General features: G+C 42.7%; 2 protein-coding genes across 3 annotated transcripts; one reads left to right on the forward strand and one right to left on the reverse strand.

The window, feature by feature from the left end:
* Positions 1-822: 822 nt before the first annotated feature.
* On the forward strand, positions 823-20,033 carry LOC110538565 (monocyte to macrophage differentiation factor). Of its 2 annotated transcripts, none has more exons than XM_021625457.2 (7): positions 823-952; positions 9,269-9,350; positions 9,583-9,743; positions 10,327-10,401; positions 16,680-16,781; positions 17,043-17,112; positions 18,195-20,033. In XM_021625457.2, exons 1-7 carry the CDS (start codon positions 915-917, stop codon positions 18,396-18,398), a joined length of 732 nt encoding a protein of 243 aa, XP_021481132.1. In that variant the 5' UTR covers positions 823-914; the 3' UTR covers positions 18,399-20,033. The 2 variants fall into 2 exon arrangements, with proteins under 2 accessions (XP_021481132.1, XP_021481133.1); XM_021625458.2 differs by lacking the exon at positions 823-952 and adding an exon at positions 6,859-7,302.
* A 1,060-nt stretch (positions 20,034-21,093) lies between these two features.
* LOC110538567 (hepatic leukemia factor) lies at positions 21,094-35,049 on the reverse strand. Its single transcript, XM_021625459.2, has 4 exons — positions 34,687-35,049; positions 31,358-31,702; positions 24,872-25,089; positions 21,094-24,324 (listed from the first exon to the last, which is right to left on the reverse strand). Exons 1-4 carry the CDS (start codon positions 34,799-34,801, stop codon positions 24,109-24,111), a joined length of 894 nt encoding a protein of 297 aa, XP_021481134.2. The 5' UTR covers positions 34,802-35,049; the 3' UTR covers positions 21,094-24,108.
* Between the last annotated feature and the right edge of the window lie 37,040 nt (positions 35,050-72,089).

Consider the following 72,089-nt stretch of genomic DNA (forward strand, 5'->3'; position numbering starts at 1 on the left):
CGACATTAATATGCCCTTGATAAACAGATTCTGGTGATATAACACAGGCTTTCAAAAATGGCCTTTTTAAATGGGCAGAATCCTATACGAGATTCAGTTGTTGAAATTACAACCGAGGCTTAAGTTATTAAACAGAGCAGCTTTAATCATTGATCACAGAAATTCAAGGTTGGAGGAATGGCATGGATTAAAGTATTTTTACCACAAAGCCACATATCCACTGTGATCTGAGAGAGAGAGAGAGAGAGCGAGAGAGAGAGAGAGAGAGAGAGAGAGAGAGAGAGAGAGAGAGAGGAGATTGACGAGGATAGATTGACGAGGATAGAGAGAGAGCCCTGCTGTCACTCGCTAGTTTAGTGATTCCAGCTCCACTGAAGGCGACCATCTTCCATTTTCCGTCCCATTCACCAGCTGTTTCTTTTGGGCCTGTGGGCCGCACAGTATGAGGCAGCTACCATGGGCTTTAAGGAAAACTTCTCTGAGATTGATCCTGTCACTTTGAACCTCTGCATCCTTATCGCCAGCTATGTTATCTTGCTTCTGGTGTTCCTGATATCTTGTATAATGTATGACTGCCGGGGCAAGGATCCAACCAAGGAGTACGCGCCGGACCCTGTGCCGACCCAATCCCCCATCAGACTGGTGGTGATGCAGCAGACCACCCCTTCTCCGCAACATCAACGCTGGGACCAGACCAATATGGTCACCTCATATGAGCCTCAGCCCAGTCCAGACTTCAGGGAGAAGAAGAGCACCATGGTCTAGATTCTAGAAGGGCTACTGTGGTGCTGAATAACTCAGTCCACCACCCGTTGGAATTATCGCAGCGGGATAAACTTTTGTACATATATGTTTTTTAAAATCTGTTTCTACATTTATTTTTTAGATTGTATTTTTCCCTGGTGGCCAGGACAATGCTAGGATTGGACCTGCAGAAGACCAGTCTGAGACGGTAAGAGAGAAGCATGTGTGTGCAGTGTTGATGCACATGAAATCCGTCTTTTAGAAAGCTCTGGTGGATCACAGAAGCCTACAGCCTGTTCTAAAAGAAGAAATGTCACAACTGATAATCAACATGGAATTCAGGAGCTGTACTATTAACAGTGGTTTGTGTTACACGACATGAGAGGGAAATGCAATTGACTGAAAAATGATTGCAGTTTTCAAACCTTATCTTTGCACATAGCCCAACTATTTATTACATCACAAAATGCCTCAGTGTTTAAATGTGATACAAAGTATTACCAGTTATAATTGTTCATTTTTAAAGAGAGACAGGTCTGTCCCCTCTCAGTGAACGTTCATTGTCATCTTGCTTCACTACTTTGTCAAATGTTACTTGATAGACATTTGTATGATGCTCTGCTAGTGTAATGTTTTCATCGATGACAGACTTGTTGTCCTATCTCAACCAGGACTCAGGAGGAGTGTATTACAAAGTGTCCCCTGGCATTTTCAGATTAGGAGACTGCCCAACATTTCCTCGTATTGTTTATAGGCAAACTAAGGTAGCCATTAGCCAATTACATAACTTGACAGTGTTGAGTCTCTATGAAGTAACCGACCACAGTTCAGCCAAGTGCTGTCCAACCATGGTCCTGACCTGTGAGGCCCAGATTATTCTGCTATTTTGAGACTTGCTTCTTTAATCTCTCTCCCACCCGCCATGAGAAACAGGTTATTTATGGAGCCCATTTCAGATATGTACCTGCTAACCCTTTGATGTCAAGACATGTGACATGATTCAGCCAACACAAGTTGATACATGTAAATAAATACATTAACAAATGCTATGTAACGGTTTATATACAGTTAACTCAATAATTACAAGCTGTATTGTAGATACAAATGGTCAGAGTAACACATCAATCAATCAATATGGCATACTGTGTACTTTTTCTGAAGTGCTTATTGTTTTGTATAATTTCCCTGTATGAGTAGTAGCTTCCTGTACGAATGTTCCCTTATGAATAGTGAAACTACAGACGCTTGATACAGACTACTCCTATCATCAAGCAAAAATAAACATACTTTCTAAATAGTGTTTTACTTTGATAATTGCTGAATCCTATCAGTGCATGTAAATATTACATGGACTGTTCCAATAAAGAGCTGCTGTATCTAATACTGATAAAGGTGTCCGCAGCACACGCATGGCTATTTCCTGACTGTAGGGTCCAGACTGCCCAGGGCACTTCACTTGTTGGTGATACAGAGAGCACGCCATGCTGTGCCCGGAAAAACCTGTATCTCTCGTGACACAGGTACGATGGGAACATTGTATTCCCAAGCCCCACACCAGTCATAATGTAGTGCAGCTCTGCAGTATACACGTGAAACGAGCAAAGTCCCATAGATATTTATTGATGTGACGCAGTGCTGTTACTGTAGGTCCTGAGTCCTGACTTTGCCTAATGTACAGTATATGACTCACTAAATAGCCAAATCTATGCACACATTCCTTGACTTGATGTTGTCTGATTCCAATGTGTTTCCTCTTTTATTCTGACAGGCAGTGTTTCCATTTGGCATCTGTGTTATAGGAATATGAGACGCTTAGAGAGGGTCTGTCTTTTGTTCTGTTGTCCTATTGCTGAAATGGTAGAATGCATCCACAATGCAGGCCTCATGAGGACTCGCAGGTATGGATTGTCGTGGCCATACATTCCCCTCCTGAAATTCACTAGGCCATCACAGACTCCATTGAACAACTACAGTATATTGAGAGAAAGAGGTTGTGGCTAACACTTATCCAATTATTCAGTCAATCTGCTTGAATTAGGATCTCTAAAAGAGAGTGCAAGCTGAGGCTATAAACTGAATTAAGTCCTTGCATGTAATATAATTAAACGCCAGTAATCATACATTCACTCGAAAGTGTGACGGAGTACTCACTGCCAAAACTAGCACCTGTACACACCGAAATAGCTTTGCCCATGCCGTCTTATCTGGAGTATAAACAAATTAAGCTGTTTTAGTCCTTATACTTAGAAATGCTACATGTATGCACCTTGCCCTGAGCTGACACACCTGGCAAAGCAGCTCCAATAGCTTGATTACAGTACAACAACATCAACACCTACAGTACCAACAGAAGATTACAGTACAACAACATCAACACCTACACTACCAATAGAATATTACAGTACAGCAACATCAACACCTACACTACCAATAGAATATTACAGTACAACAGCATCAACACCTACAGTACCAATAGAATATTACAGTACAGCAACATCAACACCTACAGTACCAATAGAATATTACAGTACAGCAACATCAACACCTACACTACCAATAGAATATTACAGTATAACAACATCAACACCTAGAGTACCAATAGAATATTACAGTACAACAACATCAACACCTACAGTACCAATAGAATATTACAGTACAACAACATCAACACCTACAGTACCAATAGAATATTACAGTACAACAACATCAACACCTACAGTACCAATAGAATATTACAGTACAGCAACATCAACACCTACAGTACCAATAGAATATTACAGTACAGCAACATCAACACCTACACTACCAATAGAATATTACAGTACAGCAACATCAACACCTACAGTACCAATAGAATATTACAGTACAGCAACATCAACACCTACACTACCAATAGAATATTACAGTACAGCAACATCAACACCTACACTACCAATAGAATATTACAGTACAGCAACATCAACACCTACACTACCAATAGAATATTACAGTATAACAACATCAACACCTAGGGAATCTCACCATCTCTTTATCAGTTATTGACAGAGAGAGACACTTATATTCTTGAAGTAATTTACTTGGGAAAATGTATTTCTCAAAATCTGGAATCAAGAGATTCCAACTGATGAGAAACTAGCCATCTGAAAGGATCATGTTCTGCTGAGTATTAAGATGTAAAAAATAATTACCACTAAGATAGAATACCACAGATTCCCATCTAAGTATATACTGTATGTGAATAATTGTACCATTTAGAAAAGGCGACATGTTGCAGGACAATGGGGCTCCTAAGGTCTAATGTGTACATAAATCCGAATGTTCCAAATATCTGAAAATGCTTGCAGTATTTTTGTCAACAGTGAAGAGCAATGTTACACCAATGTATTAGCTGGGTGCAGGTCGACTGTCATGCCTCTATGCAGACACTACACCAGTAATCCTTTGCTATAGGGGGAAATGTGCTTTACAGTCTAAGAACATGCCATACTCAGCTTGTTAGCTACTAGATCAATTCTGATCTCTGTTGAGGCTGGGACACAACACAGGCTCTATCTTACTTTACAGCAGTTTGATTTATTGATTAAAATGGGCATTGACAGCATGGCTATAACATACACTAATATATCCACCATGCCATGAATTGCAAAATGCAGCCATTTTATTTCCATTTCTTTACTGAAACCTCGAAGGGCATAGCTATGTATTTAGATGTTTAGCCTTTTCACATTGACAACATTGATTCATCAAGCATCTGAATATCACACCTTTACATTTCTTGTCGTCTTTGTCAGACAGAATTAGCGTTGTTGTTATCCTAAGTGTGAGGATGGAAATATTCTGTGGCTTTTCCTAGAGGTGTTTCCAGCCTATTGTAATCCACAGTATTGGGATTCCCATGTCTTCCCTTTTTAGAGGTACTGCATTCCAGCATGAAACAGTAAACCAATTACAGAGCTGTTTAACCCTGGCATCACGTGTCTTCACAAAGCCTCTGTTATCCTGTGCGTAGTCCCGCCAGTTTCTGTCTTACAGTAGCCACTAAAGATGTCATATCAACAGCATGGCCTGCTGTGTGCATGTACAGTACAGTACATTGCTGTTGGGCAGTATGGAGCATTGTTTAATACTGTTGATCTACATGGTGTAGAGAGCTTTTACATCCTGGCAGAGGGCTTTGTTGGGCAAGCTTTGGGTGTTTAAAAGCAATCAATGAAAATAAATCACACACAGCCTTTACAGTATGTGTTGCCATAGTTGTGACACAGAGGGTGATTCTTGTGAGATGCTTAACATAATACCTGACCTGAGGGACCTTTAACCACACTTCCTCTGTAACATGAGCTCTTCCACTTGCACTGCCGTTGTGGCTCGTGGAGGAAGTGAAATGGGTCTTCAGGTTGTTGACTGTGAGCAGAGTGGGGTAACGGATGAACTCTGCATGTGCCTCCAACATGTAACAGTGTCAGAAATAGAATGAGCTAAACACTGTTTTATAGCATATTTAGAAACACAGGGACACTCTGCTGAGCTGCTAAACCCTGTGTTTGCATGACAGAATGCCAACCTCCATGTCTCAGTCCTGTATCGCATTAGGGGTGTTAGCATGGCACCATGGGGGAACTGCAGCCTTGCAGCAAGAACAAGGAAATGCTAAACCCTAACATATGGCTGCTCGCATCCTCCCGTTGTCTCTGCTAATGTCATTCTTAAAAACCCTGCCTGCCTGCCACCCACCATCTCAGCTGTACTTCCACAGCTGGTGAACAATGAGCTCCTCCTGGGCTGGATAAACCACATTTGAACTGTCCAATGCATGGTGTACCCTAGGGATAGGATCTTGTGCAAAAAGTGGATTTTACTTTCATGAACTACAATACACATTAGGCTAGGGCTACTTTTGTAATCCTTTGGCATCACAACATATAAAACCAGAGAGATGAATTCCTACTTAGAGGCTTACCTGTCTGTCCAAAGATAACATGTGAAATATTTCTCTACGGGGTTGATTATACATCTTATTCTGAATTTACCAACGCAAACATTTAAAATGGATACATTTGGGAATGTTATCTTCTCATGCATAAATGTGCTGGTTATTAATGGTTCTGAACGGTATTGTGCAATGCCACCGCGTTGAAGTTGAGTCAGTATGGGCTTATGTTTCACTCTGGTTGTAATAGCCCAAAGAGGAAAAAAACTACAGGCATTTGTCAGTTTGAAACTCATTAAGCTTGCATATTGCACTTAAAGTCTTATGTAAACAGCTATGTGTTGTGTTATCTAATGCTGTTCCTGAATGATCCAGTTACATTACTGTCACTGTTATGTAACTCTATGGGTTAGAGAGTGCTCATCAGATACATTGCTGAGTTACAATGCCATCACTGTTATGCAACTTTATGGTTAGAGTGCTCATCAGATACCTTGCTGATGTGAAATTCAACATAGGCTAGCAGCACATTGTTTTGTGTCCTGTCCACATACAGCACAACACAATTACCCATAGGGACATATTTGCATCTGATAACATTGTGAACTAATCTCTTCGCATCTGTTGAAACAGGCCTATGATGTAATATCAGTTTATTTGCTCAGGTTTATTGACACTGAGATAAAAAGTCAATACTAAAAGGCTGAATTCAGAAAAATAAATGATTCACTCATGACACAGGACATGATATTGGACTCTGAACAGAATACAAAAATAATGTTGATGCATATTCAGGTTTCGTCACTAGTTGCCACACCCACAAGGTCATAAACCCCGGCAATTTATACAACTTCTCTTCTTGAAATTAAAATCTGATTTCAAAACTAACGCTAACATTAACATTAACCACACTGCTAACCTTATGCCTAAACCGAACCTTAATTTAAGACCAAAAAGCTACTTCTGGTTCTCATGAATTTTTTTCGATAAAGCGTTTTTAACTTTAGGGTTGTAGTAACTAGTAGAAACCCATATTCAGGGTTGCTGGTTGAAAAACAAAATAACTACTACTGTTACATCTGTCTATCATGGTGTGACAGATTTTGAGACCTCCTCCAGCCACCCACACTGTCATAAGATGATTGATTGGTCTGATAGGACGATGCCCCGCACTTTTAGTGCTATTACTGGTTCAAGCATCCGTCATTCAAAATCTCTTTGCTTGAACTAAACACATTTCAAGCGTGAAAAAGGGAACAACGCCGGTGTCTACAAGGGGGCACAAGTGTCAGGAGGATATGTCTTTGCTAAATTATACTATTAATGTAATCGATTGAAGCTAGTTTATATTTGCAGCACAATGGTATTAAGGAAAATACTAAAATAGTGTCTTGATGTATTGATTTGGACTGGGGGTATCTCATTATGTGTACAGATGACTGATTAGTTGATGACGATAGCTGGGCCTTCACTTTCTCTTGTTTTGGCTAGCTTTCTAATTTCCCATTTGGCTAGCTTGCTGATTTCCTATTTTTGACTGTAGCTCGCAAGCTAAATCTTGCTTCGTGATTTCCTCCCTTCGTTTTGCGTGAAGGCATTGAAATGAAGAGAGTGAACAGCCTTCAAAGGTGGGTTAGCTAAAAATGTGGCAGTCAACCAATGTTTGCATTATGATGAATTTAGCTATAGATAGATAGCTGGCATTCATTTGTTCAGGCAAGTGGTCTTGTTAACGTAAGTGAACCTAGCTATTGGCATTTACTGAGCCTTATTCTTAGATGGATTGTTTGTTTGTAGCCATGAATTGAGCAGAAACATGGTAATTGTAGCATGCAGTACTATAGCCTACTAGCTACAATGTGTCCCACCAGGAAATACGATATAGCACAGGGAAATGGAATCCGGTAAAAAATTTTTTTTAAAAGTCGCCATAATTGTCCAATCATTGCTTTGTAAATAATGGTTATATGTCCTTGATGAAGGGTAATTACATGTTATCAGAGTGACGCTGAGACTCACTTTAAAATGTGTGGCAAGATTCAAAGATGATTGCATTAAGAATTAGGTGTCAGCTATGATATGACACCTTGAGTATGAACAAATCTGTTTTGGTTATTGAACTACACTAAGTGAAGTGGATCAATACCCGGTAATAGAATGACTGTAACAGATTGACATCATGGGTCTGTACTAGACAGAAATGTATAATTATGAATATCATTCTCTTCATGGTGAAGTGTCCTATACAAAGGTAGAAAAATGTAATATCCTCCTTTGCATGTTTATTCTACACACAAGATAATATTCAAAATGTTAATCTTTTTATTTATTTAACCCTAATGAGCTCTGCCTCTATACATGACCAAATGTGGTCGGTCTGGACCAAATCTCTACCAATCATAGATGTCTATGTTTCACAAGTTTGGACATTACAGTAAATTAAAGGTATAGTACAGTATAGTGCTGCAGAGTAGAGTATATAGTTCAATACAGCACAGTATAGTCCAGCAGAGTATATTACATTATATGGTAATCTACTCATGTGCTCTACTGTACTGAACTCTACTTCCATCTCCGTGAGCAGAAATCAAAGCTTTTGCATATTCCACATTTTTAGGATTTAAAATGGTTGAAACATGTATCTATGCCTTAATTTTTTTTTTAAATACAGACTCTTAGCTTTCATTTGGAACAAAATGTTAAATGCTCCTATAAACTTCAGGTTATTGCTGATTGGTCCTTTTTTACATGGAAATGACCTGAAACTAAACTACTTTTCCTTTTTTTTTTTTTTGCCAATCACTAAAATGTGAATGTACCAGTAGGCCTTCATGTGTTAGTTATATGCTATTTTTCTTTGGTCAATCACTAAACTGTGAATGTACCAGTAGGCCTTCATGTGTTAGTTATATGCTATTTTTCTTTGGTCAATCACTAAAATGTGAATGTACCAGTAGGCCTTCATGTGTTAGTTATATGCTATTTTTCTTTGGTCAATCACTAAAATGTGAATGTACCAGTAGGCCTTCATGTGTTAGTTATATGCTATTTTTCTTTGGTCAATCACTAAAATGTGAATGTACCAGTAGGCCTTCATTTGTTAGTTATATGCTATTTTTCTTTGGTCAATCACTAAAATGTGAATGTACCAGTAGGCCTTCATTTGTTAGTTATATGCTATTTTTCTTTGGTCAATCACTAAAATGTGAATGTACCAGTAGGCCTTCATTTGTTAGTTATATGCTATTTTTCTTTGGTCAATCACTAAACTGTGAATGTATCAGTAGGCCTTCATGTGTTAGTTATATGCTATTTTTCTTTGGTCAATCACTAAACTGTGAATGTACCAGTAGGCCTTCATTTGTTAGTTATATGCGATTTTTCTTTGAGATGTACTGTATGTCAGGTTCTTGTCTTCTCGTGTTATTTTCCTGCTTCCTTCAATTGGCATGGCATACTGTTGCATGAACAACCCAGAACAGTGTGGAAACAGCCCTGAATCAGGATAACCTCTAACACCGGTATTGTACCAGCCCCTAGTCCTCCCTGCTACCTGCCCCACTAACACTTGCTGCATGTTGCTGTATGTTTCAGGTTCATGAACAGGCGGGCCAGTGCTAACTGCCGCTACCAGCCCACCTGCTATGAGCATGCTGCAAACTGCTATACTCACGCGGTGAGTTCACCTTCCCTAAGTGTAGGCCTACTGTACAAAGACGGGTTTTCAAATGTCAGACCTCAATTGCTCTTTTTCCCATGCTTAATTCTATTGACGGAATTCTACCTGGTGTTGATAGGGTTATGGAGAAAACACATTTGATGAAAAACACTATCATTATAAACTAGACTGAGTGTATGTTACAACAGTTGGTAATGTTAATCTGTCTCCCTTTGTCTGTACCCTGCAGCTACTCATTGTACCAGCTGTTGTGGGCATGGCCCTGCTGCACCGGCTCTCAGACGACCGATGGGAGAAGATCACAGCCTGGGTGTACGGCATGGGCCTGTGTGCCCTCTTCCTGGTCTCCACTGTGTTCCACATCATCACCTGGAAGAAGAGCCACATGAGGTGAGGAGACAGAGTAATGTTCGATCACACTAGACCAGGGGTCTTCAACCTTTTCTTGCCAAGGGACCCCCTCCCAGGCAAAATGCCGACCCAGGGACCCCACCATACTTAAGCAAATATTATGTTTTACATGTCTTATCATCAGGTGAATGGAAAGGAGAAGTAATCAACATTTTAAAGGGAATAGATTTGTTTGATTATTTTGACCTCCCCACATTATAATTGAAAGAGGAAGTGTAAACTCATAGCCTATTAGTTAGAAAGGTAACTCCAAACTCATTTTCGCTAAGAGCAGTTGCTTAGCGCTGGTTAAACAAAGGTTAGCCATGTGTTGGTAAAAATGAAAGTCCAAGCCAAGAGCTTACCAGCAGCACTTGTTGCAGTGGTAGCCTATTCACGGGTGCTTATTCAAAGCCTATGTCAGATACTTCAGTGAGTTTAATTTGCAGTAACAGGTCTGACTACCTGAGTTATATTATACAGCACCCAGCAGATAATAATTTTAATTGCATACTAGGTATGAGTGGGCAGACGCAATCAAAGGCCAATGAGAGAAAAACTGAATGCTTGGTCTTGATTCTAGGTCTGTGGAGCACTGCTTTCATATGTGTGATAGAGTGGTCATCTATTTCTTCATCGCTGCCTCCTACACACCATGGTAAGTTCTATTTCTAATACCAATTTTGATATGTCACTTATGGGATGCACCTAAGGGGCGGATCGCAAACTCGAAGGATCCAATCACACAGCATCTGTTGGAGACAGCGTGACGAATGAGGTGAGCCCCTCTCCTTCATTAAAGTAGCCACTCACCCGCCAACTGGTCATTCTCGCCTTTACCTTGCGGAAGTGACCGCGTTCACTAAAAGCTCTCCTCAGCACAACTAGATTCCTGTCTTTCTAGTGAACTGTTCTCAGGCGAACCAAGAGGTTAACGCTGACGAACTTAGAACCTCAGCTCTTGTCGATTAGTGTTGAGTACTGACCGAAAGGAACATTTTTGCTTTTTTTTTTGTTTTCAGGTAGTGCCACATGGCAAGCTACCGAGACTCGGTTAGCCCTCGCTTCGGCTAACTAGGCTAGCACACACCGTAAGGCTTTAACTAACCACTAACAAATGTCTAGCTCCTGCCGCAATGCTTAAGCTAACCTGGCTAGCTAGCTACAAAGCAAGCTAACCGCACCAGCCTTACTACCAGCAACACTGTACTATTGTTAGCTCTCTTCTCTTGTCTGGTTCAAATCTACTTTTACATGTTTGTATTAACTTCCTAAGGTTGATGTCTGCACCCCCGCGGATATCGAATTAGCATAATAAAAAAATCCCCGTAAAAATCTGTCAGTTTAAGCTAGAGATATGTTTTTTTGTTGCATTGGATGCATCTCAATCCACCGTATCCACCTATGTAACACTTCCGCATCAGCGTTGAAAGGTGACAGAGCTAGAGCAGTGTTTGTCAGACCATGACACATCCCGAACATCGGTCTTCTCACAAAATCGTCTGTAGTGTCCGAACGGTTTGGGTTACAAACTATTATTGACTGTTGGCTACGACCTACACAAGCATCTTGAGACTCGTCTGAAGTCTGTATAGCCAATCTGCCAACTTCTGTCTGTAGCGTCCGTACAGTTTGGGCTACACACTAATCTAACGTACATGTTGGTTGTTTTGGTCTAGGATGCCCACAGGCCACACAAGAATCGTCTGAAGGTCCCCGGTTGCAGTCGAAAAAATGTATGGAAGTAAATTATATATACAAAAGTATATATAATTTAAATTAGTGGATTCGGCCATTTCAGCCACACCCGTTGCTGACAGGTGTATAAAATCGACTACACAGCCATGCATTCTCCATAGACATATATCGGCAATAGAATGGCCTTACTGAATAGCAACTGTAAGTGCTGTTATTGTGAAGTTGAAACGTCTAGGAAAAACAACTGCTCAATCGTAAAGTGGCAGGCGTAGTGCGTAAAAATCGTCTGTCCTCTGTTGCAACACTCACTACCGAAGTCCAAACTGCTACTGGAAGCAATGTCAGCACAATAACTGTTCGTCGGGAGCTTCATGAAATGGGTTTCCATGGCCGAGCAGCTGCATACAAGCCTAAGATCACAATGCTCAATGCCAAGCATCAGCTGGAATGGTGGAAGGCTTGCTGCCATTGGACTCTGGAGCAGTGGAAACACGTTCTTTGGAGTAATGAATCACGCTTCACCATCTGGTAGTACGATGAAATAATCTGGGTTTGGCGGATGCCAGGAGAACGCTACCTGCCCGAAAGCATAGTAACAACTTTAAAGTTTGGTGGAGGAAGAATAATGGTCTGGGGCTGTTTTTCATGGTTCGGGCTAGGCCCCTTAGTTCCAGTGAAGGGAAATATTAACGCTACAGCATACTGTACAATGCCATTCTAGAAGATTCTGTGCTCCCAACTTTGTGGCAACAGTTTGGGCCCTTTCCTGTTTCAGCATGACAATACCCCTGTGCACAAAGCGACTTCCATACAGAAATGGTTTGTCGAGATCGGTGTGGAAGAACTTGAGCCCTGACCTCAGCCCCATTGAACATCTTTGGGATGAATTGGAACGTCGGCAGAGAGAGCCAGGCCTAATCGCCCAACATCAGTGCCCGACCTCACTAATGCTCTTGTGGCTGAATGGAAGCAAGTCCTCGCTGCAATGTTCCAACATCTAGTGGAAATCATTCCCAGAAGAGTGGAGGCTGTTATAGCAATAAAAGGTGGACAAACTCCATATTACTGCCCATGATTTTGGAATGTGATGTTTTACAAGCAGATGACCAAAAGTATGTGGACATGTAGTGTATATACAGTGCATTTGGAAAGTATTCAGACTCTTTTTCCACATTTTGTTACGTTACAGCCTTATTCTAAAATGGATTAAATAAATAAAAATCCTCATCAAGCTACACACAATACCCCATAATGGGCTCCCGAGTGGCGCAGCAGTCTAAGACACTGCATCTCAGTGCTAGAGGCGTCACTACAGATACAGCCTGTATTTGAATCAGGGTATCACAACCGGCCGTGATTGGGTGTCCCATAAGGCGGCACACAATTGGCCCAGCGTTGTCCGGGTTCTTAACTGACTTGCCTAGTTAAATAAAAATAATGACAAAGCAAAAACAGTTTTTTCGAAATGCTTGCAAATGTATTAAAAATAAAAAACCTATACCTTATTTACATAAGTATTTAGACCCTTTGCAATGAGACTCGAAATTGAGCTCCGGTGCATCCTGTTTCCATTGATCATCCTTGATGTTTCTACAACTTGATTGGAGTCCACTGAGACTCTACCTAGAGCTGGCCTCCCAGCTTAACTGAGCAATTGGGGGAGAAGGGCCTTGGTCAGGGAGGTGACCAAGAACCCAATGGTCAGCTCCAGAGTTCCTATGTGGGGATGTGACAACCTTCCAAAAGGATAACCATCTCTGCAGCACCACCAATCATACCTTTATGGTAGAGTGGCCAGATGGAAGCAACTCCTCAGTAAAAGGCACATGACAGCTCGCTTGGAGTTTGCCAAAACGCCCGTAAAGTACTCAGACCATGAGAAACAAGATTCTCTCGTCTATTATTGCCTCAATTTTCCATAAGACATACAGAGCTTTGTACCTTTACATCTGAAAACTGAATGTGACCTCTTTATTGTTGGCCTACCAGGCAGAGTTACAGGAGGATGTGGGGGAAACAACTGGATTCAGGTACTCTGAATCTGGTTTCTTGGGATGAGATCTGTATGGCTACAGATCTAAACCTCTGTGCCTCCCATAATGCCATCCAAGGCTGTGGTCATACTATGAGTCTGGCGGTGGTGGGAGAATGGGCTCTTTGGCTAAGCTTGTCCAGCTTGACAGATAAAGAAAAAGTGGACTTCCTGGATGCCCCTGTGATACCCAAGGAGTTGTTCGGCCCGCTGTCGCCGCCATGCAGCAGAAGTGCAACATGTGTATGGAAGAAGGTGAAACCTTCAAATTCTGCCTACCCCGCAAACCAGGGACAGGGCAGCAAGCTGGCCTTAGGGGCCCTGAACCCCAGTGACACAGCAGACTGCCAATACCCAGGCTAAGCTCTTGAATCAAGGCAAACCTGAAGCCAAACAATCCTTTTCGGCGGCCTCAGCAAGGTTCCGCCCTCCTAACCCCCCTAAGGGGGGCAAGAAGTGCCAGTTAAACTAGGTCACAGCCCTAAGTGGCAGAGGAGGATAGTGTGCAAAGCCTCTCTTGGGTTTAACGTAAGCTGTCCCTCCCCCTCGCGTGACAGTGGTGAGGCACATCTGTAAAAAGAATAATATGTATACACTATTCCCTTTTGCAAAAGCACACTTTTGTGACATTGCTCACATGGGAAGATGGAGGATGTGCACTCTTACCATGAGTGCCATCCCCCTTGGACTCTCTGCTTGGCACCTTATCAGGTTTTAGCCAGGGATGAAAAAGTGAACATGTCCGTTCTCCCTCTGGTCTCTTCTGACATACGGAGCAGGATGACAGATTGCCTTTTGCTATTATACCATGGCTTCCTTATTTTTCCTTGCCTTACGGCATTGTTGCCTCAGTCTTTTTTTCCCTTGTCCCGTTCTTACCTGTGCTTGGTTTGCACAGTCTAAGATTAGGCCAGCTCCACCTTTGCTTTCTGAACGAGCGGCTGAGGAGATCTTCGCTCATTCTAACCCTCCCTTCCGGGGTAGGGCCAAACAGACCAGACACATACAGGCAACTGCCAGAATAAAGGAAGCACCAACATAAAGTGTCTTAATAGGGTGTTGGGCCACCACGAGCCACCAATGCACCTTGACATAGTTTCTGCAAGTGTCTGGAACTCTATTGAAGGGATACGACACAATTCTTCCACGAGAGGCTTTGATGGTGGTGGAAACCACTGTCTCAGGCACCACTCCAGAATCTCCCATATTGGGTGGAGATCTGGTGACTCGCTCACACACACGCTTTAAACCCCCTATGTTTCTTTGAGACCCATGGGCAACTGGGCATTTTCATACATGAGCATGATGGGATGTTAATTGCTTAACTAACTCAGGAAGCACCTGCTTTCAATATGCTTTGTATCCCTCATTTTCTCAAGTGTTTCCTTTATTTTGGCAGTTACCTGTAGCTGATCTATTGCTTAGGATTAGGATCTGGTTAACCAGCATGTTTCCTTCTTTCTTTTGGCTACACGGGTTGCCCCCGCTAGTCATTCCATTGGCCGGTCTCTTTCGCGCAAAGAACCCCACTCGGTAACACAAAATAGCCATACCTATTGCCACCTGCAGTCCAAGAGGATCAAGCATGTTTTGCAAGAAACATTCATGCTCATATGCCTTCGACCCATTACAAGGTATCCTAGTTAACTGGGACACTCTTTGCCCCCCCCCCCCCCCCCGTGGAAATATTACGCCCCGGGGTGAACATGCTGGCACTTCAAACCAGTCCCTGAGAACCCGGCCTCCCCATCTATCCAGACTGACTCGAGAAGACACTGTTAGAAGCGTCAACCCTATAACGGTCTTTTGGAGACCCTGCCCCTAAATTATGATTAAGCACCACTAGGGGTGGAAGCCACGGCACACCCTCTCAAGGGTAATGCCCTATGCTTTTTCTCTCTATCCTAGGCCTGACACCCCCACTCTAAGCAGAGCGAGGTAACAGGCTTATCCCTGATCTTCGACTCCTGCAATGACCAGGTGCACCCTGGTTAGCGGAGACCACTCTCCTGCTCTATAACCAGTCCTGGTAGCCACTGTTATGCAGGGATCCACGGACACTAACATACGGAGAGATTTGTACCCTCACCCAGTAGCTGTTACCCTCTGTGCATAGCCCGTGGGAGGATAAATCTGAATGCGACAAGCCGGCCACTCAAGATCTTTCACAATCCAGAGTGCCAGTGCCCCACATACATGCCCATTGTTTGGAGAAACAGACAACGCCTTTTTTTGGAGAAGTGGTGTAACCTACACAGATCATTCCTTAAATGCTCCGTATGCTTCATTGCAGGACTTTTTTTGGACAGAGGGAAGATCTCCAAACGTCCAGTTGACTGCTATCTCGCCTGTCACACAGGCCTCGACAGGTGTTATACTTCTCTTTCTAACCCGCTTTACCGTCTGCCCTATGCCTGCAAAACGAATACGCGGGCTGTACTCACTGGCAGCCAACCCCTGCAGAGGGAGGCCCCCTACATCGTTAACGGCTATATTGAGATAGTGTAGGCTATTGTATTGGAAAATATAATAGCAAGGTTACAGCCCAGAAGGTCTCATTCCACCAGAGATATGACTACCACTTGGGCACTGGTCTAAGGCATCTCCTTAGGGGAGATTTGCGCTATAGCGTGTTGGGCCACCCCTCATATGTTTTTGGTCTTCACCGACTGGATGTCACTGCACCTTCGTGGGGCATACTCCCTCAGTGTCGTAGCCTCTGAGGGGTGATGCTGTTGGAGATACCCTGGCTTCAGGGAGCATGTCTGTGTTATGGGAGTTTACTATATCCCATAAGTGACACATTGAAACAAGTATAAGAAATACAACTTTGGGTTACTTGTGTAACCCCGGTTCTATGAGAATATGAGTGAGATGTCACCTCTTTTCGCAAGAGCGCAAGAACTAGAGGCATGATTGAAAATGACCAGTTGGCTGGTGAGTGGCTCTCTTTATGGAGGAGAGGGGCTCACTTCATTCACCAATCGACCAACCTGTCTTCAACAGACGCTGTGTGATTGGATAATTCGAGCCTGTGACCCCACCCATAGGCATATCCCGTAATTGACACATGTCACTGGTATTCGCATAGAACCGGGGTTACACAAGTAATTCAAAATGATCTCATGTATGTGATGAGGATCCTGTATTTAGTATGTTTCCCTAGGCTAAAGTGTGGAATGAACATCATCTTTCTCTCTTGCCAGGTTGAATCTTCGTGAGCTTGGCCCACTCGCAGTTCACATGCGTTGGTTTGTATGGCTAATGGCTGCGGCAGGAACGATATACGTCTTCAACTACCACGAAAAGTCAGTATAATAATCTTTCTGCATTTTAATGATGCCTTTTTTGCAATGTAAATGTATATTTTTTGAACTAAATCTTCAGTTGAGTACTTGGATATGTACAGACTACGGTCTCAATGAATCCTATAACAATGAAGCTGATGAACAGGGCCATTGTTATATCTGCTAACCATCATCACTTGTTTTTGTTCTCAATTTTGTAGTTTTTCTGGTGATAAAGTAGGTCTTTTTTATATGGAATATTCTGTGTGTTTTTTGTTCTAGGTATAAAGTTGTTGAGCTCGCCTTCTATTTGACTATGGGTTTTTTCCCTGCGTTGGTTGTGACATCAATGGTAACGTACTCAGTTTTACATATTGACTTTCTGCTGTAATCTCCTTACTCAGTCACCACCCACACTCACAGCGGTAGTGGCAGTGCTGCTTACATCTGCATCTGCTGCTTGCTGTTTGCTTTGACACTCTGTTTCGAGCTCTCTGGCAGACAAATTAAACATGACCGGTTCTCCATAACTTAATTAAAATGTCCCTATAAAATCTGGAATCTGTCAATTCCACCAAACCGGCGTTTACATATGTGAAAACAGCGCATTTCTATGATCTGTGGTTAAAAAAATAAGGTCCTAAAAAAAATGCTTCTCTGTGACATCACAGGGTAGGATTAAAAGGGAAAAACTGATTTTCAAAACCTGCAATGAGTTTCTTGCCCAAGGGAGGGTATTTTCTTACTCCCCACGTCTCCGTCAATCTCATAGTGTTTGAAAATCACTGTTTGTAAAATGTTTAAACTTTTGATGATGTCATCGGGTAGAACTGTTCACTTCCTTTTTTTTCTATAAAACTTTGAAATGGGCCGTTGACACTGGAGTTGTGCTGGAGATAGTGAAAATGAGGTTGGAAAGTGGTGGAGTTGTTCTAAGGTGCTCTATCGCTTTGCACCTTTGTAATGCCTAACGTCATCTGGTGTTCTTGCAAAAACATCATGTTAATGTGTGTATTAGTGACTTACTATACATTATCAGTAGCATCCATCGCCAAGTCGTAGTGATCACAGCCTCCATCACCACCCTTCACTTGTGTACCACTATATCCCTCAAACTCAACTCTGGACCTTGAAGCCAGTCCCACTGCGTTTTTTATTATTCCCCTCTAATCAGGGTCTGATTTAGACCTGGGACACCAGCTGTGTGCAATTAATTATTAGGTAGGACAGAAAACCAGCAGACTCCGGACCTCGTAGGGTAAGAGTTGAATAGCCCTGCGCTATATGATCAGCAGAATATCTGTTGTTCAGCTTCCTATGCCCCCCTGTGGACTTCTTGTGGTAGTTCACTCAGACTCCAAAGGTTTTTAGGGTTTGTATTACTGTACTATATTCTAGTCCTTTACATGAGATTTTCCCCCAAATTTTCCACAGAACAACACGGATGGACTGTACGAGTTGGCCTGTGGGGGACTCATCTATTGCCTGGGTGTGATCTTCTTCAAGTCGGACGGGGTCATCCCGTTTGCCCATGCCATCTGGCACGTGTTTGTGGCGCTGGCTGCAGCCGTGCACTACTACGCTATCTGGAAGTACCTCTACAGGAGTCCCCCTGCTAATACTATTCGGGACGCCTGACCCCCATCGCATCAAGTAGGCTAACTGAAAACACATTGCCCTCCAGTGCCTCTCGACATAGGCACCAGCAAATAAAAACTCCCACAACTGCCCACCGAGGATGCATCCACAGCCGGAAAGTTTACGAAAACGACCATGCATTGTTTACTGTTTCCAGGTAGGGAACAGTTTTTCGGTTTATCTTTGACTGTACAAACGTTGAACAAAGGTTATTTGTAATTCTGTTTTTGTACGACTATTATTTATTTGGAACCCCAAACAACTAAAATGATCAACCTTTGACTTCCATTTGGAAATTGTTCTCATCTTCTACACATAATGATACGTTGGGCTGAGTTGATATCAGTGCTTTGTATCACTTCACATTCCATACTTAGTATCTTCTGTCATTTGTAGTGATTTTGTCAGTCATCTTATTGATTGGAAAGCAGTTGGGAAGGACATTCAATTGAGTTGGGCTTTTCACTCTGAGGTAAATGTGCACGGTACACATTGGACACAAAATGTCTGAATCAGTATTTATCAGTATCTAAGTGCAGTCTTATTTTTCAGAAGCACTTTTGTATGATAAGAACCACAAAGAACCATTGGATATGATGTTTAATAAGTACTCTGATTTGTGTAATTGTATTCTTTCTCACAAATATGGAGCCTTCAGAAGGTGAGTATTTGAGTTGGTATAGTTTTTAAAAGGGTCTCTGTGATTGGACTGAACTTCCAGAAAGATACAATATCTACAGTACATCTGAGATGTCCTGTACTTCTGCACATATCACTGCTGCCACTTTAATGGCATAGTAGATAGTTCCATTATATCACACACTTCCTGATTTAAAAACTCTTCACATCCTAAATTACCCTTCTGTTCTTTGTATTCATTTGAACCTGTTATGTGTTTTTGGATCTTCAATGGTACTCCATTCCCTACCTTTTCTTTTGAGGAGTATTTGCCATTTCAGTTGAGAAACTATGAAGACCAGTACCATTATACTATGATGTTGAATTGATTGAGAAACGTGTCATGTACAACCAACCCTATAATGATTTTTAATGGTTGGTAGATTTATCAATTTTTAGCTTTCTCTTTTGTTTCTCACAAATGTTCCTTGTGTAAAACACTGTACAGCCCTTGGTGAGCATGCCTTTTTGTTTTCCCCTCCCTGACATGTTGTTAGCTATGATAAGTGGAGAAGTCAGATGATTTTTGTTATGGATTGTAGCCATTCTGAAATGTCTTGCTCCCTTTACCACAATGTTTTGTAATATTTGTACATTCTGTTTTGGCACATGATCCTGTACTGGCCTTTTTAGGGAAGACATCCGCTTCTTGTTAACTCCCTACTTTATCCATTGGGTGTATTGGTGCTGTACATATAGAAAACAATGTTCACTCTGTAAGAAATAGGTTACTAATGTGTTGATGAAAAATGAATGCCCTCAACATTGTTCCTTTCTTCTCAGTTTGTCCATGTCTTGTAAATGTGTACTAGATCTATAGGTTGAAACTATAGCTGACCTCTGGGGGCTTGTCACAGCACTGTGACCTCTGGGGGCTTCATACAGACAGAAAACACATTTCTCCATTGTTCTGTGTAGGAAACCAAACCTTCATTAAAGGAGTTGCATTTCCCCTTAGCTCATTTCCTCCATGGACAGAATGTTAGCCAGACAGTGTCCCAGCAAGAGACCTTCCAATCACTGACCTTGATGCTTGAGACAGCTGCTGGGCCTGGGAGCTTTTTGATCAATCAGACTGGCAGGTGGATGAGGAAAACACACAAGCCACTGAAATGTTGATACCAGCGGTTTCATTCATTTAGTACCATGTCTTGAACATACCACAACTGACCTTAACCCAGCCACCTGTAAATCTTTTTTACTCCTTAGAAATACTAGTTATGTGACATTACTTTCCTAAATGTATGCTAAACATTAGGAACAACTTCCTAATATTGAGTTGCACCCTTTTGACCTCAGAATAGCCTCAATTTGCTGGGGCATGGCCTCTACAAGGTGTTGAATGCTTTCCACAGGGATGTTGGCCCATGTTGACACCAAAGCTTCCCAGTTGTCAAGTTGGTTGGATGTCCTTTGGGTGGTGGACCATTCTTGAAACACACAGCAAACTGTTGAGCATGAAAAATACAAAACCGTTGCGCCCGCCACCGACTACCATACCCCCTTCAAAGGACCTTAAATCTTTTGTCTTGCCCATTCACCCTCTGAACAGCACAGATACACAATCCATGTCTCAGTTGTCTCGAGGCTTAAAAATCATTCTTTAAACTGTCTCCTCCCCTTTATCTACACTGATTGAAGTGGATTTAAAAAAGTGACATAAGGGATCATAGACTGACCAGGTGAAAGCTATGTCATGGAAAGAGCAGGTGTTCATGTTTTTTTATAAACCGGGTGGTTCGATCCCTGAATGCTGATTGGCTGAATGCCATGGTATACCATGGGTATGGCTAAAAATGACTATTTACTTGTCTAATTACATTAGTAACCAGTTTATAATAGCAATAAGGCACCTCTGGGGTTTGTGCTATATGGCCAATGTACCATGTCTAAGGGCTGTTCTTAGGCACGACACAACACCTCCGACGACCTTATTGCTTAAGTACTATATAGACTCAGTGTATACAGTAAACAGTTTGAAAATGTTTGACACTAGCAGAAATAAGTGTGACACTCATCAAAAGAAACAGAAAATACTTTATTAGACACTATGAATTACAGATCGGGAGGCCAAGGCCTGAATATATGTTATGCATTCATTCCATGACAAACAAGACAGAATACTCCTTTCATTGTGTATCTATGTACCCTCTGTGAAACAGTCCATTGGTGTTGCCATTAATACAATGGTAATTAGTTAATTGTAGTGTTTTAAATAAGTAAAAAGACAATTGTAAATATATAGAATATTTGCTGCATTAGATCTGAACCTATTCAAGTGGTGATAATGACAATACGTCGCTGAGAGACTGAGGAACAGTCAGTGTATTCAAGGCACTGGAATAGACTCAGAATTATGGTTACTTTTTTCCATTCATGGGTGAGGTAGTGAAGTCACTCTACGGGAAGGTATGTGGGCAATGTGTGGACTGGTAATGGCTTTATCCTATTCTTTCATATGGTACGTCCATGGTACAGAATAGCATGTTAAAGTACATGGACACAGCTAACAAAACCCATATCTGTACGGATGGGCTATAGAAATGTGAATAAGGAAAACCATCTTCAGCCATTTCTCTACAGCCAAAACATAGCTCTACCTGCAACAGGTAGGGAACACTACACTGTATTTGGTCAATTGTGAATTTAATGAAGTATTGTAGCAGAAATAGAGAACTCAGTAGTGTCATTGAGAGTAATATCACTCAGGCAGTGGGGCTTACTAGAACTGCGAAGGTCGAACAAGCAGACAAACAGCAGCTACAGTAACCTGAAATTGCCCTCCCCTTCATTGTAACATCGTTCTAACTAGTGAGCATAGATGGCTCCAAATATTAGTTTATATCAGAATATGACTAAAGGTAAACCTTTTCAGTTTTACCATCAAAGGACTCCGGTGACATATTTTGGCTGAGTGAAGGGACCCATTACAGGAATCTTCTTGAGACACCTAGTGGTGACATCGATGACAATCAATAGCAATAGAGACCCAATAGTGGGTCTCTTCAGAAATCGATTAAAGATCATTCCATACATTCCGTCCTCCATACTCACAACTTTATTTCATGTTAACGTTGGGGAGACTCGAGCTTAAAGCACTACGATTCCATGACACAAGGAACTAAAGGTTACTGACGGCTAAATCTATAGTATATCACCAGGATACAGGAGTGTCTTTCCAATAATGCCCAACAGTATCCGTTACTGCTGCTGGATTTGGAGGAATCTCTGTAATACTACCACATTGTTATGGTTAAGATAACCAATATAGTAGTGTTTTGCTTTCTTTGAGTAATGTATTTGTATTCTTTAATAATAATAATAATAATAATAATATTCTGGATTCTGTGCCTTTAAAATACATAGCCAGTAATGTATAGGAAAAATACTGTACAAAAACCCCCATATAGAATATCTTTATATAAACATCTCTTATAACCAATGTATCATCTCTGTACTGAATCTTTTGGTTTGTAGTAAACTAATTGTTTGGGATAACCACAGTACTGGACAACACCATCCTACTTTTTTCCCCCGACATCTTTTACATTCATACAGCCATCTTACAGAAGAAGGCAAACACATATCTACAAAAATACAGATATCTCTATTGATTATTAAAAGAACCACTCTTGTTAATCATGCTAAATAAAAAGGAAATAATTCAACCACTTTGCGATTAGCTTGAGGTTTGTGTTCTGAGAAATCATGCCGAAATATTCAAATAAAAACCATGAGATGATAATAATAAGAACAACATCAACGACACAAATAGAAGCCATAATAATAATAACAATTAACAATTGAATATTTCAAAAACTTCATCTGTCCTTAACAGAAAATATACATAAATATCAGGCAGATTAGACTGAGGAACATTGCACCAGGGCAGATTGTGACACGTGTTAGAAGATTGGTGCAGAGAGGGTTAGCGGAGTTGTGGTTGTGGAACAGGCTGCAGCAGAGAGACCACTGAGCACAGGGTGGGAAATCTGTCCACCATCACCATGCTAGCTAGCGCAACTCCCAACAGAAAATGACCGTGCCGTGCAACGCGAGACTAGAGGGTTGTGGGTTCTACTGGAGACCAAGAGGTGCTCTGATTGGGGAATCGGTGTGGGAGGAAAAACTTGGTAGCATGAATTAATATAGCTTTGGAAAAGATTATTGCTCAATGTGTGATAGAAAAGAATCGCTGGTTTTTCTTTCCAACTGTACAGTTATACTGAGGTTTGAGAGAGAGGTTAAGTGCTAACAAGAAAATATTAAAATCACAAGAGTAGCTTATAGTCCTGATGTGATGAACTGATGTTACAGCTCTGCAATAGAACAACAATGGACACGAAAATGTATAATATTAACAGAAGTACAATAACATAAACAAATTGCAATACGAATGTATGGTACAAACCGTTTGAGAAAGGATGCTACAGGAAGGTACAGGACATAACAACAGACAGGAACAGGGTCTTAGGTAGGAGGAGAATCCCTCTGAAAACAGCACTGGAAGAACATAAGGATGGGGAGGGAGATACATTACAACAGCTCTCAGTCCTGATCACATGTATAAAACAGGTGAAAAAGGGGGAAAACAAACAGCATGGCATCATTTACAAAATGAACAGTGGAAAGAGGGGACAGGGTAGGGATCCGGAGAGTAGGTTGTTGGCTCATTAACACTCAAAGTGCCTTCTAGTACTTGAAAGAGGAAAGTGTGTGTGCATACTGTACATACATACTCATACCCCATGTACATGTGTGTACATGAAGGGTGAGTGAGAAAACAGAAGGAACAAACTAACGGATGCCAGTGACAGAATTCAAATTCCAAATGATAGAATCATGTAGGATTATAATGTACAGGGGTGAGGGGCTGGTGTGTGTGGGTGTGTGTGTGTGTGTGTGTGTGTGTGTGTGGGGGGGGGGGGGGGGGGGGGGGGTGTGCCACCAAAAGGGAGGCACATTGTCCTTTAAACTCTTGGGTGAGGGGGTAAGAGGGAAGGGTGTGGCGTGGATGTTGGTTTGGGGAGGTTCACAGGGGCCCATGCTGAGCCTCGTATTTGGCCACAATGTTCTTGGTGCGACCCAGTTCCTTCCTCAAGTCAGCCACCTCTGAGCGAAGTGCACCGTTCTCCTTCTCTAGGAAGCCAGCCCGGATGGCAATTTGGTTCTCCTTCAGTCGCCTGGCATCTCGTGATCTTTTGGCTGCTACGTTGTTCTTTCTGCGTCTGGCCCAGTACTTGTCATCCTGGAAAGTGAGGTGAAACACACTGTTGTGATTCATATATTTTTTTTCACACTACCTGTGGTATTGTAAAATTATAAGTGATTCACCTGAGTAATAAACCGTATTCCAAACCTATTATTTATGTCAGCACGCATCTCATTTTCACTTATCACATTTCCATAACGTTGTTTAAAACTGCCTGACACGTTCAACCTCCTTTGCACCCTGCAGGAAGCCATCTTACCTCAACAAACAAAATAGTACATGTGATACACCTCTTCCATCAACATCGTATGACCTGGGTTAAGAGTGAATGACCACGGCTAAACCTGTCAATCTAAATCCTGGCCAAGTTCGCCTCCTCCCTATCAATACTGAAAAAGCTGCCGGTTTGGGTTTGCGCCAACGCTCCTCCTCATATTGTGGTTTAAAATACTTCTGGTTATTTAGGTGGAATAAGTCCACTTGCTGCTTACATAACATAAGAAAACATGGTACTTAAAGTTTTTGGCTAAACAAGTGGCGAACCCTTTCAACCTTCCACATAAGTAGGCTCCAGGTAGGTTACCTTGAGATCTTCGGGGATGAAGATTTTGCGTGCCTTTTTGATCATGGGCTGTGGTTTGAGCTCCTCTGGGGCGAACTTGCGTTTTCGGGGGTCAAACATCTCCTGTCCAGGTACGCTGGACAGAGCCAGGTCTGCAGGGTCGGGCTCGTAGCCAACTGGTACTTGAATAGACTCTGGATCGATGGGGCTGGGGGTGTTCCTGGCAGCTGAGGGCAGCACTGCAGGAGAAAGGCAAAGGAAAACAGGTTAGAGGGTCTGCTGAATTACATCTGGGCACTGTTAAGAAGAGACTGTGCTCTCAAAGAGCAGGCTTTGAGGTGCAATGGTCCTTCAGAAAGTAATGGTTAGAAATTAGGCCTTATTAGACCTCAATTGGTTTCCTTAAAATGAAGGTTCTAGAATCTGCCATTAAATGTAATATAAAAAGCTATGACAAAAGTCATTAGTACCCCCCTCACCTCCTACCCCATACCAGGTGTAGTAGGGGTACTTTTGAATTCTCAAAAAAGCCCCCTTTAAAAAGACCCAAGGAGGGCACTTAGGGGGAAACTAACACACGTGTGCCTGTTTACATCATAGTATTCTGCCATTCTGTTCTGTATCATGGTTGTGCTTTACAAAGCTGATCCTCTAGAACTGGGGTGTCAAACATACATCCCAGTCCAATGCGGCCTACGGGTGATTTGAATTTTTTTTTTTAAATCTCTCATATTTGTTTTTCAACAGGACAATGACCCAACACACTTCCTATTTGAACAAGAAAGAGTGATGGAATGCTGCATCAGATGACCTGGCCTCCACAATCACCTGAACTCAACCCAAATTGAGATGGTTTGGGATGAGTTGGACCGCAGAGTGAAGGAAAAGCAGCCAACAAGTGCTCAGCATATGTGGGAACTCCTTCAAGAGTGTTGGAAAAGTATTCCAGGTGAAGCTGGTTAAGAGAATGCCAAGAGTGTGCAAAGATTTCATCAAAGCAAAGGGTGGCTACTTCGAAGAATCTCAAATATAAAATATTTTGATTTGTTTAACTCGTTTTTGGTTACTACATGATTCCATATGTGTTATTTAATAGTTGATGTCTTCACTATTATTCTACAATGTAGAAAATAGTAAAAATAAAGACACACCCTGGTAGGAGTAGGTGTGTCCAAACATTTGACACTCACTGACTGACTGACTGACTGACTGACTGACTGACTGACTATATATATATAATTATCACCGAAATGAAAGCTAGACAATCAGGGAGCATCAGAAATTCAGAAAACAGAGGACTACAAGACTATTTGTTGCAAATTTTGACAGCAAGGAAATATAACACATTTTTTGTGTGGCCCTCCGGACCTCGTTGATGACCATATGCGGCCCCCGGGGAAAGATTAGTTTGACACCCCTGCTCTAGAATCAATACCAGCCTTGCATGTGAAGACGGACTATATTCTTATGTCCGTCTTATTCTATACATGCTCATCAAGTCAATGATTATTTAATCTAAATAATTCTACAACTGCCCTTGCCCACAGGGAAGCAAAATAAATGTGGTTGCACCTTTTAACCAACAGGTGGAGCACAGAGAACACACACACACACACACACATTTACTGACACACAGACAGACAGACAGACAGACAGACAGACAGACAGACACTCACAAACAAAGAAGATATGTTATTTAAGCCTTTTTGTGGCCCTGTTATCAGTGCCTCTAGTCAGCTGAGCTCAGGCAGACAACAACATTTTGTCTGTAAATTGACTTAAGGCAACCTCCTTGTCAGCCAGCCTCAACATGTGCCTCTGCAATCTCTCTGTGGATGTTACGTAACACCTAATAGATTTCTATTGCACAGAGCAGCAGGTCAGCAGTTGACACGGTTTCACATTCTACCCTTCATCATTCAGTGGATTAGCAAGCAGAACTGAAGAACTTAATTGGATGGCTTCATCAAATCAGCTGTAATTTGATTGGTGGCTGGCGGTGAGCATCTTATGACAGTAAGCTAATAGAGCCCAATGTCAGTGTATTTACCTGAGATTCATCCACTTAAACAGCTTGACAATTACAACGACTCACAAAGGACTACAGCCTTTTGTAGTTGGTTTGAAAACGTAATGAGGAATGAAAGAAATACAAATTCTTCCTGCTGACGGTGAAAACACTTCACTCAAACAGAATTCAAAGGCCGACATTTTAGGTCACTTCCTACGTCACGACCCAGCTTCTCTGTGCTTTAAGCTGGCTACGGCCTTAAGCCTTCTGACCTTTGATCACAGCAGCATTTCTAGCTCCAGCCAGTCCTGGTTGAGATTTAAGCCAAGGCCAACATACAGGTCTGACTTGCTTGTATGTTAAGCAGAAGGAAGTAAGACAGCTACTCCAACCCTTTCAGAAGAGAAAACAAATATGTAGGAATTTAGTGAAAAAAATATGGATGAATATGTATGCACGCATACATAAGTTGCTCTGGATATGAGCATCTGCTAAATTGCTAAAATGTAGACACGCAAGCATGACAACTACACTCTAGCGTCACCAGTGAATCATTGTATCAGTAGTCACTGACACATTAAGCTAAAATGGCTGGCCATCCAAAGTGGTACTTCAGCAGGGGTCCAATTCAATGCCTAATTTTAGTGAATTGTCAAGAACACGTTGGCTGCATATTAGTCCCCAACAATGACAGGCCACTGACTAACACTGTCAGCTTAGTGCCAAGCTACTTACAAGGGCTAAATCAGACGCTGTCCAAAACAATCTGTCAAAAGTATTTCACCTATATAAATAACAAGCACTATGGCCCAAACATCTTATCACTTTAACCATTAATTCTGACCAGATTACTGGAGTAAAAATACAGTGACTGGCTAAGAGTGGCCTGGTGAAAAGCCTGGCTGATAGTGCCCTATAGAATTTGGCTGTGACCTCCCCTCTACGAACCTCCAATAGGAAGAGACAACACACACCCGTCTGACAACATGTATTCAACGTCCACCAAAAATAGATAGAAGGTAAGAGCTCTGCGTCTTGTTCCTTCTCCTGTAGGTAAATGCTCAGATTTGCATTGTGTGGGTGGGTAGTAGAACCAGTGCAGATGGGATGGAGGGCTAAGATGGCTCTGACCTGACTCTCACCTGCATGTTCTTCCTCTGACTGCTGGACAGTCAGGAGAGAAACTCAAACCCTCTTTAAAATGGTTTGATTTTCATTAACATTTTAAGCTTGACCCCTAAGGAATGACAACATCGAGTCTGTGCCTTTTTCAACCAATCTTCAAAATGAAGTGTGAGCTAGTCGGGGATTCCTATTATTGTGTTAAGTGTTTACTGTATATTAATGTGATGCTAAACAACATGGAGTCAACAGGACTAACCACAACTCCCCCTTATCTGTTTACTATAGGGAGAGGATTTCCATAGGTACCACACACCTTTTCAGACAGTCACTTCCATGGCACACAAGTTTAGACCTGACCTTTGACCTTGTCTACATTCCACTTCCCTTCTGGCCCCTGCCAACAATAGACCGTAGGCCCCTTATTGAACCAGCAGTGGGACCCGCCCATTGCTAACTCCACTGGATATCTGTTTTGATAACAAAGCTATCTCAGGCTGCATTGTGCTTGCATGCAATATGGAATTGGGAGGTTGGTGGGGCGGGCTAGGCTGGAGGTGTATGTGATAGCAGTATAGCCTTGACCATGTGATCTCATCAGGGTTCAGCCTGTGGCTCTACTATGGCTCCGACTGGGATCTGTCTGGTGAGGGACAATTAAAGGAAGGAGGTGAGGGAGAATTAAAGGAAGGAGGAGAAACTCATGCCATGACAAGCTCCCGTTAGCAGTGGGGCTACACATGGCGGATGCATGTGTCTGTCAGGAAGACCTAGCCGTACATGTGAGAGGGAATGTGCATAACGGCGAGAAGACAGGCCCTGTGAAATTGTACCAGACCAAAAAAAAAAAAAAACACAAACACGCTCACTCGCACTGAGAAAAATGTACATGCACGTACACCCTCACATGATGGGATTCTTTGTACTGTAACTGTACAGATGTAATTCTTTGACATGAGTGACAGACTTGTGTCCGGATGTACTACTACTTCCTGTGGTGAGGCCAAAAACTATTTACAGTACCACGTCAAGGTGTGTTCCCAGCTTTTTTCTTTATTTTTTTACTTTGTGAAAGCAGCGGGGAAATAAATACTGAGAGGAACATTGTGGTCACTGTACGCACACTGAGGAAGGACATACTGTGTATGGCATGAGTAATAATGTCATCATTAGAAACAAACTATTACACTTGTCTGCGACTACTTTTAAGGGACAAGCTAAATCATCTTAAAATGTGTCAAACAGAATGTCATACATCAGAAGAAAGTTGTGAATGTTTTTGTTTTTTCCCCATGGCAATTGTGAGGCTATTTTTGGAATGGATGGGAATTTAGGGCATTTGCAATTCCTTCAAATGTGATTGCAAATCACAGTAAAAGCATGCTGGGTGGATCAGAGTAATAGTGTGGGGGGGGGGGGGATTGATACAGTAGAGTATCGTAATATTAATACTATTTATGACAATATTATATCAATTTTATGACTCCAAGTATCAATTCTCAACAACAAACCTTTTTTATATTTTCTGTTAGGTAGTTGACGTTAGCTGGCGCTAGTCGGCTGTACCAAAACATTGGTATTTCTCCTTCTATAGCGTTGGCCTCAATCTTCTTTTAAAAATGGTGAGCCAACATGTTTTCAGCACTTTTATTTCCATGACGGATCAAAACTAGTTTTTATCATGGGTCTCTCGTGTCCCCCTGCAGCAGACATAGTGAGCAATATGTCATGAACATCAAATCAGAATACATATAGAATCGCAATAAATATCGTATTGGCACCTAAGTATCACGATAATATCATATCATGAGGAGCCCTGGTAATTCCCAGCACTACCATTTAAGTGGTAACTCATATGAATTCAAGTCCACTACACAGGCCAGTTTCACTAGATCACCATCACTGTTCACGTCGGGACATGGTAGATCATTAATGACTAAGATGAAAAACCTTTGGACATACATAGGTCTATTGGAATAAAATGCAGCAGAATGTGTTTTGTGTGAGAGTTCAACTTCTATTCAATCTGAGGATGTTTACTGATAATGGTGTCAACTCATATCCATAAAACCTCAAGAAGTATGGGACAACAAAAAAAATATAGGTCCCACCGAGCAGAGACATTGTAAACATGAGCTTCTGTTATACACTGGAACATTATAAAAAGGAAGGTTTCCATACAGTGTGGAAGTGATTATAAGGATTGTATTTGACACACTGTGCTCTACCAACAATGGTAATATCACACACACACCAACCAAAATACGTACCAAAGTTACTATAACACAAACCAATGGGCACACAGAAATATCCCCTTTAAACATATAACATAACTGATGTGATAACACCTTATTTATACATTTTTATTAACTAAAACAGGGTCATAAAGACAACTACCATCCTCATCATTAATTAACTCGTTTCAAAATAAAACAATTACAGGCAATAGAATCACTGTTTTCCCCTCGACTAGAAGATTCAGATAGGATGTCCATTATTTAGCAACAAAGAATTGGCTAGCACAACCAGATCACATCTGCCTGCTCCAACAAACACACCAATTACACTGACCCTCTTTATTCACTCCCCCACTTTCAAGAGGCTGAAACCATGACAACTAGCCTGAGGGAAGATGTTTGCCTTGGTGATGCCTGTAAATAAAGGTATGTTTATCCTCACACCTCAAAATAACAGGGTACCAGGAATGTGCGTTTCATTAAGGAGGAACGTTTAACTTTTTTCTGGTTGTCTCTTCAGTAGGCAGCAACAGATAAGTCAAGATTCACCTTAACCAAACAAAGCATTGCGTGCCAAGCAACAAAATGAGCCTAATCTAAATCAATATTGGAATGTCATCGGGAATGTAGTAAAACTGTAAATGTTTGTTGACAAAAACTACACAGTTGAGGGATCAAAACTACAACCCACCCAAGTTGTACAACTACTGTCCCTCCAGTTTAACTTTCTAGTACTTGGCACAATGCCACTCAAGCTCCAAAGTCCAGGGCCAGAACTGTAGAAGAAATGTCCTAGCATACACAAAGCCCCTGAATTAGCCTAAATACGGAGAAACCTCTATCTGTGCTTTTGGTCAGAGTGGGATGGGGTATACAGTAAAGGAGAAAGTTCAGTGTTGAGAAGACAACCTGGTCATGATATGCGTGCTGAGTACACCAGGTCGACAAACAGCGCCCGGGGCATATTATTACAAAGCGTAACAACTAAGGCTTTGACCATAGAGATTTGCCCTAATTTGAGAGCTATAGGAGGGTTGTGTGTGTGCGTGTGTGCATTTGGTTGACCTTGCAGATGTTAGCCCTCGTTTGAGAGTGTTCCTGTGCTGTGTGTGTGCCGTGTGTGATATGGTATTTTACCTGCTCTGGCTGGGGGGCTCTGGAGACAGTTCTGGGAGACCATGGTTGTATGAACAGAGATAGTGGCGTGGCTATTGAGGTCGACCACAGAGGGTATGGGGGGTGCAGGGGAAACCTGCTGGATAGTGGGCTGCCGGGACTGCTGTGGCTGGTTTAGGTTATTCTGAGCTGGGTTTGCGGGGATGCCATTCTCTGACAGAAACTCTTCCAGGTCCATGTACTCTAGCTGAAAGTTGTCCCCATCATATGGCAAGGTCTTGTCCCACAGGGTTGGCCCTAGGAAGGCCGACTGTGGAGTATTGGCACCGCCTTCCTCATCCAACTTTTTCTCATCTTTTCCAAAACCTGCAAATATTTGGAGAGAGTCATATCAAGGTTAGACCAAAACAGACAAACAATGTCAAAACAGCTAAGCCAATAAAAGGCCAAGGTTTTAATATATATATATATACACACACACACATACAATATCTAAAGCCCCTGTTGTTGATTAAGCATATACTTGAGGCATATTTGAATGTTTATATAATTGATGCAAATAGATAAATAACCAAACTACAGTAAACACCCCATCAACTCCAAAAGCAAAAGTACCTTCTAGGGGACAACCTCCAGTCTCAGGAAATATATTTTAATTTCTCTTCAACCTATTTCCAGAAGTTTTAAAATAGTTTTATAAGTACTAAATGGTTTCTAGCCTGGCTAGTCTTCGGAATACTAACTCTTTACAGTAGATTACAAACTTCCCACAATGTACTACTGTTGGACTTGCTTTTGCCCTTTAAAAGTATTTTTGTAGTAGTGTTCAAATTTTTGTCTAAGTTGTTGGGAAAGTTGTCAAAATGTCAGTTCTTTTTAAAAGTTTAGATAGAATGTAGTTGATGTGGTTAATAAAACAGTGGTTATTTGATTGGTAGAATATATTTCTGTTCTGATTTAAATAGCAGAGAAGTAGACCAAGATGCCATATCCTCTAAGTGTTTGCCTAAGTTGTTGGGAAAGTGGTCAAAGTAGCTGATGTGTCAAAAGTCTAAATGTTTACTTATTGTCTCATGGTAGAAATGTGCTCACCCAGTGCTATAAATGTTACATTTCTGAAAGTTATATGACAGTTAATTCAACAGTGGGAAGTTAGCTCAACGAATGCAGTGGATAACCATTACTAAAACAGCTGTCACTTTTGATCAGAAGAAGATAACACATTCAAATCTGAAATCAGAACAGAAATGCCATGACATCAGAGTTTTGACTTCGATACCAGGTTTAGTATCACTATACTCGACACCAAAATGATACCAATTGAAAAAAAGAAAAGGTATTAGCCAAAGTCACAGAATGGTTATTGATCCAGATGGATCTTTTGAGTGGATTATCATTACATTTGAAATGTTTAAATAAATGTCACCTTTTTTTTAACCAATCAAACTACATAACATTATGATCATAATTTATTTGAATGGTAAATCTCTAGTCTATTGATAAACTGGGTAAATCGTGATGTAGCCTAGGCCTATTTACAATACAAGGGAATGCATATTCAATAGGAGTGTGTCCATGCATTGAGTTATTGAACCTTGTTTTGGCTGATTTCATTGGGCTACAGATGAAAACCAATCTGTTTCCCTTCCATTTGGGACTTATTTTAAAGTATGCAGGTTCTCTTTAAGACCCATGACGTCATTCACACACACACCTTTGAAAACATTTATTAACAGTTTCAATATTTCTACATGCTGTTTTTCATTATTCAAGTGTGTTAACTTATGTGCCGCATAAGTGGTGATGCAGCTCAGACTCCCAGTGGTTCCTCCTGACAGGCTTGGGCTAGCAATGAGTAAGTGGAGCAGGCATGGTGCTCTCGCGCTATAAACGGACATCGGCTACGCTGATTGACAGACTTGATCCTCTCTCAATCCGTTGACGACATGAGACATGACAGAAGTACCAAATATAACAAAAATTCTAGTACACAACCGTTTTTCAGGTTCTAGTATACAAAAAGTACTGAAGTTTCGGTATATCGTGAAACACGCATTTGAATAACAGAGAAGTAGACCAAGATCTCATTTTTGTCTAAAGTGCTGGGGAGCTCCGCAAAAAAAAAAAAAAAAAAAAAGAAAATGCAGTTGATGCGGTTACTAAAACAGCTGTATCGTTTTATCGCAATAATATATTTTTGTTACGATTTCAGATTTCAATTGCAGAGAAGGAAGATTCCTTACGCCCTAACTTTTTGTCTAACTTGTTGGCAAAGTGTCAATGTAGCTGATTGTTGTCACAAGTTATTGTTCACAGTGCATAGAATGTTGGATGTAATGATGTCACAATGGGACCTTTAGAATGTTGAAATCCCTTTAGAGTGGATGGAGGACAAAACGAAGGGCAAAAAGCGTTATAGTTTATAAAGTGTAAAGGACATCCAAAAGTTGTATACAAGCACACTGGTCCTGACCACTCTGCACTTTTTTAAAGTTTGAATGACGTTTCTAGCTTAAACGGTGTACGAAAAATAGCATTCCAAATAATAATAAGTACTGTATGACAAAAACTTGCAGCGGGACGTTTTCTGTCGTAAGTCAAGTGAATTAAAGGGATAGTTGTTACACTGTATCCTTATCAGGCTGGAGCCGTCATGCTAGGAATGTATTTTGACATTTAACGAAAAAAATTGCAACCATCATGGATCATACTGTACTCCTTCCCGATCTGGCTAGATGTAGTAGTACTAATACATTACACTTAATGCGGAAATCAGCAGTATAAACAATAAAGCGAATCCCCCGACACTGGTTCGGTAAAAAGCTGAGGGATGGGGCTGAGAAATGTAACCACTCAAATGCATAGACATGAAGAGTTAGAGTTATGGATACAAGGATTGACCATCCATGATATCCAAATTATAGTTTTAACCATGTTGAGGCTATATTGTGTTTGTTTACATTTTCATTGTTTACAAACATTGGAGTAAAACATTCTTATATTTGGGGTTCTGATGGGTTATGACAGTTGAACTAAGCTCATGAGGCATTTATAAGTTCTACTCAAGAATCAATTAATGTATAAGTCCAAACGTGGATGTGGCAACAGTGATTGTCCGTTTAATTTACACTTGAATCAACGCACATTCTTAGTAACTAAAGGTGAGAAACACCGGGCTACTGAAATATTGTAGCCATCGGAGAAGTTGTTTTTTCTGCATTGTATCTTGCTTGCTCACGCGCTGCAACACTGACAGATCATGCTTGAAAGCGAGAACAACAAAACAATCGTCTCAAAAATGAATGTAAACTTCCACGTAACAAATGATTTGATGTCTGCGTTTTGTTTACCTTCTTCATGATGAAATGGCAGCTTCATTGGATTCTCCAACAGGGATTTCAGTACGCCATTAGTTGGAGGTTGGAAAGATGAGTTTAAAGGATCAGGTCTGGACATTTTCTCCATTGGTCTGGAGGACGATAGTATAGCGTACAATTGCTGTTATTCCAAAAGAAGACCCACGTTTGAAAATATGTTAAACAAACACCAAACCTCAATGCTTGACCCAAATTGTAGTTCAGACCGAGAAATTGATATCCGCGCAGAAAATAACAATTACGGGTTTCGTCGAACGACGCTAGTTCGAGAAGGCAGAGAACTAACTGGATGTGAAGCTCAAGATGGTTCACAATCCATTTGTGGACACCGATGTACAATGACGTCAAACCTGGCAAATACTTGAATACCGATTCTGCGAATGAGATGGAGGGAAGGAGGGACTGACCACTGCTGATTTTGGAACTTATTTGTTTCACGGTGTTCCCTATCATTTTTTTCTCCGTCCTTTTCTCCTTGAAAATATATATGTCAATCATGTTAATTGACAGATTACTCCGACATGGCGTATGTGATCGTTGTACTACCCACATCCATTAGCCTTGGTATGTAGTGCAAGAACCATAGATTTAGACCCTCATACAGTTCTCTCTCTCCCGGTTTTCTATTGTGTTATTGACTGTACGTTTGTTCATCCCATGTGTAACTCTGTGTTGTTTTGGTTAAATAAAGGTGAAATAAATTGATGAAACACTGGGGACAGCAGTGGGATCATTGTGGTGTTCTCTCGGGCCTTGTAAGCATGTGAAGCTTTGAGTGTGAGGACATACAACCCTTCTTTAAAGAGGGGGAATATTGTAATTTAGGCCTACTGCAATGTGGTGTAGTGAGCTTTGTTGGACACATACACAGAGGCCTGCGTTATTAGGTGCTCAGCTCTGTAATAGGATATGGATCAAGCCCCCATCATAGCGCTCTCGCTCCTGTACATTCAATAGATCATTTAAAGCTTGTTGCCACCAAACTGGTAACTATTCAACTCTAATAGTATTTTGTCACACACTGGATAGTTGTAGGGAAATGTGTTGTTTTACAGGGTCATCCATAGTAGTACGGCACCCCTGGAGTAAATTAGGGCTAAGTGCCTCAAGAGCACAGCGACAGACTTTTCACCTTGTCAGCTCAGATATTCAAACCAGTGACCTTTCAGTTACTGGCCCAACATGCTAACCGCTAGGCTACTAAAAGGAGTAGGCTTATAACAGGTGTGCCAACTGTACATTTCTTAACCTTAGATCTATAGGCCTACTATTGGCCACAGAGTAATTGAATTATACAAACATTTATTTTAGCTCTCTATTATGTCCTACAAACATTTAACCTATGGTCTACAACAGCCCTCCACTAATTTTTTCTTAAAACATAAAACCAATCAATTAGAATGATGCTAGTACAAAAAATTCCTAGGACATCTACAGCACCCAATGTCACAGGAAAGCAAAAAAAATCATCAAGCACATCACATCAATTCAAATTGTATTAGTCACATGCACCGAATACAACAGGTCCAGACCTTACAGTGAAATGCTTACTTACGAGCCCCTAACCAACAATGCAGTTTTAAAAAAAATACAGATAAGAATAAGAGATAAAAGTAACAAGTAATTAAAGAGAAACAATAAAATAACAATAGCGAGACTATATACCTGTATATTGAGGTAGTATCGACATGTAGATAGAGTTAAAGTGACTATGCATAGATGACAACAGAGAGTAGCAGTTGTGGGGGTGAGGGGGCACTGCAAATAGTCTGGGTAGCCATTTGACTAGATGTTCGGGAGTCTTGGACCTAGAAGCCTCTTGGACCTAGACTTGACTCTCTGGTACCGCTTGCCGTGCGGTAGCAGAGAGAACAGTCTATGACTAGGGTAACTGGGGTCTTTGACAATTTTTAGGGCCTTGTTCTGACACCACCTTGTATAGAGGTCCTGGATGGCAGGAAGCTTGGCCCCAGTGATGTACTGGGCCATTCGCACTACCCTCTGTAGTGCCTTGCGGTCAGAGGCCGAGCAGTTGCCATACCAGGCAGTGATGCAACCATGCTCTCGATGGTGCAGCTGTAGAACTTTTTGAGGATCTGAGGACCCATGCCAAATCTTTTCAGTCTCCCGAGGGGGAATAGGTTTTGTCGAGCCCTCTTCACGACTGTCTTGGTGTGCTTGGACGGCCTGTTCACCCTGCTGTCATCCAGAAGGTGAGGTCAGTACAGGTGCATCAAAGCTGGGATGGAGAGACTGAAAAACACCCATCTCAAGGCCATCAGACTGTTAAATAGACATCACTAGCCGGCCTTTACCCAGTACCCTGCCCTGAACTTAGTCACTGTCACTAGCCGACTACCACTCGGTTACTCTACCATGCATCTTATAGAGTTAGATTGGAGTCATTAAAACTCATTTTCAACCACTCCACAAATTTCTTGTTAAACAGGCGTACTATTGTTTGTACAGATGAACATGGTATCTTCCGGCGTTTGGAAATTGCTCCCAGGGATGAACCAGACTTTTGGAGGTCTACAAAAAAAATTCTGTGGTCTTGGTGGATTTCTTTTGATTTTCCCATGACGTCAAGAAGAGGCACTGAGTGAAGGTAGGCCTTGAAATACATCAACAGGTACATCTCCAATTGACTCAAATGATGTCAATTAGCCTATCAGAAGCTGCTAAAGCCATGACATACAATTTTCTGGAATTTTTCAAGCTGTTTAAAGGCACAGTCAACTTAGTGTATGTAAACTTCTGACCCACTGGAATTGTGATACAGTGAATTATAAGTGAAATAATCTGTCTGTAAGAATCATAAAATACGGGATGAGATGTTAAAAACTGTCCATTGTTAACACATATGGAATCATGTCGTAACCAAAAAAGTGTTGAACAAATCAAAGTTAAGTGAGCCTTGAATTCTAAATAAATCACAGTGTCACCAGCAAAGCTCCCCCACACCATCACACCACCTCCTCCATGCTTCACGGTCGGAACTACACATGCGGAGATCATCCATTCATCTACTATGCGTCGCACAAAGACATGGCGGTTGGATCCAAAAATCTCAAATTTATACTCACCAGACTAAAGGACAGATTTTCACCATTCTAACGTCCATTGCTTGTGTTTCCTGGCCAAAGCAATGATCTTATTATTATTGGTGTCCTTTAGTAGTAGTTTCTTTGCAGCAATTCGACCATGAAGGTCACAGTCTCCTCTGAACAGTTGATGTTGAGATGTGTCTGTTACTTGAACTCTATGAAGCATTTATTTGGGCTGCAATTTCTGAGGCTGGTAACTCTAATTAACTTATCCTCTGCAGCAGAGGTAACTCTGGGTTTTCCTTTCCTATGGCGGTCCTCATGAGAGCCAGTTTCATCATAGCTCTTGATGAAACATTCAAAGTTACTGACATTTTCCGGATTGACTGACCTTTATGTCTTAAAATAATGATGGACTTTGCTTATTTGAGCTGTTCTTGCCATAATATGTTTTGGTCATTTACCAAATAGGGCTATCTTCTGTATACCACCCCTACCTTGTCACAACACAACTGATTGGCTCAAACACATTAAGAAGGTTAGGAATTCCTCAAATTAACTTTTAACAAGGCAGACCTGTTAAATGAAATGCATTCCACAGGACTAACTAATGCCGCTGGTTGAGAGAATGCCAAGAGTGTGTAAAGCTGTCATCAAGGCAAAGGGTGGCTACTTTGAAGAATCTCAAATATAAAATACATTTTGATATGTTTATCACTTTGTGGGTTATTACATGATTCCATATGACGTTATTTCATAGTTTTGATGCCTTCACTATTATTCTACAATGTAGACAATAGTACAAATAAAGAAAAACCCTGGAATGAGTAAATGTGTCCAAACTTTTGACTGGTACTGTATATTAAATGTCAAATGTATGTCCCGGATTGGGTCCATATCAAGTGAATGATTGTTCTATGTTGGGATCCCTACATCTGAAAGTAGGGCAACAACCTCAGTTCACCTCAACGGAGGTGCTGAGTCTAACAACTTGATAAAACATAAATATATAGTTTTATTGGCTAAGATGTTAAAAAATATATATATTCAAGGCCATATTTCAGTCATGGCTTGTTGTGGGTGGTAGTGGTGGTGGTGGTTGAGATGGATGTATTCCTCAGATAGAGTAGTTCTGACTAAAACTGCACCATTCTACACAGCCTACCAGAGTGGGAGTACAGAGATCACAAATACTGTATGTGAGAACCTCACTTTGCCTGCAGCCGTTTTTAGGGTTGTATGATCAGTATATCCAAACACACTACCCTGGACCTTTCCCCCTCACTCCCCCACAACCAAAATATAGAACTGAAGATACAACTGGTTGAAATGTGTAAAATGAAACCCACAGCTTAATTTGAATTGTACCAACAGAGAGGAGACTACGGTTTTTCAAGAAGATTGTCTCACTTAGCCGTGGAAGTCATGTGATTAAGAATTCAGGGGCTGGACAGAAAAAGAACAACTCACTGAAACGAGCCACAGCACAGCAGTTAAAGGCCTGTGGAAGGGACTGAAACGAGCCACAGTACAGCAGTTAAAGGCCTGTGGAAGGGACTGAAACGAGCCACAGTACAGTAGCTAAAGGCCTGTGGAAGGGACTGAAACGAGCCACAGTACAGCAGTTAAAGGCCTGTGGAAGGGACTGAAACGAGCCACAGTACAGCAGTTAAAGACCCGTGGAAGGGACTGAAACGAGCCACAGTACAGCAGTTAAAGGCCTGTGGAAGGGACTGAAACGAGCCACAGTACAGTAGCTAAGGGCCTGTGGATGGGACTGAAACAAGCCACAGTACAGTAGCTAAGGGCCTGTGGAAGGGACTACTGGGTGGGGCCCACTAAGTACCTTTAAGATACATGATATGGATAACATGGGTCTTAAAACATTCCTTGAGAACCCTTGATATTGACCAACTATTTTGGGACTTAGCATCACTTGACATGATTTACTGTCCACCACAGCCTATGAAAATTATATTTACCATTTCAAAATTATTGATTTTATTTGCAATTATTATACATTTAAATCAATTTCAGTGGCCTAATGTAGACATATTACAAATAAGTGAGGGGCACTTGCCATCTCGAAAGGATGTTGTGTGTATTTGATCTCATAGACCTACTAACCCTGTTCTAGTTCTGGCCATGATGGTTAGACCTCCGCCTTAGCTGCACTAGCTGTGTCATGTTCCCCATGGCTCCCCACCTGGGCGTCGGCTTCCTGTGAAACTACTGGGCCTGAAAAAGAAAACATGACAGATCTCACTCGGCCTGTCTGAGGAGCTAGATGGGAGACCAAGCCCAGAAGGGTTTAGAATCCTCTCCTCAGTAGTGGCAAGCTACTCAAGCTGGAAGTATTCATTGTTTTAATTCCAACTTCTTTGTGCACTGTGTATTTTGTACTTTTAAATATGCAGTGCACTTCAACTTGAAGTTGAGCCTGTGAGAAGAGTCACATTTCAACATTCTCTTTGTCATGTTTCAACTGGACCATAGCATAGCTCTATCCTCTGTGTTTTTTACAAGTAAAAGTGATGGATTACCAGTAATACAAGTGTAAGTGTTGATAAATGCAGTCAATTTGACTGGCTTTTAAAGTACAGCTCAGAGTAGACTGGTACATTTCACAGTTGGCCCTCCTTACTCTGCTCCATGCAATGCAGATATGTCACCGTGTATTTTCAATGTCACTGCTGTGGCTTAAGTGCATGTTACTCAAGGAATATATAATTTACGGTTTTTACTTTTTAATTATTATTTTTATATTTTTTTCATTCAACTTTTTCACTCCGGACGCTTTATCTGGACATGGTACGTCAGGACCTCCAACAGCCGAAGCTAAGTAGTAACATTAAAATGATACCTTCTAATCGCAATCGCTGTACTCATAATATAAGAACGATCGCTTTACGGCGAGGATAGCTGTGTTACAAGCCCAGCTTCAAACGCAATCGTTAGGCAGGGTAATTTCAGTGTAGGAAAGGATGAAACAGCGTCTGTACCACCAGTAAGTACAGATAGTAACATTAGTATAAATCCCCTCGCACGGTCCCAGCAGCCGGACAACTTTCTCGCTGTAGGAATGCTCAACCGGTGTCGCTCATTCAGCCGACAGAAACTTTCACCCGGTTTTCCCCATTAAGCAACGAGTCGGAGTCTGAGGCCGAGCCTTCTCTTGTCTCTACTCCTCCCGTTACGGGGTCTGAGACGCAGAAGCTTCCCACCATTAGCTCTGACAAATTGAGAACCCTAGTCACTGGCGAATCCATTACCCTCGGTATTAGACTTAAAACGAATCATCCAGCGATCATACACTGTTTACCAGGGGGCAGGGCTACCGACGTTAAGGCTAATCTGAAGATGGTGCTGGCTAAAGCTAAAACTGGCGAGTGTAGAGAGATATAGAGATATTGTTATCCACGCCGGCACCAACGATGTTAGGATGAAACAGTGAGAGATCACCAAGCGCAACATAGCTTCAGTGTGTAAATCAGCTAGAAAGATGTGTCGGCATCGAGTAATTGTCTCTGGCCCCCTCATAGTTAGGGGGAGTGATGAGCTCTACAGCAGAGTCTCACAACTCAATCGCTGGTTGAAAACTGTTTTCTGGCCCCTCCCAAAAGATAGAATTTGTAGATAATTGGCCCTCTTTCTGGGACTCACCCACAAACAGGACCAAGCCTGACCTGCTGAGGAGTGACGGACTCCATCCTAGCTGGAGGGGTGCTCTCATCTTATCTACCAACATAGACAGGGCTCTAACTCCTCTAGCTCCACAATGAAATAGGGTGCAGGCCAGGTAGCAGGCTGTTAGCCAGCCTGCCAGCATAGTGGAGTCTGCCACTAGCACAGTCAGTGTAGAGTCAGCTCAGCTATCCCCATTGAGACCGTGTCTGTGCCTCGACCTAGGTTGGGCAAAACTAAACATGGCGGTGTTCGCTTTAGCAATCTCACTAGGATAAAGACCTCTTCCATTCCTGTCATTATTGAAAGAGAGCATGATACCTCACATCTCAAAACAGGGCTACTTAATGTTAGATCCCTTACTTCAAAGGCAATTATAGTCAATGAACTAATCACTGATCATAATCTTGATGTGATTGGCCTGACAGAAACATGGCTTAAGCCTGATGATTTTACTGTGTTAAATGAGGCCTCACCTCCTGGCTACACTAGTGACCATATCCCCCGTGCATCCCGCAAAGGCGGAGGTGTTGCTAACATTTACGATAGCAAATTTCAATTTACAAAAATAAAAATGACGTTTTCGTCTTTTGAGCTTCTAGTCATGAAATCTATGCAGCCTGCACGATCACTTTTTATAGCTACTGTTTACAGGCCTCCTGGGCCATATACAGCGTTCCTCATTGAGTTTCCTGAATTCCTATCGGACCTTGTTGTCATAGCAGATAATATTCTAATCTTTGGTGACTTTAATATTCACATGGAAAAGTCCACAGACCCACTCCAAAAGGCTTTCGGAGCCATCATCGACTCAGTGGGTTTTGTCCAACATGTCTCTGGACCTACTCACTGTCACAGTCATACTCTGGACCTAGTTTTGTCCCATGGAATAAATGTTGTGGATCTTAATGTTTTTCCTCATAATCCTGGACTATCGGACCACCATTTTATTACGTTTGCAATTGCAACAAATAATCTGCTCAGACCCCAACCAAGGAACATCAAAAGTCGTGCTATAAATTCTCAGACAACACAAAGATTCCTTGATGTCCTTCCAGACTCCCTCTGTCTACCCAAGGACGCCAGAGGACAAAAATCAGTTAGCCACCTAACTGAGGAACTCAATTAAACCTTGCGCAATACCCTAGATGCAGTTGCACCCTTAAAAACTAAAAACATTTCTCATAAGAAACTAACTCCCTGGTATACAGAAAATACCCGAGCTCTGAAGCAAGCTTCCAGAAAATTGGAACGGAAATGGCACAACACCAAACTGGAAGTCTTCCGACTAGCTTGGAAAGACAGTACCGTGCAGTATCGAAGAGCCCTTACTGCTGCTCGATCATCCTATTTTTCCAACTTAATTGAGGAAAATAAGAACAATCCGAAATTCCTTTTTGATACTGTCGCAAAGCTAACTAAAAAGCAGCATTCCCCAAGAGAGGATGTCTTTCACTTCAGCAGTAATAAATTCATGAACTTCTTTGAGGAAAAGATCATGATTATTAGAAAGCAAATTACGGACTCCTCTTTAAATCTGCGTATTCCTTCAAACCTCAGTTGTCCTGAGTCTGCACAACTCTGCCAGGACCTAGGATCAAGAGAGACGCTCAAGTGTTTTAGTACTATATCTCTTGACACAATGATGAAAATAATCATGGCCTCTAAACCTTCAAGCTGCATACTGGACCCTATTCCAACTAAACTACTGAAAGAGAAGCTTCCTGTGCTTGGCCCTCCTATGTTGAACATAATAAACAGCTCTCTATCCACCGGATGTGTACCAAACTCACTAAAAGTGGCTGTAATAAAGCCTCTCTTGAAAAAGTCAAACCTTGACCCAGAAAATATAAAAAAATTATCGGCCTATATCGAATCTTCCATTCCTCTCAAACATTTTAGAAAAGGCTGACTCGCTGCCTTCTTGAAGACAAACAATGTATACGAAATGCTTCAGTCTGGTTTTAGACCCCATCATAGCACTGAGACTGCACTTGTGAAGGTGGTAAATGACCTTTTAATGGCATCAGACCGAGGCTCTGCATCTGTCCTCGTGCTCCTAGACCTTAGTGCTGCTTTTGATACCATCGATCACCACATTCTTTTGGAGAGATTGGAAACCCAAATTGGTCTACACGGACAAGTTCTGGCCTGGTTTAGATCTTATCCATCGGAAAGGTATCAGTTTGTCTCTGTGAATGGTTTGTCCTGTTGACAAATCAACTGTACATTTCGGTGTTCCTCAAGGTTCCGTTTTAGGACCACTATTGTTTTCACTATATATTTTACCTCTTTGGGATGTCATTTGAAAACATAATGTTAACTTTCACTGCTATGCGGATGACACACAGCTGTACATTTCAATGAAACATGGTGAAGCCCCAAAATTGCCCTCGCGAGAAGCATGTGTTTCAGACATAACGAAGTGGATGGCTGCAAACTTTCTACTTTTAAACTCAGACAAAACAGAGATGCTTGTTCTAGGTCCCAAGAAACAAAGAGATCTTCTGTTGAATCTGACAATTAATCTTAATGGTTGTACAGTCGTCTCAAATAAAACTGTGAAGGACCTCGGCGTTACTCTGGACCCTGATCTCTCTTTTGAAGAACATATCAATACTGTTTCAAGGACAGCTTTTTTTCATCTACGTAACATTGCAAAAATCTGAAACTTTCTGTCCAAAAATGATGCAGAAAAATTAATCCATGCTTTTGTCACTTCTAGGTTAGACTACTGCAATGCTCTACTTTCCGGCTACCCGGATAAAGCACTAAATAAACTTCAGTTAGTGCTAAATAAGGGCTGCTAGAATCCTGACTAGAACCAAAAATGTTGATCATATTACTCCAGTGCTAGCCTCCCTACACTGGCTTCCTGTCAAGGCAAGGGCTGATTTCAAGGTTTTACTGCTAACCTACAAAGCATTACATGGGCTTGCTCCTACCTATCTCTCTGATATGGTCCTGCCGTACATACCTACACGTACGCTACGGTCACAAGACGCAGGCCTCCTAATTGTCCCTAGAATTTCTAAGCAAACAGTTGGAGGCAGGGCTTTCTCCTATAGAGCTCCATTTTTATGGAATGGTCTGCCTACCCATGTAAGAGACGCAAACTCGGTCTCAACCTTTAAGTCTTTACTGAAGACTCATCTCTTCAGTGGGTCATATGATTGAGTGTAGTCTGGCCCAGGAGTGTGAAGGTGAACGGAAAGGCTCTGGAGCAACGAACCGCCCTTGCTGTCTCTGCCTGGCCGGTTCCTCTCTTTCCACTGGGATTCTCTGCCTCTAACCCTATTACAGGGGCTGAGTCACTGGCTTACTTGGGCTCTTTCATACCGTCCCTAGGAGGGGTGTGTCAATTGAGTGGGTTGAGTCACTGATGTGATCTTCCTGTCTGGGTTGGCGCCCCCCCTTGGGTTGTGCCGTGGCGGAGATCGTTGTGGGCTATACTCAGCCTTGTCTCAGGATGGTAAGTTGGTGGCTGAAGATATCCCTTTAGTGGTGTGGGGCTGTGCTTTGGCAAAGTGGGTGGGGTTATATCCTTCCTGTTTGGCCCTGTCCGGGGGTGTCATCGGATGGGGCCACAGTGTCTCCTGACCCCTCCTGTCTCAGCCTCCAGTATTTATGCTGCAGTAGTTAATGTGTCGGGGGGCTAGGGTCAGTTTGTTATATCTGGAGTACTTCTCCTGTCCTATCCGTGTCCTGTGTGAATTTAAGTATGCTCTCTCTAATTCTCTCTTTCTCTCTTTCTTTCTCTCTCTCAGAGGACCTGAGCCCTAGGACCATGCCTCAGGACTACCTGACATGATGACTCCTTGCTGTCCCCAGTCCACCTGGCCGTGCTGCTGCTCCAGTTTCAACTGTTCTGCCTGTGATTATTATTATTTGACCATGCTGGTCATTTATGAACATTTTAACATCTTGGCCATGTTCTTTTATAATCTCCACCCGGCACAGCCAGAAGAGGACTGGCCACCCCACATAGCCTGGTTCCTCTCTAGGTTTCTTCCTAGGTTTTGGCCTTTCACCGTGCTTCTACACCTGCATTGCTTGCTGTTTGGGGTTTTAGGCTGGGTTTCTGTACAGCACTTTGAGATATCAGCTGATGTACGAAGGGCTATATAAATACATTTGATTTGATGATAATTTATTAATTGTTCATAAAGTGTTGGTCTCCCCCATTTTCTATTTATTTTGTTATGTAAGTTTCTGACAGTACTGTTCTGTGAAATACATTCAGAGTCTAATTCAATGTAACATCCCCCTCCCTATGCTCCCCCTGACAAGAATTCACACTGAGGGTTCAGATGTGGTTTTGGGCAAGATGTGGCACACAGAATCCTGCAGCACGATGAGCTAGGGATAACGGCCTGAGTCCGTGTGTAATTACTCTATGAAATGTTACATAACATGAATAGTTTTCTGTTGAAAAGAGCTTCAGCTTCATTTCAGCTTCTGCAGCATGCTCCCTAGACCTTCAGGCCTGCTGGGGTAGTACAGTACAGTTTTTTTTATCTCATCGTGTTTATTCATTCACATTATCCTTTTTCACAGAAACATGACTTGACATTGTTGACCTCTCGACCCCTGGCTATTTCAGGCACATCATATACGTACAGTGGCTGATGTTAATCCTTCAGATTTCGTTATATTCCCAAGGGGAATCCAAATGGCCTGGGCCAACGCTAAAATAAACCTTATTTAGGGTTGGTTATTTTTAGAGGAGTGTAGTCATCAAGATGTTCTGTACTTATATATAGTTTTGAGTCAATTTGAGTGAGGCGTCCTCAAAGATAATCCCATATTATGGAGACATCTGACCTACCTGGAACCCTGCTCCTCCTTCTCCAAATGAAAGCACTTCAGGGAGCTCATTCTTTACCACAGCATTGCAACTCAAACATCCCCAAACCTGAGAGATTGCAAAGGGTTACACCAAAACCTCTTCAGAAATAGAATGGGCACAAATGTACAATATATAGCAATAACAATTGCATGAGAAGTCCATGTAACCAGGAAAGCATAAGGCAGGGTAACACTCTTCAGTTTCTGATTCCGTTTGCTTTGATTTATCCTGTGGCAAGTAAACATTTCTTGGAATCAGAGGAGCTCAAACTCAGGCTTTGTGAGGTAGAGCAGAGAAACAATCAAGCAGAAGTGGGCCGTAAGTGATACTCTAACCAGATCTAATTTCATTGACAAAGTGTTCAGAGCACACTCAACAAGACAGGTGGGTGGCATGAGACAAAGGCTGTGTCAAATGTATGTAACACCTTGCAAAGAAGTACAGTGCCTTGCGAAAGTATTCGGCCCCCTTGAACTTTGCGACCTTTTGCCACATTTCAGGCTTCAAACATAAAGATATAAAAGTGTATTTTTTTTGTGAAGAATCAACAACAAGTGGGACACAATCATGAAGTAGAACGACATTTATTGGATATTTCAAACTTTTTTAACAAATCAAAAACTGAAAAATTGGGCGTGCAAAATTATTCAGCCCCTTTACTTTCAGTGTAGCAAACTCTCTCCAGAAGTTCAGTGAGGATCTCTGAATGATCCAATGTTGACCTAAATGACTAATGATGATAAATACAATCCACCTGTGTGTAATCAAGTCTCCGTATAAATGCACCTGCACTGTGATAGTCTCAGAGGTCCGTTAAAAGCGCAGAGAGCATCATGAAGAACAAGGAACACACCAGGCAGGTCCGAGATACTGTTGTGAAGAAGTTTAAAGCCGGATTTGGATACAAAAAGATTTCCCAAGCTTTAAACATCCCAAGGAGCACTGTGCAAGCGATAATATTGAAATGGAAGGAGTATCAGACCACTGCAAATCTACCAAGACCTGGCCGTCCCTCTAAACTTTCAGCTCATACAAGGAGAAGACTGATCAGAGATGCAGCCAAGAGGCCCATGATCACTCTGGATGAACTGCAGAGATCTACAGCTGAGGTGGGAGACTCTGTCCATGGGACAACAATCAGTCGTATATTGCACAAATCTGGCCTTTATGGAAGAGTGGCAAGAAGAAAGCCATTTCTTAAAGATATCCATAAAAAGTGTCGTTTAAAGTTTTAATTTAAGGGGGCTGAATAATTTTGCACGCCCAATTTTTCAGTTTTTGATTTGTTAAAAAAGTTTGAAATATCCAATAAATGTCGTTCCACTTCATAATTGTGTCCCACTTGTTGTTGATTCTTCACAAAAAAATACAGTTTTATATCTTTATGTTTGAAGCCTGAAATGTGGCAAAAGGTCGCAAAGTTCAAGGGGGCCGAATACTTTCGCAAGGCACTGTATATGCACAAACTGTTTTGACTGGGGACCATTTATTGATTACTTATGCGTATAATTACTTAATATGATTTGAACTTTAAAACAGCATTACATACCTTTACATGTAAATGGAGTTGTGTGTATGACCCCGCTCTGGCTTTAGTGTAATCTGGCAGGAAGAATCAGTCTAATCTCTGAACTACAGACTGGTGGTGATTGCTCAGAGTTAAAGTAATCTCCTTTTAATATTGGATAGTGGACTTTCTTGTATCATTTTTTCATGGCACAGTAGCACTTCTTTCTTTGCCACCCATCCCTTGCTCCTCTCCTCCTCTGCAGGTTTTTGCTTAGTTATCACCATCCACTTCCATTGCTGCCCAGGGGATGTGTGTCCCTCGGGGATCTGCTGGGGAGAGACCACCCTCAGCCTACACACAACACTCATCATCCCTGCAGAAAATACTGTGCTAAAACAACAGTATCCCCACAAACACACAGTAAGAAGTCACATGCTGCCAGTGCAGACACACACGTTTTCTCACACACACATAAACATTCAGGGGAGAACGGATACATCTCCTCTCTCATCAGTGGATACACACAGCCTCGCACGCAGGCACGTTCACACTCACACACTGAAATAGAGCTGTGTCCATCTGTTGTGGCTGGTTGTTTTTACAGTCAACAACAGATAGAGACAGCATGTTGGCTAGGGCTAAGGACCAGCGGAGATGGAGCGTTCAAGGGGAGTGAGTCAGAAAGTGAAGATGGAGACAGGGGATGTCCACAGCATAGCAAACCATTCTCTGTGCCTTGCCTGTCATTTCTCCATGACACAGACATATCTCTCTCTCTCTCTCTCTCTCTCTCTCTCTCTCTCTCTCTCTCTCTCTCTCTCTCTCTCTCTCTCTCTCTCTCTCTCTCTCTCTCTCTCTCTCTCTCTCTCTCTCTCTCTCTCTCTCTCTCTCTCTCTCTCTCTCTCTCTCTCTCTCTCTCTCTCTCTCTCTCTCTCTCTCTCTCTCTCTCTCTCTCTCTCTCTCTCTCTCTCTCTCTCTCTCTCTCTCTCTCTCTCTCTCTCTCTCTCTCTCTCTCTCTCTCTCTCTCTCTCTCTCTCTCTCTCTCTCTCTCTCTCTCTCTCTCTCTCTCTCTCTCCAGGTTGAGACGGAGAGGAGGGAGAGTAGCTGAAGGTTAACGTTAGATTATAGACTGAGGGTAGTGACATTTTGAGATATCAAATCAAACTTTATTTGTCACATGCGCCTGATACAACAAGTGTAGACCTTACAGTGAACCAACAGTGCAGATCAAGAAGAGATAAGAAAATATTTACAGAAGAAACTAAAGCAAAAATGATAAAAAGTAACACAAAATAACAGTAACGAGGCTATATACAGAGGGGACCGGTACCGAGTCTATGTGCGTGGGTACAGGTTGTAGGTAGGAGTGAAGTGACTATGCATAGATAATAAACAGCGAGTAGCAGCAGTGTACAAAACAAATGGGGGGGGGGGGGGGGTCAATGTACAGTGCCTTGCGAAAGTATTCGGCCCCCTTGAACTTTGCGACCTTTTGCCACATTTCAGGCTTCAAACATAAAGATATAAAACTGTATTTTGTTGTGAAGAATCAACAACAAGTGGGACACAATCATGAAGTGGAACGACATTTATTGGATATTTCAAACTTTTTTAACAAATCAAAAACTGAAAAATTGGGCGTGCAAAATTATTCAGCCCCCTTACGTTAATACTTTGTAGCGCCACCTTTTGCTGCGATTACAGCTGTAAGTCGCTTGGGGTATGTCTCTATCAGTTTTGCACATCGAGAGACTGAAATTTTTTCCCATTCCTCCTTGCAAAACAGCTCGAGCTCAGTGAGGTTGGATGGAGAGCATTTGTGAACAGCAGTTTTCAGTTCTTTCCACAGATTCTCGATTGGATTCAGGTCTGGACTTTGACTTGGCCATTCTAACACCTGGATATGTTTATTTTTGAACCATTCCATTGTAGATTTTGCTTTATGTTTTGGATCATTGTCTTGTTGGAAGACAAATCTCGGTCCCAGTCTCAGGTCTTTTGCAGACTCCATCAGGTTTTCTTCCAGAATGGTCCTGTATTTGGCTCCATCCATCTTCCCATCAATTTTAACCATCTTCCCTGTCCCTGCTGAAGAAAAGCAGGCCCAAACCATGATGCTGCCACCACCATGTTTGACAGTGGGGATGGTGTGTTCAGCTGTGTTGCTTTTACGCCAAACATAACGTTTTGCATTGTTGCCAAGTTCAATTTTGGTTTCATCTGACCAGAGCACCTTCTTCCACATGTTTGGTGTGTCTCCCAGGTGGCTTGTGGCAAACTTTAAACGACACTTTTTATGGATATCTTTAAGAAATGGCTTTCTTCTTGCCACTCTTCCATAAAGGCCAGATTTGTGCAATATACGACTGATTGTTGTCCCATGGACAGAGTCTCCCACCTCAGCTGTAGATCTCTGCAGTTCATCCAGAGTGATCATGGGCCTCTTGGCTGCATCTCTGATCAGTCTTCTCCTTGTATGAGCTGAAAGGTTAGAGGGACGGCCAGGTCTTGGTAGATTTGCAGTGGTCTGATACTCCTTCCATTTCAATATTATCGCTTGCACAGTGCTCCTTGGGATGTTTAAAGCTTGGGAAATCTTTTTGTATCCAAATCCGGCTTTAAACTTCTTCACAACAGTATCTCGGACCTGCCTGGTGTGTTCCTTGTTCTTCATGATGCTCTCTGCGCTTTTAACGGACCTCTGAGACTATCACAGTGCAGGTGCATTTATACGGAGACTTGATTACACACAGGTGGATTGTATTTATCATCATTAGTCATTTAGGTCAACATTGGATCATTCAGAGATCCTCACTGAACTTCTGGAGAGAGTTTGCTGCACTGAAAGTAAAGGGGCTGAATAATTTTGCATGCCCAATTTTTCAGTTTTTGATTTGTTAAAAAAGTTTGAAATATCCAATAAATGTCGTTCCACTTCATGATTGTGTCCCACTTGTTGTTGATTCTTCACAACAAAATACAGTTTTATATCTTTATGTTTGAAGCCTGAAATGTGGCAAAAGGTCGCAAAGTTCAAGGGGGCCGAATACTTTCGCAAGGCACCGTATATTGCTGAAACATTTTGAAGTTGGGGATGGAAATTTCCCAATTTTTGGTGTCCTTCCTTAGCCAGGATTCAGACACGGCTAGGACATCAGGGTTGGCGGAGTGTGCTAAAGCAGTGAAAAAAGCAAACTTATTGAGGTAGTTACAGTTGGATCAGTAATCGATAATATATACTGTATAGGTACAGTATCTGAATGGTGCCTGGAGGTCCCTTTAATAGTGCTAAAACATCAGGAGAGCAGCACAGGAATAGTAGTACAGTGCCCTTGACCATTTATTTTAAGGATTACTGTGCAAATCCTCTGGTGACCTGGAAACTTCCTACAGATCTTAATTTGACCCATAAATTGTCACAGCAAAATAATCCTTCAGCAACAGGTTTTGAAAGTTTAGTCCATAATGTTGATTGATCAGCGGTTAGGCTATTAGCTGGCCAAAAGTAGTCTACATGAAATGTGCCATACTGTTAATGTGGGATTTCAGTGAATGTACTGTATGTAAATCATGAAGTTCATCTGCATTTCCTGCAGGAAATTTCAGGAAAATTCTCAGCAACAAGGGAGAGTAAACTTTGGTTCTCCTAAAGGCAAAAATTAAAATTAGGCTTTCTCTTGGGTCACTACTGTATCAATCAATCAAATTGATTAATAAAGCCCTTTTTACATCAGCAGTTGCCACAAAGTGCTTATACAAAAACCCAGCCTAAAACCCCAGAGAGCTCCATACTATTGCTGATGGCGCCGACAGAGATAGTCGCCTCGCTTCGTGTCCTTAGAAACTATGCAGTATTTTGTTTTTTTATGTATTATTTCTTTCATTGTTACCCCAGGAAATCTTAACTCTTATTACATACAGCTGGAAAGAACTATTAGATACAACAGCGACGTCAACTCACCAACATTTCAACCAGGAATACGACTTTCCCGAAGCGGATCCTCTGTTTGGACCACCACCCAGGACAATGGACATAATCCCAGAAGACGACCCAAAACAAGGGCGCCGCAGAAGGTGCAGACGGAGCGGCCTCCTGGTTAGGCTCCGTAGATGTGCACATCGCCCACCGCTCCCGAGTATTCTACTCGCCAATGTCCAGTCTCTTGACAGCAAGGTAGATGAAATTCAAGCAAGGGTTGCCTTTCAGAGAGACATCAGAGATTGTAACATCCTATGTTGCACGGAAACATGGCATTCTTTGGATATGTTGTCGGAATTGGTTCATCACTTCTCCATGCATTGCGCCGACAGAGATAAACTTAGAGGAAGGGCGGGAGTGTATGCTTCATGAATAACGACTCATGGTGTAATCATAACAACATACAGGAACTCAAGTCCTTCTGCTCACCCAACCTAGAATTCCTTACAATCAAATTCCGGCCATATTATCTCCTAAGAGAATTCTTGTCAGTTATCGTCACAGCGGTGTACATTCACCCTCAAGCAGACACCAAGACGGCCCTCAAGGAACTTCACTGGACTCTATGTAAACTAGAAACCATATATCCTGAGGCTGAATTTGTTGTAGCTGGGGATTTTAACAGAGAAAATTTGAGAACAAGGCTACCTAAATTCTATCAGCATAATGATTGCACTATGCGCGGGTGTAATACACTCAACCATTGCTTCTCTAACTTCTGCGAAGCATGCAAAGCCCTCTCCCGCCCTCCCTTCGGAAAATTCGGCCACAACGCTATCTTGCTCCTACCGACTTATAGGTAGGTATAAACTCAAGCAGGATGCATCAGTGACTAGAACCATTCAACACTGGTCTGACTAATCGGAATCCACGCTTCAAGATTGTTTCGATTACGCGGACTGGGATTTGTCCCGGTCAGCCTCAGATAACAACATCGATCTATATGCTGACTCGGTGAGTGAGTTTATAAAGAAGTGCATTGGAGATGTTGTGCCTACCCTAACCAGAAACCGTGGATGGATGGCGGAATTTGCACAAAACTGAAATTGCAAACCACTGCATTTAACCATGGAAAGAGGTCTGGGAATATGGCTGAATATAAACAGTGTAGTTATTTCCTCCGCAAGAAAATCAAACAAGCGAAATGCCAGTACAGGCCAAAGACACAAGATGTATGTGGCATGGTCTACAGGAAATTATGGGCCACAAAAAGAAAACTAGCTACATCACGGACACTGATGTCACTCTTCCAGACAAACTAAACACCTTCTTTGCCCGCTTTGAGGATAGTACAGTGCCACCGTCATGGCCACTAACAAGGACTGCCCCCCTCCCTTCTCTGTGGCCAACTTAAGTAGAACATTTAAATGTGTCAACCCTCGCAAGGCTGCTGGCCCAGACGGCATCCCTAGCTGTGTCCTCAGAGCATGTGCAGAACAGCTGTCTGGTGTGTTAACGGACATATTCAATCGCTCACTATGCCAGTCTGCTGTTCCCACAAGCTTCAAGATGGCCACCATTGTTCCTGTACCCAAGATGGCAAAGATAACTTAACTAAATGACTACCGCTCTGTAGGACTCACTTCTGTCATCATGAAGTGCTTTGAGGGACTAGTCAAGGATCATATCACCTCCACCTTACCGGCCACCATAGACCCACTTCAGTTTGCATACCGCCCCAACATGTCCACAGACGATGCAATCGCCATCACACTTCACACTGCCCTATCCCATCTGGACAAGAGGAATACCTATGTAAGAATGCTATTCATTGACTACAGCTCAGCATTCAACACCATAGTACCCTCCAAACTCATCATCAAGCTGGAGGCCCTGGGTCTCAACCCAACCCTGTGCAATTGGATCCTGGACTTTCTGAATGCCGCCCCCAGGTGGTGAAGGTAGGAAACAACATTTCCACTTTGCTGACCCTCAACACTGGGGCCCCACAAGGGTTCGTGCTCAGCCCCCTCCTGTACTCCCTGTTCACCCACGACAGCGTGGCCATGCACGCCTCCAACTCATTCATCAAGTTTGCAGACGACACAACAGTAATGGGATTGATTACCAACAACGACGAGACAGCCTACAGGAAGGAGGTGAGGGCACTCGGAGTGTGGTGTCAGGAAAACAACCTCTCACTCAACGTCAACAAAACAAAGGAGATGATCGCCCTATCCACATCGAAGGGATTGCAGCGGAGAAGGTGGAAAGTTTTAAGTTCCTTGGCGTAAACATCACAGACAAACTGAAATGGTCCACCCACACAGACAGTGTGGTGAAGAAGGCGCAACAGCGCCTCTTCAACCTCAGGAGGCTGAAGAAATGTGTCTCGTCACCCAAAACCCTGACAAACTTTTACAGATGCACATTTGAGAGCATCAAGTCGGGCTGTATCACAGCCTGGTACGGCAACTGCACCACCCTCAACCACAAGGCGCTCCAGAGGGTAGTGAGGTCTGCACAATGCATCACCGGGGGCAAACTACCTGCCCTCCAGGACACCTACAACACCCAATGTCACAGGAAGGCCATAAATATCATCAAGGACAACAACCATCCAAGCCACTGCCTGTTCACACAGCTACCATCCAGAAGGCAAGGTCAATACAGATGCATCAAAGCTGGGACTGAGAGACTGAAAAACAGCTTCTATTTCAAGGCCATCAGACTGCTGAACAGCAATCACTAACTCAGAGAGGCTGCTGCCTACATTAAGACCCAACCACTGGCCACTTTAATAAATGGATCACTAGTCACTTTAAACAATGCCACTTTAAATAATGCCACTTTAATAATGTTTACATATCTTACACTACTCATATCACATGTATATACTGTATTTTATACCATCTATTGCACCTTGCCTATGCAGGTCGGCCATCGCTCATCCATATACTTACATGTACATATTCTCATTCACCCCTTTAGATTTGTGTGTATAAGGTAGTTGTTGGGAAATTGTTAGATTACTTGTTCGATATTACTACACTGTCAGAACTAGAAGCACAAGCATTTCTCTACACTCGCATCAACATCTGCTAACCATGTGTATGTGACCAATAAAATATGATTTGATTTGAGCAAGCAATCCAGATGTAGAAACACGGTGGCTAAAAACTCCCAGGAAAGGCTGGAACCTACTGTAGGAAGAAACCTAGAGAGGAACCAGGCTCTGTGTGCTATGCTTTCTATACACAGATGAGTCTATTTTTAATTTGTGTTAAAGTCTGTATCAAGTGTATACCCTTACCAAATCCCCCCCTCTCTTAAGCCACACGTGCGTCACCAAAGTGCCGGTCTCTATGAGACGAGAAGCATGACTGAGACATGTGCTTTGTGTAACTCAGCTCAAAAGAATAAATCAGGTTGGTTAATCAGGTTTCATTGAACTGGCAGTCTTCTTTTCAATGTAATTCCAACACCAAAGAAAAATAAACACTCAAGAGCAGAGATGCTCTCCCACACAAACACAGCTAGTCTTGTGTGGTTCCTGGCAAAGCGCAGGAACCTAAGGAATAGGAGGTTTCTTCTCTGTCTCCCAGCAGTATCTAGGCAACCCCCAGACAGTTCAAGCTGTCTGTGCATCGACCTAGATCCGTTATGTTCTCACATCAACCACTGCATCCTTCACTGTGGATCACCTGCTAATTAGTGTGCCTCTCTTCTGGCTTCCCTAGATGGAAGGCTGCTCTGACCCCGCATCTCCTTCTGAGGGATATTAGCCACGGCAACAGTCTCAGTCTACACTCTGCATCCGGCTGAACCTCCAGTTTAACACACAGTAGACTTCTCCCATTATTCGTTAGGTTAACACTATCAAACAGGAAAAGCTGAGTGTTGTGGAACTCATAATTGATTTGCTATTGTGCTGTCAAAATGTTACAATATGCATTATGTTACAATATCCATGTTTTATGGAAACAACTGTTCTCACAGCTCCAACAAACACACTCCAGTAATTTGCATAAAACAATCTATGTCAGATGTTTACAGTTATAATGAGGCTACCAGTATCTGAAGAACAGCAGAGTTCAATAAAAGCCTGTTTCCTAATGATCCAAGGATCCCTTATAATAATCCTTTAGGTTTTGAGGGTTTTGAGGGGGCGGAGGTATCGTTAGTACAGTAGTTTATAGTGCATCTCATTAGTGTCTCTTTAAGGGCTGAGTGGAGGACCCAGGGCACACAGCAGATGGCGGCTGGCTGCAGGTTCAGAACTATGCCCCGGTTTAAACTGGTGGCATGTCAGCACTGTATGCCTGCCTGCAGTACAGTACAACACACACAGCAGTGAGGTGGTGGTAGTGGGCCAATCATGTATCTTTGTTATGTCTACAGTATAGAGAGAGACATCTCTTATGATGGAGGGTGACAGCATGGGCCATGATGACTTCTGTGAATGATATGTGTGACAAAACAACGTTTGTAGTCATGGATGATAGGTTTATGTACATACAGTGCATTCAGAAAGTATTCAGACCCCTTCCCCTTTTCCACATTTTGTTACGTTACAGCCTTATTGTAAAATTGGTTAAACAAAAAATGTTCCTCATAAATCTACACAAAATACCCCATAATGACAAAGGGAAAACAGGTTTTTAGAAATGCTTGCTAATAATAAAAAGGAAATACCTTATTCATAGAAATATTCAGACTCTTTGCTATGAGACTCTATATTGAGCTCAGGTGCATCCTGTTTCCAATGATCATCCTTGAGATGTTTCCACAACTTGATTGGAGTCCACCTGTGGTAAGTTAAATTCAATGGACATGATTTGGAAAGGGACACACCTGTCTATATAAGATCCCACAGTTGACAGCGTATTTCAGAGCAAAAACCAAGTCATGAGGTTGAAGGAATTGTCTGGAATTGTGTCGAGGTACAGATCTGGGGGAAGGGTACCAAAAACTGTCTGCAGCACGACAGTCCCCAAGAACACAATGTGCTCCATTATTCTTAAATGGAAGAAGTTTGGAACCACCAAGACTCTTCCTAGAGCTGACCGCCTGGTCCCTCTGAGCAAACGGGGGAGAAGGGCCTTGGTCTGGGAGGTGACCAAGAACCCGATGGTCACTCTGACAGAGCTCCAGAGTTCCTTTGTGGAGATGGGAGAACCTTCCCGAAGGACAAGCATCTCTGCAGCACTCCACCAATCAGGCATTTATGATAAAGTGGCCAGATGGAAGCCACGCCTCAGTAAAAGGCACATGACAGCCCGCTTGGAGTTTAGCAACTCAGACAATGAGAAATAAGATTCTCTGGTCTGATGAAACCAAGATTGAACTCTTTGACCTGAATGCCAAGCGTCACGTCTGGAGGAAACCTGGCACTATCCGTACGGGACTGGGAGACTAGTCAGGATAGAGGGAAAGATGAACGTACAGAGAGATCCTTGATGAAAACCTGCTCCAGAGCGCTAAGGACCTCAGACTGGGGCGAAGTATCACCTTCTAACAGGACAATGACCCTAAGCACACAGCCAAGACAACGCAGGAGTGGCTTTGAATCTCTGAATGTCCTTGAGTGGCCCAGCCAGATCCCGGACTTGAACCCGATCTAACATCTCTGGAGAGACCTAAAAATAGCTGTGCAGCAAAGCTCCTCATCCAACCCAACATAAGAGGAGAGTATCTGCAGAGAAGAATGGGAGAAACTCCCCAAATACAGGTGTGCCAAGCTTGTGGCGTCATACCCAAGAAAACTCGAGGCTGTAATTGCTGCCAAAGGTGCTTCAACAAAGTACTGAGTAAATGGTCTGAATACTTATATAAATGTGATATTTCAGTTATTTATTTAAATAGATTTACAAACATTTCTAAAAACATGTTTTTGCTTTGTCATTATGCGGAACTCTGTGTAGATTGATGAGGGAACAAAAACAATTTAATCAATTTTAGAATAAGGCTGTAATGCAACAAAAATGTGGAAAAGGTCAAGGGGTCTGAATACTTTCCGAATGCACTGTATGTTTAACAAAGAATTACAGCAAATGAGTGACTGTCTCAATTTTTTTTTTAAATAGTTAAAGCTATTGAAAATGGAAGCTGGTTAGGTCATTGTAAATTCCCAGGCCATTTGCTATTAAACTTTTTATTTGTCACCCATGCTCAAAATATAAACAATAGATTGATTTCAGGGAGATCTATATTGGAATTAATGTAGGAAGTGAAACTTGGAATGTTGTTTAGCCAGGAGTGTCCTCACCCTCCCACACTGCAGGATGCTAGCCTGTTCCCCGTGGAGACAGAGGCAGCAGTGTCTATAGATAAACCCACTCCAGGCAGTAGAGAGGATGAGTGAGTGGTGGAGCACAACAAAAGCTAGAGGGGGCTGTGTAGGCAGGTGCTCCTGAGGGGGTTGGAAAGGATCAACACCCTTTTGGATTCCAAAATTTGAAAGTGGGTTTTATTTAAACTTTTGCTGTGTGCTGTAAGCTATTTTTCTATTAAGGAGCTGAAGAGAGGTTGGTTGGTTGGGATATGCCATAGATGGATATAGAGACATACTGTATAAGGTTAGTTCTTGCAAAGATTTCTTAAAAGGATGAATGATGAGTCAAAGCTGAACTAATTTCTCATAAAATGTGGTAGGGTTGAATTAATTCTTCACTGAGAAAGGGGTTTCCAGTCTTAGCCTAGGTGTGCTATGACATATAACATGTGCTATGACATGTGCTATGACATGTGCTATGACATGTGCTATGACATGTGCTATAACATGTGCTATAACATGTGCTATGACATGTGCTATGACATGTGCTATAACATGTGCTATGACATTTTTAGCCTATAAAACTGAGTGTTGTAAACAAGTTCCTCTATCATATATTATGGCGAGACGTTGTCTTGTTATCACTTTATGAAAACAGTACAAGCTGACCTAGATATTATAGAAAAGGGAAGTGCATCTCAGTTGCTAACAGTGGTGAGAAAATAAACTGCCTGGTCCCTATGGAAACTGGAAGGACTCAACATAACCACACTCTGCTGGCACCTAATTGTCATCCAAACACATGTACTGTCCAGGAGAAGCTTCAAATAAATAATCTCAATTAAGATCAACCCAACCTCCGCTGCAGTAGTTTGAATGAGACATGACAGCCTGTTGATTGATGTTGATAAGGTGTAGACAGACAGGAAAGTGGCAGATTTCCAGAAAGGGAACCGGCTCTTATCTGAACTGTTAATGAGGAAAATAAAAGGTTATCAGGAAGCTGAAAGGAACAGGGAAATGATTTCCTCATATGCAGATCTATTTGTAGCAGCACCTTCCATGTTAAACCTGGCAGCATGGCTGTGAATATATCATCTCCAGAGTAGATGTAAGTTTGTTTTACACACTGCTTTAGCACACTCTGCCAACCCAGATGTCTTAGCCGTGTCTGAATCCTGGCTTAGGAAAACCACCAAAAACCTTGACATTTCCATTCCTAACTATAACGTTTTCCGCCAAGATAGAACTGCCAAAGGGGGCGGTGTTGCAATCTACTGCAGAGATAGCCTGCAGAGTTCTGTATTACTATCTAAGTCTGTACCCAAACAATTTGAGCTTATACTTCTAAATATTCACCTTTCCAGAAACAAGTCTCTCACTGTTGCCACTTGCTATAGACCTCCCTCTGCCCCCAGCTGTGCCCTCGATACCATATGTGAATTGATTGCCCCCCATCTATCTTCTGAGCTCGTGCTACTAGGTGACCTAAACTGGGACATGCTTATCACCCCGGCCATCCTACAAACTAAGCTTGATGCCCTCAATCTCACACAAATTATCAATGAACCTACCAGGTTCAACCCCAAATCAGTAAACACGGGCACTCTCATAGATGTCATCCTAACTAACTTGCCCTCCAAATACACCTCTGCTGTTTTCAATCAAGATCTCAGCGATCACTGCCTCATTGCCTGCATCCGTAATGGGTCTGCAACCAAACGACCACCCCTCATCACTGTCAAACGCTCCCTGAAACAGTTCTGCGAGCAGGCCTTTCTAATCGACCTGGCCGGGGTATCCTGGAATGACATTGACCTCATCCCGTCAGTAGATGATGCCTGGCTATTTAAAAGTGCAGGGGCCTCCCGGGTGGCGCAGTGGTTAAGGGCGCTGCCCGGGCGTCGCCCGGGTTAGGGAGGGTTTGGCCGGTAGGGAAATCCTTGTCTCATCGCGCACCAGCGACTCCTTGTGGCGGGCTGGGCGCAGTGCGCGCTAACCAAGGTTGCCAAGCGCACAGTGCCGCGAAAGATGCCGCGGTCATCCCCCTCTTCAAAGGGGGTGACACTCTAGACCCAAACTGCTACAGACCTATATCTATCCTACCATGTCTTTCTAAGGTCTTCGAAAGCCAAGTTAACAAACAGATTACTGACCATTTCGAATCCCACCATACCTTCTCTGCTATGCAATCTGGTTTCAGAGCTGGTCATGGGTGCACCTCAGCCACGCTCAAGGTTCTAAACAACATCACAACCGCCATCGATAAGAGACATTACTGTGCAGCCGTATTCATCGACCTGGCCAAAGCTTTCGACTCTGTCAATCACAACATTCTTATTGGCAGACTCGACAGCCTTGGTTTCTCAAATGATTGCCTTGCCTGGCTTACCAACTACTTCTCTGATAGAGTTCAGTGTGTCAAATCGGAGGGACTGTTGTCCGGTCCTCTGACAGTCTCTATGGGTGTGCCACAGGGTTCAATTCTCGGGCCGACTCTCTTTTCTGTATACATCAATGATGTTGCTCTTGCTGCTGGTGATTCTCTGATCCACCTCTACGCAGACGACACCATTCTGTATACTTCTGGCCCCTCCTTGGACAATGTGTTAACTAACCTCCAGACGAGCTTCAATGCCATACAACTCTCCTTCCGTGGCCCCCAACTGATCTTAAACGCAAATAAAACTAAATGCATGCTATTCAATCGATCACTGCCCGCACCTGCCCGCCCGTCCAGCATCACTACTCTGGACGGCTCTGACTTAGAATACGTGGACAACTACAAATTCCTGGGTGTCTGGTTAGACTGTAAACTCTCATTCCAGACTCACATTAAGCATCTCCAATTCAAAATTAAATCTATAATCTGCTTCCTATATCGCAACAAAGCATCCTTCACTCATGCTGCCAAACATACTCTCGTATAACTGACCATCCTACCGATCCTCGACTTCGGTGATGCCATCTATAAAATAGCCTCCAACACTCTACTCAACAAACTATCACAGTGCCATCCGTTTTGTCACCAAATCCCCATACACTACCCACCATTGCGACGAGTACGCTCTCGTTGGTTGGCCCTCGCTTCATACTCGTCGCCAAATCCACTGGCTACAGGTTATCTACAAGTCTCTGCTAGGTAAAGCCCCGCCTTATCTGAGCTGACTGGTCACCATAGCAGCACCCACTCGTAGCACGCGCTCCAGCAGATATATCTCACTGGTCACCCCCAAAGTCAATTCCTCCTTTGGTCGTCTTTCCTTCCAGTTCTCTGCTGCCCATGACTGGAACGAATTGCAAAAATCTCTGAAGCTGGAGACTCACATCTCCCTCACTAGCTTTAAGCACCAGCTGTCAGAGCAGCTTTCAGATCACTGCACCTGTACATAGCCCATCTGTAAACAGCCCATCTATCTACCTACCTCATCCCCATACTGGTATTTATTTATTTTGCTCCTTTGCACCCCAGTATCATTACCTGCACATTCATCTTCTGCCAATCTACCATTCCAGTGTTTAATTGCTATATTGTAATTACTTCGCCACCATGGCCTATTTATTTCCTTAACTTACCTCATTTGCACTCACTGTATATAGACTTTTTGTTTTATTTTGTTCCACTGTATTATTGAGTGTATGTTTTGTTTATTCCATGTGTAACTCTGTGTTGTTGTATGTGTCGAATTGCTATGCTTTATCTTGGCCAGGTCGCAGTTGCAAATGAGAACTTGTTCTCAACTAGCCTAAGTGGTTAAATAAAGGTGAAATACAAAAAAATTAAGATAAATGTACCATCTAATGGAGACAGTATCAGACCAATGGTATGTTCTGAGCAGACATCTTTCATCTATTCAAACATGAAATTATTTTAGGACCTGGCTGATTGTGATCGGTGTAAATGAGAAAAAAAAGTCTCTGCCTTTGTCCACCCTGAGTTAAGAACCATATACAAACCATACTACAATAGGTATATGCATGCTGAACACCAGAGAGGGAGAATGACAACTTATTGAGAGGACAGAAATCAAAAACATCCGATGATGGGTTGCCATTGGCAACAAGTCTCCGGCCATATCTCCATATTTTCTGCATTGCATTCATGCTATAACGTGCTCACATCACAAGGTTATGCTACATGTGAACATGAAAGCGAAGGTAACCTCCCTAAATGACTACCGCCCCATAGCACTCACTTCGGTAACCATGAAGTGCTTTGATAGGCTGGTCATGCCTCACATCAGCACCATCATCCTGGAAACCCTAGACCCACTCCATTTTGCATACCACCCCAACAAATCCACAGATGACGCAATCGCAATCGCACTCCATGCTGCCCTTTCCCACCTGGACAAAAGGAACACCTATGTGAGAATGCTGTTCATTGATTGCAGCTCAGCGTTCAACACCAAAGCTCATCACTAAGCTAAGGACACTGGGACTGAACACCTCCCTCTGCAACTGGATCCTGGACTTCCTAACGGGCCGCCCCCAGGTTGTAAGGGTATGCACAACACATCTGCCACGCTGATTCTCAACACTGGGGCACCTAAGGGGTGCGTGCTTAGTCCCCTCCTGTACTTCCTGTTAACAGTCATTAAGTTTGCTGAAGACAAAACAGTGGTAAGCTTGATCACCGACAACGATGAAACAGCCTATAGAAAGGAGGTCAAAGATCTGTCAGTCTGGTTTCAGGACAACAACCTCTCCCTCAACGTGAGCAAGACAAAGGAGCTGATCGTGGACTACAGGAAAAGGAGGGCCGAACACGCCCCCATTCACATTGATGGGGCTGTAGTAGAGTGGGTCGAGAGTTTCAAGTTCCTTGATGTCCACATCCCCAACAACCTATCATGGTCAAAACACACCAAGACAGTCATGAAGAGCGCACATGTCACATTCTGACCTTAGTTATTTTATTATGTCTTTGTTTTAGTATGGTCAGGGCGTGAGTTGGGTGGGTTGTCTATGTTCCTTTTTCTATGATTTGCTATTTCTGTGTTTGGCCTGGTATGGTTCTCAATCAGAGGCTGCTGTCAATCATTGTCCCTGATTGAGAACCATACTTAGGTAGCCTGTTTTCTATTGTGTTTCGTGGGTGATTATTTTCTGTTTTCTGTTGTGTGTCCTCACCAGCCAGAACTGTTTTCGGTCGTTTCTCTTTGGTATTTTTGTTATTTCTGTGTTCATTTTAATAAATATGGACACATACCACGGTGCACCTTGGTCCTCACCTTTTTCCACCAACAACGGCCGTTACAGCACAGCAACACCTTCCCCCCCCCCCCCAGGAGACTGAAAATATTTGGCATGGGTCCTCAGATCCTCAAAAAGTTCTACAGCTGCACAATCGAGAGCATCCTGACAGGTTGCATCACTGCCTGGTATGGCAACTGCTCGGCCTCCGACCGTAAGGCTCTACAGATGGTAGTGCATGTACAGATGGTAGTGCATGTACACCAGTACATCACTGGGGCCAAGCTTCCTGACATCCAGGACCTATATACTAGGCTATGTCAGAGGAAGGCCCTGAAAAATTGTCAAAGTCTCCAGTCACCCAAGTCATAGACTGTTCTCTCTGCTACCGCACAGCAAGCAGTACCGGAGTGCCATGTCTAGGTCCAAGCTTCTACCTAAGCCATAAGACTGCTGAACAATTAATCAAATGGCCACCCGTACTCTTTACATTGATCCCCCCCCACTCGCTGTTTATTATCTATGCATAGTCACTTTACCCCTGTACAAATGATCTCGACTAACCTGTACCCCAGCACATTGACTTGGTATATAGCTCGTCATTATTATTTTATTGTGTTACTTTTTATTGTGTTTCTTAAAACTGCATTGTTGGTTAAGGGCTTGTAAGTAAGAATTTCACGGTATTGTTTTCGGCGCACGTGACAAATACAATTTGATTTGATATAACACAATGTTGAAGAGTGTGTGAATAATATGGCTTGGTTGTATAGTTGAAGGACCATTAAAATAGAGGAAACGTATATCAGGTATCAGGCAGGTAGTAACCACTACAGAATGTCTGTCCACAGCAATGAGGAGTCACAATGTCCAAGTAAGGGGGTTTAATTGACAGCAAGGATCCACACGAACACACATACAGACACACATACAGACACACATACAGACACACGACTGACGTCAATGAATAACTTTAGATAGTGGTTCTGCAAGGGTAGAAGAGAAAGGACATATTATATAGTAGTACACATTAATATGTAAAAGAGGTAAGGCTATACACAGACACACCTTGACTTGTCTTAACTGAATGATAATGCGGCATATAAGAATATGAATGACAATAGCAGGATAAAGCTGCAGTATTTACTGCTACATAATACAGATTCAATAAGCTCTGACTGTAAAGTATAATGTGGCCCGAGTACACGTGACCACCGCATGGTGAGAAAAGTCTGTCCACTTGTCTTCACCGCAACTCACTGGCTGGAGGCGGGACTGTGAAAAAACACAAGAGTGATTGACTGAGGAGCTGTCGGGATTCTAACTAATGGGACAAACCAGGGGTGCGTAGAGACATACCATAACTGACAGTGTGCCGTTTTGTTTTACAGTGTGAACGTTACAGAGAGATGAAGACACTGGTTGTAAAGATATCCAGATGTGTGAAAGCTACCACAGAGACCCTGTGACGCTGTGGTCTCTCTCTGAATGGCTGGGGAATGGATTCTTAAGGATGTCTCTGAATCGCTAACCGGTTATTGTATATCTTCCTGTTTTATTATGCACAAAGACTGGCCAACAAATCAATTGTATCACTTGCTGACCAACTACAAAGGGACATTGTGTCGTTTTCCAATCAATAGTGAACAGTCAACATCAATAGTAGCTACCTACTGAGGTCTGTTTAGGGAGACATCGTGTTCAAATGGGAAAAATACACTGGTCGTGACAATGGTATTTGATCTGATTACAAGCAAAGGCCCACAATGACTCATGTTGACTCAACCATAAACAGCCAGACCACAGACAGATGCTGATGGAGCAGCCAGTGCAGTAACTGTTTCTGGTGGAGCCATGCCAAACGGCCTGTCACGATAAGCCCTAACCAGAGTTCATCTGGGGACCTTAAAGTTGTATAATACCTTTCCAATCCAGGATGACAGCAGGGCCAATTGCCACTGCAATGTAAACGCACGCACGCACGCACACACACACACACACACACACACACACACACACACACACACACACACACACACACACACACACACACACACACACACACACACACACACACACACACACACACACACACAGCTGTACCTGGGGTTCACCTTCCTGTTTGAATATCCCAAAAGTACACACCCATGGTTTTATTGATGTTCAGCATCCAATGCAGCGATGAAGTTGATGTGACACCTAACCTTTTCTTTGTACTACAACATGTGTGGTTGACTGTGAAACAGTTCCCTTTTCATATCCTCCTTTCCTGTGAACACACCAAGATGACCTGATCCCTGCTAAGCCGCTGTGGCCATTCCGTTCCCCACCTCAGCGAAGAACAGGACATAGCTCCCAATTATCTACCATATCTTTATTTCTTCTCATTTAGGATGTATCTAATTTTGATCTTTTGGCACAAACATGTTAAAAAAAGGCAGTAGCCCAAAGTGAATTACTTTCTTTCTGTTTTGTGTACATAGCCCATTCCCACAATAATAACATCTCTGTTGAGCTTCCTCAGCCTCTCTTCCTGTTTTCTGTTTCCTTCACATCAACAGAGAACTGTATTATACATAATCGGAGGAGAGGTACATAGGGCAATTACACATTAGAACATAGTGGGGAGGGCCTGGCAGGCTGAAGGGCAGGGGGGCACATCAGGATACAGCCAAGTTGTTTGTAGCAGGAACACAGAGTGAGGCCGCTCGAACACCATAAGTCAAACACGATATTAGCTCCCCGATGAGCTGTCAAATGCCCTAATGAGCCATGATATTGCTGGTCTCCTTCTCACAGCCCTGCACACACACCACAACCTGGCCACACCGCACCTCACCCAGATCACAGGCAGGAGCAAGGAGGCTTGCTGCTCAATCATTCCAGTTGCTGAATAATACAAAGCAAACAGTGACCTACTTTTTCAAGCAGGGAACATGAGAGAGAGAAAACACGAAGTGGAGTCTGGGGAAAGGAGCTGGAATGAGGAAGTGGAGAGAAGACCTAGAGTGCATTGACAAGGGAGAGGGCGGGTTTGCTGTATTGGCGCTGACAGGCTGGTACAGTAGCGGGTGTGAAAGGCTTAGTATACACCCTCTGTCTAAATGGAGCTCACCAGGCGGGGTCTACACCAGGAGCTCCCATGAGAAGTGTGACTCCAGTCCAGAAGGCTGTTGTGTACCAGCCACAGCTTGTTGGCTTCTGTAATGTGATTAAACACACAGGCACAAGAATACCACAACTAGCCCCTATCCTGAAGGCCTCCAGGCGCAAGGAATGCATTTCATAGAAAGAGGGCCTCACACATGTGTCACATCATCAATCTGGGCAATGTAGGCCAATGCCTTCTGATCCTACTCTTTCGCAGAATGTTCTATCCATTTTCTCTTTTGTTTTTGTTTAATTTGACCCTTGTTTTGTGGTCCCAGTTGTCTCCTATTGTCTACTTGTTGCCAGGGTGTACCCTGTGAAGTGAGATGACAAGCAGATGCATGTCAAAATGTTCCAACCAAAATATATGGTAACTATAACACCACACACACACACACACACACACACACACACACACACACACACACACACACACACACACACACACACACACACACACACACACACACACACACACACACACACACACACACACATCTCAAAACCAAATATGGCATGGTTGTGGTTAAAATACAGACAGCTTTGAGGAAGGACATAACAAGCAAATCAAGAGCTCATGACTGGAGCTATTTACAAATCTTTAGTATTTATTGCCGAGTGGTAAGGTATGAATCAAGGTTTTACTTATACATCACTGTAAAGCCCATGATTTATTTTACCGCAGTTGATCTTCGTTTTATGCACTCTCCCACTCAGTTTTACTTAAGAGGCTTGTGGAAACTAGACAGAGCAGAAGGGAAAATGAAAAATGCACATCCGTAAGCAGAACTAAATGTAGGGCAGGCCATGTCCCTGCTGTTGTGATCCCTGTTCTGAAGTCTCACTCTGTATAAAAATAGAGGGAATGTACAGACTGGATGTGGAGTGGGTGAACTGTGATAGGCCACTGTGTCATCGGTCTGTCACTGTCAAAGCCCCCTGCTACTGTCCTCATAGTAAAGGGAAACCCTAGCGGGCCTATCCCTAACCTCCTCAAATGTAGTACTATATCAGGGCCAGGAGTTTTTCCTGCTCAAGACTCATGTCACATTTGAGAGATACTGTACGTGCTAGAGATACTGTACCTGCTAGAGATACTGTAGCTGGTAGAGTAAGTAGGCTAAAAATCAGTTGATCCTGCACAAATCATTTGATCACAAAATGGTACATCCTGTACAAATGTATGTTCTGACCTGACGAAGAAAACAATCCTCAGACATCTTCCCAGGTGGTATTACAAATGTTATAGTGTGCCAGCTTTTTTGTCTTCTTCAAATCTTTTTCTCTATTCACAAAGATGTAAGACACCTCAGACTATAGACTGGACTTGTGTTGAGGAACCCTGGTGTTCCTCACGGTTCCGTTTTAGGACCACTATTGTTTTCACTATATATTGTACCTCTTGGGGATGTCTGTCACGGGATACTAGGAGTGGTGGGTTGGAATCAGGCGTAGAGAGCAGGGTTCAGTATATCGTGATGTTATTCTCCGGCCAAAAAACGGTCATGCCAGCATAGAAAAGACCAGCCCAAAACAGGACCAAACAGTGCGGAGAATACACACATGAAAACCACAATCCAACAGAGTAACAAAAAACAATCCCGCACAAAACAAGGGCGGGACAACCTACTACATATAGGGAAGCTAATTAAACTAAAATACACACAGGTGAAACTAATAAGACAAAACCAACAGACAAACGAAAAAGGGATCGGTAGCGGCTAGTAAGACGGTGACGACGACCGCCGAGCACCACCCGAACAGGCAGGGGAACCAACTTCGCCGGAAGTTGTGACAATGTCATTCGAAAACATAATGTTAACTTTCACTGCTATGCGGATGACACACAGCTGTACATTTCAATGAAACATGGTGAAGCCCCAAAATTGCCCTCGCTAGAAGCATGTGTTTCAGACATAAGGAAGTGGATGGCTGCAAACTTTCTACTTTTAAACTCGGACAAAACAGAGATGCTTGTTCTAGGTCCCAAGAAACAAAGAGATCTTCTGTTGAATCTGACAATTAATCTTAATGGTTGTACAGTCGTCTCAAATAAAACTGTGAAGGACCTCGGCGTTACTCTGGACCCTGATCTCTCTTTTGAAGAACATATCAAGACCATTTCAAGGACAGCTTTTTACCATCTACGTAACATTGCAAAAATCTGAAACTTTCTGTCCAAAAATGATGCAGAAAAATTCATCCATGCTTTTGTCACTTCTAGGTTAGACTACTGCAATGCTCTACTTTCCTGCTACCCGGATAAAGCACTAAATAAACTTCAGTTAGTGCTAAATACGGCTGCTAGAATCCTGACTAGAACCAAAAGATTTGATCATATTACTCCAGTGCTAGCCTCCCTACACTGGCTTCCTGTCAAGGCAAGGGCTGATTTCAAGGTTTTACTGCTAACCTACAAAGCATTACATGGGCTTGCTCCTACCTATCTCTCTGATATGGTCCTGCCGTACATACCTACACGTACGCTATGGTCACAAGACGCAGGCCTCCTAATTGTCCCTAGAATTTCTAAGCAAACAGCTGGAGGCAGGGCTTTCTCCTATAGAGCTCCATTTTTATGGAATGGTCTGCATACCCATGTAAGAGACGCAAACTCGGTCTCAACCTTTAAGTCTTTACTAAAGACTCATCTCTTCAGTGGGTCATATGATTGAGTGTAGTCTGGCCCAGGAGTGGGAAGGTGAACGGAAAGGCTCTGGAGCAACGAACCGCCCTTGCTGTCTCTGCCTGGCCGATTCCCTTCTTTCCACTGGGATTCTCTGCCTCTAACCCTATTACAGGGGCTGAGTCACTGGCTTACTGGGGCTCTTTCATACCGTCCCTAGGAGGGGTGTGTCAATTGAGTGGGTTGAGTCACTGATGTGATCTTCCTGTCTGGGTTGGCGCCCCCCCCTTGGGTTGTGCCGTGGCGGAGATCGTTGTGGGCTATACTCGGCCTTGTCTCAGGATGGTAAGTTGGTGGTTGAAGATATCCCTCTAGTGGTGTGGGGGCTGTGCTTTGGCAAAGTGGGTGGGGTTATATCCTTCCTGTTTGGCCCTGTCCGGGGGTGTCCTCGGATGGGGCCAAAGTGTCTCCTGACCCCTCCTGTCTCAGCCTCCAGTATTTATGCTGCAGTAGTTTATGTGTCGGGGGGCTAGGGTCAGTTTGTTATATCTGGAGTACTTCTCCTGTCCTATTCGGTGTCCTGTGTGAATTTAAGTGTGCTCTCTCTAATTCTCTCTTTCTCTCTTTCTTTCTCTCTCTCAGAGGACCTGAGCCCTGGGACCATGCCCCAGGACTACTTGACATGATGACTCCTTGCTGTCCCCAGTCCACCTGGCCATGCTGCTGCTCCAGTTTCAACTGTTCTGCCTTATTATTATTGGACCATGCTGGTAATTTATGAACATTTGAACATCTTGGCCATGTTCTGTTATAATCTCCACCCGGCACAGCCAGAAGAGGACTGGCCACCCCACATAGCCTGGTTCCTCTCTAGGTTTCTTCCTAGGTTTTGGCCTTTCTAGGGAGTTTTTCCTAGCCACCGTGCTTCTACACCTGCATTGCTTGCTGTTTGGGGTTTTAGGCTGGGTTTCTGTACAGCACTTTGAGATGTACGAAGGGCTATATAAATAAATTTGATTTGATAAAAAAAATCCAATCAATCAAAAGGTAACACAAAAAATGTACATACTGTACATACTGTAACATTAACGAGGCTATATACGGGGGGTACCGGTACCGAGTCAATGTGCGGGGGTACAGGTTAGTCGAGGTCATTTGTAAAGTGACTACGCATAGATAAATAAACAGCAAGTAGAAGCAGTGGAAAAACAAGGGGGGGGGGGGGGGTCAATGTAAATAGTCCGGGTGTCCATTTAAAAACTGATTCAGAACACTTCCCAGTGTGTGGTGGGAGCTCAAGGGCTCTCTAGGGCGGACTGTGAATATCATTAAAATACACACAGAGTGGAATGCTACCCAATGATGAAAGGGGGGCATGAGTGAAAAGGTTTGGGAAACACTGACCTAATGCACTGTAATGTTAATGAACATAATTGCAAAGATTGAAGCACTGACTATTGCAAGGTTCTCTGATAAGGCTAATTGAGAGGGTAACATTATTGAATGGCACCTAGTTGTTTACAGTCAGGCACAGCCAGGTGTGGTCTAAACTCTCCTGCTACAAAAGGTACAGTGATATGATATGGCTTTACTGAGATAAGGACGGGTAGCCCTGGAGACATGATGGCACAAACTCAGGTCCATGTGGCCATGTAACCCTGTGGTGAACACGTCAACTGAGGAATAATAGGACATTTTCTGTGTGGGAAAAGCCTCTACCTTCTCCATGCAGTGTTCTGAATCAGTTCATGGAGGGCATTGATTCTACACGGAAGAAAAATATAAATGCAACATGCAAGTTACAGTTCATATAAGGAAATCAGTCAACTGAAATACATTCATTAGGCGCTAATCTATGGATTTCACATGGCTGGGAATACAGATATGCATCTGTTGGTCACAGATTCCTTTTTAAAAAAAGGCAGGGGTGTGAATCAGAAAACCGGTCAGTATCTGGTGTGACCACCACTTGCCTTATGCAGTGCGACACATCTCCCTCACATTAAGTGGATCAGGCTGTTGATTGTGTCCTGTGGAATGTTGTCCCACTCCTCTTCAATGGCTGTGCGAAGTTGCTGGGGGGATTGGAATACGCTGTCATACACGTCAATCCAGAGCATCCCAAACATGCTCAATGGGTGACATGTCTGGCAAGTATGCAGGCTATGGAAGAACTGGGACATTTTCAGCTTCCAGGAATTGTTTACAGACCATTGCAACATGGGGCCATGCATTATCATGCTGAAACATGAGGTGATGGCGGCGGATGAATGGCACGACAATGGGCCTCAAGATCTCGTCACGGTATCTCAGATCTCGTCACGGTATCTCAGATCTCGTCACGGTATCTCTGTGCTTTTAAATTGCCATTTATTAAATTAAATTGTGTTCGTTGTCCATAGCTTATGCCTGTACATACCATAACCCCATTGTCACCATGGGGCACTCTGTTCACAACGTTGACATCAGCAAACCGCTCGCCCACACGACGCCATACACACTGTCTGCCATCTGCCTGGTGTAGTTGAAACTGGGATTCAGCCATGAAGAGCACACTTATCCAGCGTGTCAGTGGACATCGAAGGTAAGCATTTGCCCACTGAAGTTGGTTACGATGCCAAACTGCAGTCAGGTCAAGACCCTGGTGAAGACGGCGAGCATGCAGATGAGCCTCCCTGAGACGGTTTCTGACAGTTTGTGCAGACATTGGGTAAACCAATAGTTACGTCAGCTGACCGGTTGTGTAAACCCATAGTTAACATCAGCTGTTCGGGTGGCTGGTCTCTCTCGGGTGGCTGGCGTGGTTACACGTGGTCTGCATTTGTGAGGCCGGTTGGACAAACTACCAAATTCTCTAAAATGACATTGGAGGCGGTTTATGGTAGAGAAATTAGCATTAAATTATCTGGCAACAGCTCTGGTGGACATTCCTGCAGTCTGCATGCCAATTGCCCGCTCCCTCAAAACTCGAGATATCTGTGGCATTGTGTTGTGTGACACCTGTGTAATGATCATGCTGTCTAATCAGCTTCTTGATATGTCACACCTGTCAGATGGATGGATTATCTTGGCAAAGGAGGAATGCTCACTAACAGGGATACAAACAAATTTGTGCACAAAA

This window comes from Oncorhynchus mykiss, chromosome 12, assembly GCF_013265735.2.
Source record: "Oncorhynchus mykiss isolate Arlee chromosome 12, USDA_OmykA_1.1, whole genome shotgun sequence".
Lineage (NCBI taxonomy): Eukaryota > Metazoa > Chordata > Actinopteri > Salmoniformes > Salmonidae > Oncorhynchus > Oncorhynchus mykiss.

Bases quoted from the DNA above. Each gene is read 5' to 3' on its own strand.
- LOC110538567 (XM_021625459.2), bottom strand. From the start codon at position 34,801: ATGGAGAAAATGTCCAGACCTGATCCTTTAAACTCATCTTTCCAACCT. The intron at 31,703-34,686 runs GTAAACAAAACG...AAATATTTGCAG, and splicing joins GCCATTTCATCATGAAGAAG to GTTTTGGAAAAGATGAGAAA. The intron at 24,325-24,871 runs GTAACCTACCTG...CTCACTTTCCAG, and splicing joins TCATCCCCGAAGATCTCAAG to GATGACAAGTACTGGGCCAG.
- LOC110538565 (XM_021625457.2), top strand. From the start codon at position 915: ATGCTAGGATTGGACCTGCAGAAGACCAGTCTGAGACG. The intron at 953-9,268 runs GTAAGAGAGAAG...TGTATGTTTCAG, and splicing joins CAGAAGACCAGTCTGAGACG to GTTCATGAACAGGCGGGCCA. The intron at 9,351-9,582 runs GTGAGTTCACCT...TGTACCCTGCAG, and splicing joins CAAACTGCTATACTCACGCG to CTACTCATTGTACCAGCTGT.